The following is a 72,089-nucleotide window of genomic DNA, read 5'->3' as shown; positions in this document are numbered from 1 at the left end:
ACGCTTTCTTCTGAGAGATTTATGGTTTCAGTTTTACAGTTCTTGTAGTATGTTTTCAGGCCTTTGATACAATTTGTGCTAATTTTCAGTATAATACTTTATTATTTTGAGAATTTTATACACGAACTCAATGTGTTTTAACCGTATTCATCCTGCTCCTCCCAGATCCACTACCCTCAAGCCCCACTCCTTCCCATCTTTCTGTCCTTCCTTCCTTCCTTCCTTCCTTCCTTCCTTCCTTCCTTCCTTCCTTCCTTCCTCCCTTCCTTCCTTCCTTCCTTCCTTATTAGCCCATTTGTTCCACATTGGGCTGCCCAGATTCTCTAGGTTGTAGCATCAGGGTGGACCTACCAATGGTCATACACCCTCAATGAAAATGGATTCTTTACACCCCCCTCCACCCCAGAAACCATTAATTGTTAACAGCTCCTGGGCTACAGGTGGAGGGTTGTGAGCACTTCCTACCTCCATGACAGGCTGTTGCCTGGTTTGATCTTATCAAGGTCTCACAAAACTGTGGTGGCTAATCCCAGCTGTGGTAAGATCATGAGTCTAACTGCCTGGCCACAGCCACTGTGACCAAGTATGGGTTCCTGCGTTACCCACCATTTACAGCACAAAGAAACTTTTCTGACAGGGTCTGAGAGCAAAGCCAATCTAGGGCTCTATAAATGTGGATTTTAAATGCAGTTTGATTATATATCCACTTAGCAAAGTAAGAGTAGGAGAGTCTCCCCGGGGCTTGTGAGTTCCCCAACCATGGGCTTTGGGCCAGGTTTACAGTACCAGGTATGTGTTTATCTCCCATGGAACAGCTCTGAAATCCAATCAGAAAGTGGTTACTATAATGATTTGAATTAAAATGGCTCTCATAGGTTAATATATTTAAAAGTTTGTCTCCCGGTTGGTGGAACTGTTTGGGAAGAGTTAGGAGGTGTGGCTTTGTTGAGGGAGAAATGTCAGCAGAGGTGGGTTTTGGGGTATCGAAAGCACATGCCGTTCCCAATTGGCTCATGTATAAGCTCTTAGTTATTGCTTCAGCACCATGACTGCAGCCTGCCATGCTGCCATACTGTCTGTCACAGACTCTACTAGAACCATGAGCCTTCACATTAAATGCTTTCTTTTATAAGTTACCTTGGTCATGGTATGTTTGTCCTAGAAAAGTAATAAGTATGTAAGTATAAATAGAGCTAAAAACTAATTTAAAAGTAACTAAGACAGTTATTCTTATAACGTTCATGTCATTGTTGTAACTATGACAACCCTCCACCTTGCCACACTGGTCATTACTATAGCTCAAAAGTTGAGTTGATTTTGGCAGGTGGTGTCAGTAAAGGTCTGACTTCTTTCTCATGCTTATAGATACTGAGGTCCCCCACTGTAATCTGTTGAAAAGATTGTCCCCTTTCACTGAAAATTCTTGGCACTTTTATGAAAAAGTTCATTCATCTATCTCTTCAGGTCTTCCTTCTGTGGTTTGTACCCTTAGGAGCTCTCCTTGTTTTGAGATTTCCTCTTTTGAATTCTCCCACTTCATGGATCCCGGGACATCTCTGTGTCTACCTAACTGTACCACCTGTTATGGACACAGAGAATGGTGTGTGATTTTCTTGTGATTTTGTACCTTGGTGTCATTGAATACTTTTCCTGCTTACTTGCTAGAGCTACTCTGGGTCATGTCATCAGGCCGTATCAGCCCATGTTACCTTTAGAGCGCTACAGCAATTGGAATTTGGTACCTGGCATCCTGTGGGCAGATATGAAGCCATTCCTTAGCATCCCTTGGGACCATAAAATTTATCTGATGACCCTTTAACCCCTGAGGCTAAGTCTTTCATACACAGTGACACAGTAATTTTTCGTAACCGGTGGGCATCCTCTTGTATATTTTAAGTCATTTAGTAATGCTACCATCTCACATAATGTCAATGCTACATAATTTGTCGTTATCCTCATTGATTGTAAGGTAAGCAGATTAGAGCTGCTCTGTCCATATTCACAGTCATTGCATTTCCATCCTAGCTCGGTTGGATCTGTGGATGTGGGATCTACAATGAAGAGTGATAGATATCTTTTCCCCTAGCTGGGGAGCAAAAGAGGTGACTTCCAAGGACTCATTTCCTAACAAACGGAACAAAGAAATGAGCCTACGACAAATGGCTATTAGGACAGTGGAAGTGGTCACTGGTGTGAGGACATGTCACCCCACATCCTGTGTCCTGGTAGGGCTGGAGCACAGCTGGATTCTCCCCTTCAGACCCACATTTTTCTCCATCTCTTTTCTGTTCTTCAGTCCTGTGCCTTCAGATATCTTCTTGTGAGTTGTTGCCAAGTGAGCTTGTCCCAGAGCTTCACAAGAAATCTGTCTGCTCACAGGTCCCCAGTCACTGACCCAGTCTCATCCTTGCTCCTCTGCAGTGATTTTGCTGAGCCCTGCAACGTCTTTAGTGTCCTTGTCCATAAAAGAGTAAAAGTTGCTGACTATGCTTCTGTGTACAGCGGAGGCTGGGCTGTAGTACTGAGTACCCCAGAAGTGGCTCAGCACTTAGGTACCACTTCAAGACCACTGGTATCATTATACATTGATTAATGAGGGGTATTTCAGAGGCAAAGGGATCAAGGATGACCGTACAGAGGCTCTCAGCATCTCCTTGAACACTGTGTTCAGAGCAAGCAGCTCCTGCGTGCCTCCGAGTGTGAAGTGTGTCTTCACACTCATCTACATTCCTCTGTTCAGAGGGTTCATTTGTCACTCTCTTTCGTGTCCAGCCATGTTAAATTACATCAACATTGTTTCTCAGCGCTAGTGACTGTGCTGGTGAGAAGAAGCAGGCTGCCAGGGAGTGGCTGGGTCCCTGTATTCAAGTTAGGCCTGTTCTATAGCGCATCGGAGGAGCTCAGCCGCTGTGAGGCGTGAGCACACAGATGCAGAAGCTGGGCGCAGGACATGTCAGCACGCTGGGCTATGTTTCTGTCCTTCAAGAACTCTTTCACTCGTTTCTCACAAAATCTCTTTTCTGTGTTGTGTTCAGATATAAAGGCCAAAGGGGCCAAGTCTAGTTTCAGCTGCTGTGTGCCTGAGGTTTCCTCTTCTCACACAGCTCACATTTCCACACACCTTCTGGGCGATCTCTCCTCCAAATGGTCCTCCAATCCTAGAAGCCCTTTTAATCCTCTCTGTACCATCTTTTCTGCCTTCCAACTTCAACCTGTGCGAATATCTACTCACCTTTGCCTGCATAGCAGTTATTGATCTGACCATAGACAAAGCCATCAATAGCTCCTGTTTCATCAATACCAGCACCCCAAGTGGCTTCCTTCCTGTGTCGTCCATCAGTACAGTCTGTAGTCCTACATAACCCTAGAGCAGTGGTTCTCAACCTGTGGGTCATGACCCCCTTCACTGGTGTCGCCTAAGACCATTGGAAAACACAGATGTTTACATTATGATTCATAACACTAGCAAAATTACAGTTCTGAAGGACTTGCTCTCCCACATTCCTGACGTGCTTGGGGCAGAGCCTCCTTTATTTAAAGACCTCTGCTCTTCAGTAGGAATGTCATTCTCACAGGGGTCCTGCAACGGCATTTTGGAAACATAACTTGATTTCTAGTTCCAGGATCCATAGCCAGAGGTATTTTCCAAGGACAGGGCATCTGGTGTCTCACCTTTGCTTGGGTTAGACCAATCATTGCTTGGAGATTACTGAGCTAATGATACCCAGAGGGAATTTTTAGATGCAGGATGGATGTGTCAGGTAGACTTTGGGTATTGGGAAGTGGTAAATGTGCTTTGCATGTGGGATGAATATGCATTTTGGGGAGCCAGTGAGTGAAATGGTGGATCTCCCAGAAGATCCCCAGAACCCGTGAATGTGAACGTAATTGAAGGCACTTTCGAGAATATAATTAGGTACCAAGATAAAAATCATTCTATATCAGTGTGGGGCTCAAATCCAGAGACAGCTGTTCTTATATCATGGAGGAGATAAAAGGGCAGGGACGAAGAAGCAAGGATGGAGACAGAGTTTGGACTGGTCCTAGAGCCCCAGAAACCAAACACTGGAAGTCTATGCCCTAGAACCCTTGCTTGGAGCACAGCTATAGAGACCTTGTCTTTAGATCTTCCTTAAGGCACCAACTGTGGGCAGGGCTGCTAACAGGTTCCTTCCTCTCTTCCTTCTGCTAAGGCAAACTCCACATGACCAGGCTCTCCATACTCAACAGTTCCTTTATGGAGAGCACCTTCAGCAGATAAGTAAGTTATTAGCTTCTCCATCTTTGGGATGAGCGCAACAATCTACCAGGGAGGTCTTTGCAGACCACACATAGATCGGTGGCCTCCCTCCATACTCTGTATTGCTCCATCCCATTCAGGTCCTTTATGGGATCATCAGTCTGTGTTTTCTTTCCATGTTATTTGCCTGCTTGTTGCCTGTTTTCTCTCCATTATCTGCTTCCTTGTGCAGTGTACAGGACCTAGTGAATGACAGAGGTAGTGTTTGTTCCTTTCCCTACAGGGCTGTCACTGAAGGCTGCCTGCATTCTGACTGTAAGTTTTCCAAGGTCATGTAACATATTGTTTGCTCTTGGTCTGTTTGCTGGCTGGTGTCATGTCAACTAGACACAGGCTATAACCGTCTAAAAGAAGGGAGCCTCAGTTAAGAAAATGCCTTTAAAAGATCAAGTTATAGGCAAGCCTGTAAGCCATTTTCTTAATTGGAGGTTGATGAGGGAGGGCCTAGTCCATTATGGGTGTGGTCATCCCTGGGCTGGGTGATCCTGGTGAGCAAGCCATGATGAGCAACCTGTCAGCAACACCCATCCATGGCCTCTGTATCTGCTCCTACCCCCAGGTTCCTGCCCTACTTAAGTTCCAGTCCTAACTTCCTTTGATGATAAAAAGGGACATGGTTACATAAGAAAGGAAACCCCTTTCTCCACAATTTGATTTTGAGAAACCCTAACTTAGAAATCCTGTCTAACCTTGGTCAGTTTTTCAATTCTTCGTTCCAGGCACAGGGTCCCTCAAGACCTCGATCACCTAATTTAGATTAACAAGTTAATGGCCACTAACCTCCATTTTGTCCAATCGCTCACCGTTGAGAGGCCATTGACAGGTACCTGGGCTGAACACATATGAGAGGAGATGAATGAGTTGAGTACCACCAGAAAAAGACCGTCAAGAGCCACAGATGTTTGTGCAGGGTGTGAACCCGCTTTCAGGTTCTTTGAGGTCATGACTCACCTGCCTCTTATCTCTGGGATAAACCTAGGCTAGCCACAAATGGGAGGGGCATTCTGACTACTATAGAAGCCAGCAGTTGGGTAGTCAATCTTACATGCAAGTGTTTCTTGCCAGACAGTGGCTGGGGAGTCCCTGGCATCCTCTGGTGGCATAGCAGGTTCCCAGCCTCTGTGCCCAGAACAGTGCTTGTAATAACTCCGTTCCAAGTGGAGAAAGATTCCCAAAGTCCTGCAGGGTCTTCAAGGAGTCAGTGGTTCGCCTCAGGTGTTATTGTGTCTTACCCATGAGCACTCCCATTCACATTTCAGATGTCAGCTCAGCTCTGCGAAATCATTCGATGAGTTACCAATACTGACATGTGCTATGCTCCTAAAGATGGCAACAGGGTGCAGCTGACTCTCAACGAGGTTTCTTCACATCTGAGGGCCATGCTAGGACAGGGAGATGTGACCACAGAGACAGGGAAGGTGAGGAAACTCTGGGATCTGGCAGCGGACAAATCAGGTTCCGGCCCCAGCATCTCATTTCTTAGCTTTATGACCCAAGTCCAGCTACTTAATCTTTTAGTTGCTGTTTTTCCCTGATGGTAAGCATGCTCATGGACGTCTGCTATGTGTAGACTATAGAGAGAAAGGATGACTCAGCAAGTGGAATCTTCTACATCGTGCAAAACCTCCTTCCAGTTTCACCCCTGGTCAGGGATTAAGAAATGTACCCTTTGGTACCTGCATTTCCCTCAATGGTTCTGTGATGGAGACCATGCCTGTTGGTGCTAAAGCACAACCCATGGTTTGAGGTAGACTGCTCGTAGGATCAAATGGTCTTGAAGCAGATTCATTCCATTCAGCTTTGATATTCTTGTTAATTCTTAGATTTTGGAAAAGGAATAACTATCTCCCATTCCCACAAGCTAGGATTGTTTTGGAGAGCTGGTCCAACCTCAACCCGTCATCTGCATCGTCTGCTCAATAGGGGGCTCTCTGTGGACAACGGTGGGTCCTTAGATGATGGACACACAGGCTGTGGCAGCAATTTGCTGGGTGACTGTAAGACACACCCCGGCAGCCCTTTGGAACCAGCACCAAGCAGTCTGCGGACACACCCTCTCCTGGGACAGCCTTCTGGCCTTCGCCCAGAGTGGACGGCACTAGGCAGAGATCACGAGGATTCAAGTTCAGAGTTGTCCAAAGGCAACCACAAGAGAAAGTGAGAGCTGCTCTCCTGTTGGCTGCCCGTACCTGTTCATTTGCATGCCGGATATCCCCTCTTCCTGTTTCTCTTTCCATCTTAGCACCTGGGCCTGAGCTGAGCTCTTCTATGCTTCAATTGCTGGGGTCTAACACTTTGGACTTATTTTTCCACCCACTCTCATCTCTACCCCTGGACTTTGCCCAGTCTAATGTTGCCTTCCTGCTAACGCGTATGTTCCTAGGAGGAAGGCTAAGTGTTTGCCAGATGAGCAAGGGCTACTGCCGAGGCTCAGTAAGCAAGGAATGCTGTTGGAGCTGAAGATTGCCACACTACCACCAAGCAGAGGGAGGGAGTCATCAAAGATTAGTATCGACATTGGCCTTGTAGCAAAAAGGATGATAGCATCCATATGTGGAGTTATTTTGAGGAGCATATTATTACACACATGTCATTTCAGTTAAATTCTTTCCAACAGCATGGCGAGCCACCGAGGCACTGTTACTGCTACCATGGTCTTCCCGAAGAGGAAGCTAAGGCTTGCAGAACTGAGCCACGTGCTCGCATCCCGTATTCAGTGCGGCACCTGGAAGAACCGAAGCCAGAGTGCTGAAGCCTTCGCCCACAATATCTCAAAAAGCAGGCGGAAAGGGGCAGCTAAAACCTTAATCTTTTCGTACACAATAATATCCGGTTAGATGGGTGACTGTCACGGTTTGGGCCCTTGAATTTAATTTTATAATTTTTGTTTCTAACACGTGAGACTGGTTTCCATTTAGCTAACTGATGCCATCTCTTTCTAAAGCAAACATTTTGAGGGGATTTTTCAAAAATCTAGTAAAAGACAAAAGCGATGTGAACCAAGGGTGAGGAGAAAACTCAGTTACAGCATAACTCCAGACAGACTGTAGAAGACAGTCATGTCCTCAGACCCCTGAGACATGGCCTTGCCTCCACTGAATGCCTTCTTTGAATCTAGAGACCCCCACTTCCTTCCAACTGTGTCTCCCAATGTTCTCTAGAAATTCCCAGTCTTTTCCTTTAGCTGCCTAGCAAACCACAGACTGCCACACCTCTACAAGCTGGTGGGCATCAACCACAGTACTCTGGATCCCTAGTAATTGACGGCCTCATCTCCGGTGGGCCTAACTGTAGACATGTGACAGCGCCCTGGTTTCCGCATCTGTTGTGAATTAATCATTTATTGACAGTATCGAGGAAACGCTAAGTGCTAGGCCTGGAGCTTTTTCTGGGAGTCATTGGCATTCTTTCCTTTTAAAGGTTTGGCTTGAGCCATAGCAGAAGACAGGACCATCCTACCAGGGGTTCTGGGTTCTGAGGGAGCTAGAGAAGGAGGGGAGGGAAGAGCCAGGGGGTAAATATGACAGTGGCTTTGGTAAAAGGCATATCTAATGCTTTAAGTCACTTTGTATCTTAATGTCTTCTGTGGTGACAGCAGTAGTGATGGCCAACGACAGCACAGTGGGTAGAAAATATAAATGCTTATTTTATATTATTATAGTTAGTGCTTTCAGAGACTGAAAGGATGCAAAGACAGGAGTGTCTACAAACATGTCTGCTTCAGGTGAGGCTTGATCTGGGTCCTCAACTTGTGCCACTGAAGACTAAGGTCTCCCATCCCTCAATTCTGTTGTCTATGGTATTCTGTAACATGGAACCCGAGGTCCCAGGAAAAGAGCTGCCTTCTCTTTTTCTGAACATCCAGTTAATGCCTCTCACTATGTCAGGGATGTGCCTGTCCAGAGAGTACAGTTTGTCTGTTGAACATCCTAACATCTGTAACACCTATGTTAGAATGACACCCAAAGCCCCTACACTACCATTCTAGCTGACTTACCTTCTCCTGAGCCTCAGTCTTCATGCCTGAGAAATGGGTGGTGGGTGTGAGCAAGTTGAGAAGTATCCACATAGGGTCGGGTAGGTGTGATCTATGGCCCCTACTGATGAAAGCCTTCTCACTAATCATCATGGAAATTGTCATTTTGTAACTACTTTAAAGATACTATGTACTAGTTACTTTCTTTGTCATTATACCTAAACATTTAAAGAGAAGCAACTTAAGGGGGGAAGCGTTTATTCTGGCTCATGATTTGAGGGTTTCAGCCTATTACGGTGGAGAAAGATTGGTGGCAGAATTGTGAACCAGCTAATCATATTGTGTCTGCAATCAGGAGGCAAACAGGGGACATGTTTGTCAATGTCTTCTGGTTACTGGGGGTGAGCTTTTAGGTTTTATAACCTGACCCCATTCAGGTCCCTTGGGGCACATACCTGGAACTTCACCTTCTTCTTTGGGTTTCCTTTCCTATGCCTTAAAAGTGGGGTTCCTTTCTTCATCCCACTGATATCTCTCTAGACAGGCTGTGTCCAACCCTTTCCTCCTTAATAGTCATACAGATGTGCTGGTTAGAATATGAATTGTTCTTCCAAAGGCTCGTGGATTGAAGGCCTTTGTTTCCTGGATCATCAGGGCTCTCTTCCAATCAAAGGGTTAGCATACTGATATATTTACAATTTGATAATAATGTCAGGAGAAGTTAGTAATTAGGGTGGGGAGGCCTGACTCATCCTACAGATGAATGTAGACACAGCTTTGAAAGGAATAATGTGTCCTCAATCCTCTCCTCTGGTGGGGCTACTGCCATGAGCTGGGTCCCTTTGCTTACATTCTTGGCCATGACGCTCCACTTACCACAGTGGGCCCAGGAGCATCAGCACCTAGGTACCATGACCCAAAACTTCAGAAATCATGAAAAAACAAAATATTTATGTCTTAACTTTTTTTCTCAGCTCCCCATCACATCAAGGCATAGCCAAGACAACAGCCCTGGCATCGTGTTAATTAGGTATTTGTTCTTGTCTTCCTGCCTCTCTCGCATGAAGGTACCTTTTGTTCTAGCACAGTGCCAGCTCCCTGTAGGTACTTAAGGAAGAATTGCATGAATAGGGGAACACAGAAGATGCCTTTCCAATCGACATGTTCGCATGACGACTCCGGTTGACAGCTCTGTAAACTAAGCGTTTAATCCTAAGGTTTTAAGAAAAATAAAGCCAAACTCCTTTCCTTTCCTCTCTGATCCTTCACAGGGTCTGGCAGGCTCCCAGGATCTGAGAAGGTAGCAAACCCTGCCCTCTCTGGATTTCAGAACTTGAGTTATGACTTCCAGACTGAACAGCACCATTCCTTTGTTTAACTGCTGTCCTGCTGAGGCCATTGCTCTGGTCTTTTGGAAGGAAATGGGTTTCACACGAAAAAAATGTGGAGCTCATTAAAAGCACAATTGTGAAATTTCCTTCAAAAGAAAACTTGTCAGGCCCCATCGCTTGAGACCGGAGTGGCTTGGTCTGAGTTTCAGGAGCTCCCAGGCCAGCGGCCATGCAGGATCCTCCTGTGTTGCCTCCAACCACCACCTTCTGTCCTCCTTCATTGGCTTCTTGGAAAACAGCAGGCAAATTTGGTATATCTGTCTCTTTTAATTAGAAAATTTTATTACTTCTTTGGGAAGTTCATACAATGCATTTGGCCCTTATGCTTCCTTTACCCCCAAACCCCCCAGACCTACCCATTTCCTTATTCACACAAGTTATGTCCTTTTGACGTCCCTATCAAGTTCATACTGGAATACTACGGTGTGTAGCCGTCCACTGGAGCCTGGTTGACCTACCAGGGCCCACATCCTTGACAAAAACTGCCTTTCTGTCTCCCAACAGCCATCAGTTGCCAATATTTCTTCAGCTAGTGATGGGATGTCCTGCCCACCCCAGCATTGCCTGCTGGGATTTTGTCTGGTATGGACTTGAATGGGTCTTGTAGGTTGTCACATCTGCTGTGAGTTTATATGTGCAGCCGCCCTGCTGTGTCCAGAAGACACTGTTTCTTTGTCACCCACACCCACACTCTTTCTGCCCTGTCTTCCTAAATTATCCCAGCCTTGGGAGGAGGGGGTATATTATAGGTGGACCATTTGGTGCTCAGCACTTCTGTCTCTCATTCTTGTCTCCCTGGAAGCAAACAAACATACAAACCTTAGATAGTGTTGTATAAACAGATAAAGCTAACCATCAAACACTTCAAGAGTCACTATGCTCTCTAATAGAGTCATCTATACCCTATATATTCCTCTATTTTTGGCCACTGACTCTGATGTTTAACATTAGTGACTTAGGTGTGGGTGGCTCCCAAACTCTTGTTTGACTCACCCAACATTTATTTGCAGATGGATTTCCCCAGTTCAGTGTCAGTTGTAGGATTTTATTTCCTGGTATGGTACATCAGAGGTGGCCCCAATCCTTCATACCACCTCCCATATCACATGATCATTTCCCATGTGTGTCTTCCTGGGTCCCAAGGGATTGACTATAGAACTGTAGATGTAGTGATAGATACACATGACCAATAGCATGTTCACTGGGTGTCTTCTTCCAGTTAAGGGCACTCACTCTTAGGGAGCCCTTGGAGAATGAAGGATACAAGCCACAGATCTGGGTCATGTGTTTCTCTTCCAGTGACACTCTGGATACTCCAGCAACTGATATCCAAGACAGATAAGTGGGCTTTGCTGTGTCACTTCCCAGCCAATGGATGACCTTGTTGACCATCACTTCCACAGTGGAGAAGATTTACAATGCTCATTATTGTTCCAAGAGACAGCAAGGGCCAGGGGTGCACACCTGCCACCCCAGAAGCAAGTGATAGAAACAGAAGGATCACCAAGAGTCTGAGGTCAGCTTGATCCTAGATCAATCAACAAATGAACAACAACAAATGCACCACCCTCAAGGGCTTCTAATCTAGTAGAAGAAACACATCCTCTCAACTACAGTTGTTATAGTGGCTGCATTTGCTGGGTATAGCTTATTAAGTACTTGCTTTGTTTGCTCTAGGTGTGAACCCAAAACTTTATCATATATAAATCTGTACAACCCTCCTGGGTCCATTCTATCATTATCCCATTTCATGAATGGAAAGACTGAGAGAAGTTGAACAGCTGGTCAAGGGGGGCTCCAAGAACTAACTGGGTTTTGAATTGGCTTTGGGTAAGGTTTCATAGAGTGAGGTGAAAGGCAAGAAACATGTGCATGGATATTTTTGTTCTGCAAACAGATCAGAGCATCTGGCAGCTACTGGAATCAAATTTCCAAAGTCCAGTGACTGGTCTCATACAGGGACACAGGAATTTACTGGTATCTCAACCTCAGAAAGATGAAATTTGTGGGAAAAAAAATTCTTGTGATAAAAGCCAGTGCTGCTTCAAGGCGGTGAAGCAGGCAGGTGTGTTTGTGCCCTGTTGACTTAACTCGCTCAGAAGCAGCCTCTCATTAATCTGCTGAAATGCCTGAAATTCCCACCTTCAGCCAAGGTGCCAAAGGTGCCAGCAAGAATGTACAAGTGTTTGAGGTAAGCAGAGAAGAGTGGTGTGCATGTGTGTGGCACACGTGTGCACATCTATGCATAAAGTCTGAATGAGAGGAGTGCTGTGTGTGTGCATGTTTGTGTGTATGCTCACATGCACATCTGGGTAACACTTCCTGGCAAAACTAAAACAGACGTATATTGGAGATGCTACTGAGGGAAACGTCTCTAATTCCCAAACAAAAACTCCTCCTTGATGACTTTTCCCCTAAGGGTTGTCTCCTTATATGTGGAAAGATGGAATTGATCCCATCCGGGTATGGGTACTTGTACCAGGGAGTGGCAAGTTGGTGATTGGCTCAAGGCTGCACCTGATAGCTTTAGGATATTGGGTAGCCTTTCTCCCCCCACATAGCATCAACTTCTACAAGAAAGGGTTTTAAAACAACATGCATAGTTTGCTAGCCAATCGTGGAAGATGTAGACATTCTAGACTCTTGGCAAGTGTGGTCATTCTGCTTCGTGAGAAAGTTTTCTTTGCTGCATATACTTCCTTTGGTCCCTGGGTTCCAGACAACTGTAAGGTGGAATAGTCACATCCAGATGCTTCTGAATGAATTGGAAGTAATCCAGTTGGGTGGGTAAAGTAAAGAGGGAAATATCTCGACTGGTAGATGTAAAGATCCATGGAACCATGAAGAGTACAAGGACTAATGCCTTAGTTTGTCCCCATTACTGCATCTTCCCCTCATCATCCCCCATCTCTGTTGGTTCCCTTCATGGGGCTACATCTCACATTATGGTGTGCATGGCTACCAGAAGCCCCAGGCCTCATTTAATGCTCCTAGAAAGTTTACAGAAATACACAATTACCTTGCCTCTGCCTTTCTGGAGTCGGGCTCTCCTCTGAAGAAACTCTGTGAGCCATGTGAGTCCTGTGCAAAGATCCATGGGGCCATAGTCATCACAAACAGTGGCTGAACCATGTATAAACTTAGTGTCATGCTCCTGCAGTTCAGATGTTTGAAAACCAGGCTGGTAGGAGCACACTCCTTCTAGATTCTTTAGGGGAAAACCTAGTCTGCCCACTGCCAGTTCCTGAAGGTTCTTGGGCTTCCCCTTCCATAACTGCTTCTATGGCTGGCCTCCTGCTTCTGTCATGCAAGACATTTATGATGATGTTGAGACCCACAAGTACTTCTTTGTCTTTCTTGTTTTGTGGTCCGTTTCCCATTTTGTATAACTTACCCAAAGTTCTGAGGCCTTAGATGTGGTCCTTTGGGAGAACTGTCATCTTACTCATGTCCCAGAGAACAAATCCTGATTTCTCCGTGCAGAGTCTCAAGCTATGCCCTGGAGTGTCACTTAGATGTAGAAGAAGAGTGACAGAGAGGGCCACGGAGATCTGGTGTGCACAGTAGAGCTCACGGGGCTCACTAGGCAGCTCTCAGGGACAATTTCTGCTGGAGATATCATATCTCTCCTGGAAATAGCCTAATATCTTTTAGGCCTTGAACATATGGGCTTGATTAAAGTTTAGAAGTCACTGTGAAGGCTGGAGAGATGGCTCAGTGGTTAAGAGCACTGACTGCTCTTCCAGAGGTCCCGAGTTTAATCTCCAGCAACCATGTGGTGGCTCACAACCATCTGTAATGGAATCTGATGTGTCTGAAGACAGCTACAGTGTACTTTTATGTAATAAATTAATAATAAATTATTAAAAAATAAGTCACAGTGATCTCTCTCTGTGTGTGCATGTGTGTGTGTGTGTGTGTGTGTGTGTGTGTGTGTGTGTGTGTCTGTCAGTCAGTCTGTCTGTGCCTGTAGTTTGGGGGATAGAACTCAAGTATTCACACATAGTAAACAAGTAATTTGCCACCAAGATATATCCCATGCTTAAAAATAAATAAATGAGAACTTGGGGACTCTTATGGAAACATCAGGGGAAGAATTGAGGACCCCGAAGGGGATAGGAACTCCACAGAAAGACCAGCAGAGTAAACTAACTTGGACCCTTGGGACTCTTAAAGACTGAATACATTAAACTAACTAACTAACTAACTAACCAAATAAATAAATAAATAAATAAATAAATAAATAAATAAATGAATGAATGAAGGAAGGAAGGAAGGAAGGAAGGAAGGAAGGAAGGAAGTTTTAGGGACTCACCCAGGCTTCCTTGAACTGATGCTTTTCCTGACTCTCTCAGTAGGTTGAGTAGCCGGCCTTACAGGCTGCAGCTCCAGGTCTGGCTTGGGATGGGTTTATTTCACTGAATCATAATTGTGATGTACATTACTTTTAAAGTAAAACATCTGCAGCAGTAGGCGGGTCTCAGGATGAACTGTCATGACTAGAGGGTACAAAGCCAACCTTGCAGAACATGGAGAGGAACTTAATTCTCTGACTTCGAAGCAAGTCCCAGGCATCTTCAGGATGGGTGGAGGAAGTTTAAGGATAATGGAAAACTACAGAATATATTTTGTCCCTGTCTCTTAAATCCCCTAAATTTAAGGGAAAACAATCTTCAAAAGAGTCATAAAGTACAGGAAGGGGCAACTGGAAGGGATGCTTAGCTGAGATAAACTGCAATGTTCTCAACCCTGGATTTTGAATCAACCCATGAGAGCTCCAGTGTCAACGCAGTGGTCACACATCTGCTGCCTGGGAAGAAGCAAATGCGAACCAGAGTGGCTGACGCTCGGAAGTGTCCTGAGAGATGGTGACTCTTGGGACACACAGCGATGGTACTCAAGAAAAATCAAGGAACACTGGTAGACCTCAGAGGAGAGAGGATCGTTTATTATTATCCTCTTTAGAGACGCATGGCCATTATCCCCCAGCTTGGCCTCTCATGACAGATTATGAGCATCTGGAAACCCAAGAGATGCAGAACCGACGACTTGTCTTCAGGAACACACTGGATAGAATGGAATCAAGTACCAACTCCAGGTGTGAGTTCAAGAGTTAGCACAGCTTAACGGGAGTGAACTGTGCCCTGAGATGAGGTAACACTGAATTTAAATCTGAACTCTGATAAATAACAGGGTTGTGGTGACAGGCCAGATAGTTTAAACATTTTGAACCAAATAAGAGCCTTTTTGCCAGTTTACAGCTGAACTGTCTAAGTCACATGCTTCTTTCACACCTTGTTCAGCCTGGAGTCTTCAAGAATGGGGCATGTTTCAGCAAGGATTTCTCTAATTGAAAGTTGATTTAAAAAAAAAATCTACAGATGTTGTGTTAGGAATAAAATCATGACCTATTGTAAATAGGTCACAAGCAGGGTAGATTTCAGGCCCAGCTGGATCTTAAATAATAAATCAAAACTTAAACTCCCCCCCTCCATTTCTTCTTTGTTGGGGTTGGTCATACGTAGTCTGTTCTGTGTCAACATGCCTCCTAGAAGCTTTAGATTTGAGTTTTCTCTTTCCTATAGTAACACTGGATAGAGAACCTTCTCAAGAGCTCTAGTCAAAATCCTGAGACCGACTAATTTGCCCAAGATGGTCACACACCTAATCCAGACTTGAACTTGTAGCCAGAAAGTTGTGTCTACTTCGTGTCAGTTGCTAAGATCTCAGTTTTATCCTATGTTAAAATTTCAGATTCGTGGGGTTACAGAGGATCTACCCTAACCAAATGGGGGACAGAGTCTTTGAGGGGAACCTCTAGATGCAACTAGAAGGGAGAGAGAAGATACTGGGGTAGTCAGTAAACAAAGCCACTGTGGCCTTCAAGGTGTCTGTTGATAAGTCTGTGGCTGCTTCGTCAGTGGTGTCAGTATAGTGGGGGACAGGTTTGTCCAACAGATGGAGGGAAAACCAATTGGTCCATCTTCCCCACCGTAGTCCTCCAGGTTGTTTACAGAACAAGAGAGTAGGAATGAAGCCTTTGATTGCCCAAGGGAGAACTTCCTAGACCTCCCTTGGTCAGTCAGTTCCCAGAAATAGACGGCTAGTTTGGTGAAATTCTTTATACCAGTTTGTCAAAATATATTAAGGGTTTTGCTAATTTTCATGGATTATGACTTCCCTTCCCAGTGCCAACCCTGGTGACAAACTTCACTGTCTCAGGGATACTGCAATCAGCTGGTCCCCAGTACTTTCTTCCAACCCCCTCGCCTGGTTTTCTCGTCCATCCACTAGAGCTCAGCTTTCCCGGGGTTGGTGGCAGGCAGAGCAGCTTTGTGATTCTGCCACGCCACCAAATCATCTGATCCCCGAGTCACACCGTGTTCCGAGTCAGATCACTCCTCTTTGGTTTAACAAAATTCATGTAGAGAAGAAATGTTCCATCTCTACCACACAACGAAAGCCAGCACTGATTGCTATAAATAAAAAATGAGCACACAATTAAGAGTAGAGTACAATGCCATTAAGTCGCAGCTGGACTCCAGTCCTGCCCAGTCACTGACTTCTCTCCTCCGCCGCAGAGAGAGCAGTGGTTGGAACATTGTTGAGAACGGCCACACTGTTCTTCTGGAACAGCAGCAAGAGCAGAAGACTAGCAAAGGAAAGGCCTTTGGCATTTCTACAACGTGTCCAAGTCACTGTGAAGCTCAGTTCCATTGCTGCCTCCCCTGTGGGCCAGCTGCCTCCTCTCTGCTGTCCCTGCTGTACAGTGTCTTATGCTCTTAACCGGGTTCTCCACCTTTAACCTTCCTTATCTCGGCTGGAGTGAAGACCCAGGGCACACGTCCATCCAGGACATGTTTGCTTTGGCCCCACCCACAGAGGCCGGTGAAGACAACTGGGCTGTCAGTGCCCTCGATGACGGAAGATGGAAAGAGAGAACGATAGACCTCTCTCTTGACCTGATGAAATCCCAGATGACTGTTAGGAGGGGCGACCTTGGGGGTGACCAGGTTGTGAGAGTGAGCCTTCAGGAATAGGGTCAGTGATTCATAGTGAACCACATTGTAATCGTTAACCATAAATAAGGCCTCAGGGAGCACTTTGGCCTTCCACCACAATTCACCATTAAAGAAGAGCCATCCGTGAGCCATGATAGACCCGGGACACGCTTGGGCTTCTAAGACCTCAGAATTGTGAGCAGCGTGCTTCTGTGTATGAGCCCTCGGTCTAAAGTGTCTTGTGACACACAGCAGTCCAAACCAATCGGCCTTCAGCTGGAATCCTTGGAGGCAGGAGCTTCAGTCTCTTTCTACTTACAGTTTGCTTGCTCCGTGTCAGTGGCAGGCATTGGCTGTGAGGCCTCAGTTTCTCTTCATGTAGGATTCCCTATGGGTCTACTTTGCCTGGCTGGTTTGGGCTTCTTCTTGGAATGGAGACAGAGCCAGTAAGTGGAAGCCAGTTGTTTCATGGATTACCTCCCAAGAGCCACCTCTTTGGAATCTACTCTTTAGAATGCCGATCGTTAGAAATATTGGGGCAGGGGGGTGAGGAATGGAATGATTTTGAAAACCTTCGTTTTATGACAGTAGTCAAAGGTTTGCAGACCCACTAAACTACCAAAGTGCCCCCAAGAAGCCAGGCACCTGTAGACAGTTGTATGACCTTTGGAGAGAGGTCCCTCACTGAAGGGGCCAGTGGGGAAATGGGGTTCCCCAGGAACCGCTAACTCACATTGAATGGAATCTTTGCTCTGGTCCCACGGCCCCACCTGTCACTCAGAACACCCAGAGTCAGGGAGCTGGCTCAGGCAGCCATGAATCACAAGTGTAAAGTACACCCAGGGCCGTGGCACAAGAGCCCTCAGCAAGGGTAAGGCCATTGGTGAATAGAGCTTTTCCTTTAGATTCATTTCAAAGGAACAAGAAGCCCACATCCCTGTTGTGAAGCCCTTTCATGGTTTTGGTACTCTTGGGGTGGGGTGCGGTTGGTTTGAACTGGGAAGGGGGTTTCAAGTGTGAGTCTAAGTGTAAGTGAGCAGTGTGTGCAGGGGCAGAGGGTGGCCTTCAAGCAGCTGTTCGGGCCTTCACCCTACCCCATCCACCCACAGGGGAGCTCGGTGTCCCCGCCTCTCTCTAGCCCTGGGTGAGCCTGGGGCAAATGCGCCTCTGGTCGGCTTCCCCCTGTGCTTGGAAAGCGACCCCCGTGAGTCCTGGGTTCAAAGGCTCGGCGCGGCAGTTCCAGCCCCTCAGAGGGGCGGGGAGGCGAAGGGGGTGGTGCGGGAGCCAGAAAAGCCCGAGCCACAACCGGCCAGCCCTGCACAGGGATGGGCAGCGCGCTCTGAAAGTTCGTGACCGCCTCAGCCAACTAACTCTGAGCCGGGACGCGCAGTTCAGGCAGCGGCAGGACTAGAAAGCTGTACCCTCTCTCACTGCCTGTTTGCGGTCACAAGCGGCCACCCTCCAGGCCCGGTGCTCCCGCGCCTGATCGGGGTTCATGGAGCTGGGGCTGTGGCTCCTTCTCGGGCTCACAGTGACCTCCACTGCAGGTAAGCAGGAGGGGCGGGGCGGCGCGCCTCTCCACGCGGGAGTGCACACAAAAGGAAGCCTGGCGCGGGTCTGTGTTGCGGGGGAGCTAATGAGTCTAGCTTTGCACCCTGAAGTCTCCCAGGGGCGGGTAGAGGAACTCGAAGACATAAAGATATCTTCCACTGGGTCTGAGGGTTTTCAGCTTGGGAGGCTCTTTGGACACTTTTCAGAGACTATACCAAATCGAGTTTCACCCAGTGAAGAGCAAATAATTTTCAGAGTTCACAGGGACCGAAATAGCCCTCAAGTTTTTACTCAGTGTGCACGGAGCTTTGTAAACTTTTTAAGGCATTTGGATTAGTTTGGAGACTTGGGGAGAAATGCAACCAGCCTCCAGACATTACAGAAGTTTGGTCGAGTCTCATTCTGGTTTGGGGGGCGGGGTAGTGGGTGCCAAGAACTCTGTGTCAGCAGCTTAGGTGCCCTTCAATCCTCCTGCAGGATTTGTGCCTTGCCCCAAGCCTGGGGGCTCTGGCAGAGCCAGTGTGTCCCAGGGACCCCTTGAAGCTGGATCAGAGGGGGACTGTGAAGAGACTGTGGCTGGCCCTGGTGAGAGGACTGTGTCCCCAACAGCTGTACTGCCTGCACAGCCTGAAAGTGCTGGGCAGAAACAGGGTCCAGGCAGGTCTGGGGACCAGGAGGACGAGAAGGTGCCTGCAAACCACCGACCTCGGCGCTGCACGTGCTTCACTTATAAGGACAAGGAGTGTGTCTACTATTGCCACCTGGATATCATCTGGATCAATACTCCTGAGTGAGTTGGCCTAGGGGCTGCGGGTAGAGGGTGGCTCTGTGCCAGGCCTGAGGCTTCAGATTTTTTTCTTTTTTTCTTTTTTGCACAGACCTCAGCCCACTACACTTAGATCCCTCAGTCTGCCACGGAGCAGGGGTCAGCTCTTGCAGTGACTCCAGGCAGCATACATCCTATCACATGCCTGGGCAACCCACCTCCCCTCTGAGAACTTAGCCTCAAAGAAACTCGATGCTGGACTTGAGAATGTGGTGGGCAGGGGCTTTAGATGATCACAGAGTTCTATGCTCCTGCCCCAGAGGCTCAGTGGGCTGAGCCTTGCTCCTAACCTTCTTTGGAATCCAGTGAAAGCAGCTTTGGCGTGGGGACAGAGTAGGAAGACCCAGATGGCATCCATTCCATGAAACAGCTTCTTCCATTCCTGCCCATCTTGGATGCCAAGCCAGAGTGACACATGTGGCTCACATGGCTGCCACTCCCCAGGGCTGACCCCAGTGTACACAGCCATGGACCCAGAGGGCCTCACAGTTCAGCCTTAAAATCTCTCACAAGTACATAATAGCAGGTGCCTATGTATCTAGGTGTCACCTTTGATAAGGAGCACGTTCTTCTGGGGCTGTAGAGGAGGTTTCACTGTTTTAGCTTCCACTCAATTCCCACTGGACTTCTGGGGTCCCCTCTGTGCTAAGACATGACTTGTAAGCAGCTATAGTGCATGACCTTGAGGTTACTGTCTCACAGCTTGTCTCTCGGATCCCTTGAATCTTGGTCTGGATGCCACTAAACTTGGTTCCTTGGGCGTTCTCTGCATTTCGAGGGACATCTGCTCAAGCCTGCCAGGAATCCTTGTCTGGGAGATTGGAGATGGCTGAGCACAATCCCTCAGCCTGGAAAGGCAACTAATTATTGTCCATCATGGTTTCCTTTCTCTGGAAGCCCATTGGTGTCAGAGTCCTCTGGGTCTTGGCTTTGAAGGGCCACCCACCTAGACATCTCAGTAATAAAGCACACAGGAGAGGGGGTTACTCTGAGGGTCCAGTGTCTCCTGAATCTGTTGACAAGATCCCTAACTATATCCAGGTAGGTCTGAAATCTCCCCCAAGTGCCCAGAGTGGCAAGCAGAGCTAGCTTCACTGATGAACCACCCGGATTTCTGCATAGGTCCTGGGCTTGGTGTTTGTTTAATCATGGCTGCTACTGTCCAGCAGCTTTGTAGTTAGTCCCTTATTGAACCAAGAGCTGTCTGGGACTCCTCAGGTCTGTAGCTGATCCCAATGGAGCCATTACTTCCCAACTGTGTCTGATGAGGCCCTTTGAGTATAAACTGTTAGCCACATGGGGATATAGAAGGGTTACAGGGGTGAGTATTGGGCTGTCATGGATTGATATCTCTTCTCAATGCTTTAGGTTCAACTTTTGTTAGAACCACCACCACGCTGACTGCTGTCCTTGATTTCTAACCATTTGCCACTGTGATCCTACAAATGAGTCTTCCAGAAAGGGGAGGCTGAGCAGTCAAGAAGCCCTGGGTCCTGGTCTTGGCTAGAATCCCAAGATGTAAGTTTAGGAGAAGAGAGAAGAAATTCATCAGGAAGGGACAGGGTGGAGTCAGGAATTGGGAATTACTGTAGGTCTTGGCTTGTCCTCCATTCTTCTGAGCACTGCTTGGATGAGAACTGAGTACCTGGGACATGTCCTCGAGGTTCCATAAACACCCAGATATTTGAGATCCTGTGTTGGGATTTTGACCTGTTTTGGGTGTTGTAAAAGGATGCCATGGGTCATCTGCTTTTTCTGGGACAGCCACCTGGAAGAGTTTCTCCTAGTGTCTGGTCTATGTCTTTCTCTCTTCTCCTACCTTGCTTTACTTTATCCAGTGGGAGGGAATGGGTGAATCGAGTGTCCCCGTGTAACATTCAACCACTTGGGAAACAAAAGTGACAGTCGCCAGAGCACTTTGAACTCAGACAAGATAAATAAGCTAGCAAGGAGATGTTTCCTGGCCTTACCCTCTTTCTGTGCATGCAGATACATACGCGTTCGCCCATACCATTCATTCTCTCCCTCCTCTTCTTCCTTCCCTTAAGTAGATCCATTTCCTATCTGTAAAGTATTGGGAACAAGATTGTAATGAGAAGGTACTAACGTTCCACTCTGGCCCCTGCCCTTCCCCCATGTCAGCCCCTCTCCTCCAGTGGTCTCTTCTTCTCACATAATTTCTGTCCTAAAGGGGCCTAGTGTTCTCACTCCCCAAGTAGCCCTACTAGGTTGTGGCTGCTCCTGGTCCCTGTGGCCAGCTGCTCAGGTTGAGGGAGGAATCTTGACCCTTGTTTCTAAACCAAGAACCTTGAACATTGGGAGTTTCTGCCTTTTCATGATGCTCCTCTTCCTGTCCATTTGTTTGCCTGAAGACCAAGTCCACCCTCTGGCTTTGTGGTTGAAAGACACATGTGAGGTCCTTTTGAAGGCTATGCTGGGTGGGCTTGGTTCTATGTGGGAGGCTCTGAAGGAGTGATGTTGAAAGTTACCATCAAGCCCCGCCCATGTCCTCATGGGAAGTTAACCACCTCCTTTAGGCTCAAGAGACCTTTATACTACCAAGACTCTCTTACACAGAAGCTCTGAGATTCTGTGGTCCCTCCACATTTGTCGTACCCTGAGCTGTTAGCCTATACTTACATTCAGTGCTCCATTGATGTTGGCTGATTTTTGGTTAAACCCTGAACCTGGCTTTGCTTTCTCACTTTAACTTTTGCCATGGCTCTAGTCTGAAGAGCATTCTTGCTCCCAAGAGGTCACTTTGTCTAGAACGTGTGGTTTTTTTCAGAGACCCCACACTTCACTGCACTCTGGAGGTAGGGTCTCCCCAGGTGCCTGATCCATGACTTTTCTCAAAGCCTATAGATCCAAAGATCCACATTTGACCGTCACCAGTTGGACTTCTTGGCATCTGAGATCACAACTAACAGATGGCACAGTTTTTCCTCAAACTTGCCTCAGCCATGTGAGGAATCCCAATTTCCCGCAACCTGCAGGACTGCCAGCAAAAACAGAAAAAAAAATCCAAACCAAGGAAAACCCATCCCATCTTGTCCTGGAAAATTCACAAAGCCTAAGACAGTGACTGGGGAGGTGGTACATGAGATGTCATGTGTGTTCACACTTGAGTATGGAGGTGGTGCATGGGATGTCATGTGTGTACACACTTGAGTGGGGAGGTGGTGCATGGGATGTCATGTGTGTACATACATGCTTGGGGCTGCCCAGCCTGCATAAGTGTGTTTAAAACACTCATGTCCTACCTTCAAGGCAGGTGGGGATTGTACCATTCATAGTCTACCAGAGAGACAGAAGCATTAGGGTGTGTTTGTACAACCATGTGGATACAGAGGAATTACTGGTATCTGATCACAGCTGAAGGCCACCAATGGCTGAAAATTCCAGTGAGAGATGGTGACACAGACCTGAGAGCAGAAGGAGCCTAGGATCAGAATTCTGTCTTTGTAAGAGGTTCTGAGTCTTGGAGGTGCCAACTTGGCTAGACAAAGGCCATCTAGGTTGTGAAAGGCGATCTGCTTTGCTCAGAGGGTACTACATACATGGTAGTGACATCTGAAAAAGACCCTTACAGCTGCTTCTAGGTTAGTGGCCGACCAAACAACTGGGCATTGAAACAAAATTAACCCTCTTGGAACACTGAGTCTACATGCCCCACAGAGGAAGTCCCTTTTGAGGTAGGTGGTTGCAAATTGTCAGGTCTGAAATAGCACTCAACAAAGAGCCTGATGTGTGCTTCCCCACCACTGTGCCAGGGGACCTGACATCTGCTAATCCCTTAGGGACATCTGAGGGAGCCACCGGGTTGCTGGGATGGCGACCGTGTTTCCCAAACAAAACTCTGAGCCACATGGCTGACTAGCCAGATTGCATTTATGGAAAGAGAAGGCAAGACACAGCATCGTGCGTGTGGTATGGTGGGAGACGGGTGCTAGCTTCCCTCTCTGCTTGACTTTGAGTTCTGCTGTGCTTCTCTGTCTGGCTGGAGGTGCCATCTGCTCCTTGCTTCCCCTCTGTAGGGTACAGGTTCTGGTGCAAGTGTGGGGCAGTGATGGGGGAAGGGGTGTCTCCCTGAGTTTCTTCAACTGACACCCCCTAAGGATAAGAACATCCAGCCTGCTTGCTGCCCAACCTTTGCCAAAGCATGCCACACTGACTTAATCCTGCAAGAATGACATTTGTTTTTTTTTTTTTTTTTTTTTTTTGCTTCTTTAAGGGTTTTTTTTTTTTTTTTGCATTTTTTCTTTCCCCCAAAGAAGTAAAGAATAGATTGATAATGGTAATAATTAACACATTGGAACTTGCATTTTATGTCTTTTATTGAAGAAAGGGACAAGTTGTGCTTTCAGCATCTGTGATCTACAAGAAAGGCCTTTTAGCAGGTTTTAGAGAGCAGCTGCCTGACTGTTACAGGATCCCAATGGAATTTAGGGGTCTGGGGCCCCGGCTTCCTGCAGACTAGAGTCAGCCCTGCACGCACTGTGGCATTTCAGGATCCCAATAAAAGTTACCCTGCGCTGTGAACCAGCCCTTGGTGGGATCATGGCTGCTGCTTATTTGAGGCAGAAAGGACAGTCTTTGTAGCCATGCTAGAGTTGGGAACGTGTCATGAGTGACTGATGTGGATCTCAGTGGCCATATGGATTGGCCACGCATCACTTTGTGAGAGCCGTACAGCTTTGTTTGTTGTGTGTGTGTGTGTGTGTGTGTGAGTGAGTGTGTGTGTGTGTGTGTGAGTGTGTCCCCTCCACAGTTTTCAGTTGGGTAGTATGGCTTCAGGAGCTGTCCTCTCAGACTTGCCCTGTCTACCTTTTCTAACACAGGCCTCCCTATGGTGCTGTAACTGACTCCTGCATACATTCATTTGACCTTGTGTGTGTGTGTGTGTGTTCTCACATGTATATGGTTACATGTGCGATTATGGGTGGAGGCCAGAAGCCAGCATCATGTGTCATCCTCAGTTATGCTTCACCTTAGTTTTGGAGACGGGGTCTCTCCCGGGGTCTGGCACTCACTGACTCGGTTAGATTGACTACCCGGCATGTCCCAGGGATGCTGCCCCATTTTTGTCTCCTCGGTGCTGATATTGCACACGGCACCTCATCCAGCTTCTCATGCCAGTGCTTGAGATCTAAACTCGGGTCCCCAGGCATGTGCAGCTTCACTGACTGAGCCATCTCCCCAGCCCCAGAAACATCTTCATAGATACCACGTCTTCATGGCAGTGGGGTGGGCTCTGGGCTATAGCTGTCCTATCTCTGGCCACTTCTGTTCTCTGCAAGGGTGATGTTGATTCATACACACAACTCTTTGGGATGACACATCTGCCCCTTAGCAGGATAAGTTTTATAGACATAAATCACAAACTGTGGGTCCATTGGATGCCTACATTTTACTCCAGAAGCTTAGGGTTGACTTGATGACAAGAATGTGACTTTGATAGCCTTCAAGAGCTATGGCTGGCCCTTGTAGTGTGCTTGCCTTCCATACTGGCAGGTTTAGCCTGATGGTAGTGATTATGTGATAGACAGGTGTGGGTCTGGGGGATTCACAGCCCATTGGCTCTATCCTCTGAGTGGGAGTTTTCTTTTTCATGCTCTTCTACTCCTTAAGCCTCGGGCTTCCCGTTTGGTCATGGAGAGAGATGGATTTGATTAAACCCATCCTCCATTGCTGTCCAGAGTCTCACACACTTTAGGTCCAAGACTCCTAGCATTTAGAGAGAGGGGGACCCTGGGACTTTCTCACGTGAATTTTCACAACCAGAGGAAGAAAACCCACGTGTCATTAAAGAGCTTAAACGCCAGGGTCATATCATCTTGTTAGAGATTACACTTTGAAGATGTCCCTCTGTGGGTCTCAGCCGCTGTGTGTCTGTAGGGGAGTGAAGAGTCTGTGAAGGCAACTGGGGAAAATATTTGGAGACTGGTTAGTACCAGGACCCTGTTTCTAACCCTGCAGAAACCTCTCTCCACAGAGTGGTTGTCTTGCTATTTCCCATTCCATGTTAGAAGACACCAGTGACTACAGAATTCCTTCTAAAGTTGACTTCTTGAACCAAGAGACTTCTTGGTCTCTCTCTTGACCAGAAGTACCCATCAGCAAGTGCTTACCCTCTGTCCCTCTCAGACATGCAGCATTTCTGGATGTTGTCTTTCCTGTCTACTGGTGTCCAGTTAGCATAAAGTCCCGGACCTTGGGAAAAGGTGTGTCTGGCTGTCCCAGTGGCTGATAAGTAGCTAGATAAAGCCACCTGTGACCAAAGGTTGTTGCAGGTAGGGGTGGGATTTTTGTCCCGCCCTCTTCTCTTGCTTCCTGTTGTTTCTCTTTGTTCTTGGTAAATAATCAGAAGGCTTGGGGACTAGGGCATGGTACTCCCTGATATCCCTGATGTAAGTATGGAACCTGAGGTCCTAGCACAAGCTCTCTTGGCACAGTCTGTAGCATCTGGACACTTCAGGGTGAGGTAAAAGATCTGTTTAGAGTCTCTTTGGTAAATCTCATGAAGGGTTGAAGAGAAGGTATGACCTGCCTTCTTACCCGGAAGAGTCTAGTAGAGTCTGAGCAAGGGATTTGTAGCTGACAAGCCCTGGGGTTCCTACCTCTCAGTCCAGATCCAGGCCCTGAAGTGGGTACAGGAGACAGAGTTACCAGCACTGATGCAGAGAAGACTGTGATCATGGGCTGCTAAGAAAGAGTCGCATGGTTTTCTTTCAAGAAGAATGCGTAGGACATGGTGCTGGCCAGATACAGTGGTGGTGTCAAGTTCACAGTTCTGAATAATTTCAGTCACCCCTGACTCTTGAGCTTGGGTGGGTTTGTTGTTGTTGTTGTTGTTGTTGTTTCCATGTATCTGTTTCCACATCCTCCTTGGGAGTCTGACACCTTACATGTCAGTTTTTAATCTGACTAACTTAGTTCTTAGAACATTTGACAAAAATACACTTTACTTGAGAATCTTGAGGTTCGATTTCAGAGTAGGCTTGAAGGTTGTTCCCACAAGGTGACCTTTCCCTGGGTTTCCCACTGGCTGAAAGTCCCAGAGTCAAAGAGGAAGAGAGATCTTGCCTGGGAGCAGAGTCAGGCTAGGCTGGAATGCAGCTGAACCCTGCCTGAGGCTCACCAGCAGCTTGATTTGAAGCAAGAAAGCTCAGAGAAGAGGCTATGACCCTGCATGACCCCAAGGGGGCATTTGGGTTTCCGCTAGATGAAAGGGGTATTGCAGTTAAAAACTTGGCCTTAAATCTGAGGGCCTTTGCAAGTCCCTGACATCTCTGGTGTGGTTTATTCCTACAAGAATTTAAAACAAAGGAAGCTAGGAGGTAAACAATGTTTTCCTTAAGGAGGCTCTGTGGCCATGGCTGGAACCGGACTGACTTCAACATTCCAGCTCTCAGTCCTGAAAGCCGCACCTTTGGTGTCGCAGAACATCTGCAGGGGAGCTGATAGAAGGTCCTGTCCACACAGGAGGAGACCCTGTTTCACCACTACTCGGCTGTCGAGTAGTCCCATGTCACATGACAAAATGGACTGCTGTTGTTCTCTGCTAGTACAACAGCACTGAATACGAGAAACACATACGTACAAAAATTCACGTGTGCATGTCCAGGATGCCTATACGGGTGCAAACACTTCTGCCCTCAACTGCTCTCAAAGGGAAAACAGACATGCAGAATGGCTGGATGTGGTGGATGATGGGTTGTTTGCCTAGGCACAGTACAGGAGGCTAAACTCCCAGCAGCCCACAGGTCTCCCTAGCATGAATCCACTTGACAGGACCATGTTGTTGCATCCTCCCCAGCCCTGGCACAGAATCTGAGAGCCAAGAGTTCTTGAACAACTTGGCAGCACTCAGTCTGGCTTTTTTTTATGGCTTCTGAGGCAGACTTAGCAGGAGGCTCTAGTAAACAGTGACCAAGCTCCACATCCTGACCCAGTAAGTTAAAAACCAGAAACAGATTTGTTTCTCCAGTCTGTTAGAAAGGCCCAGAGACAGGGGTGGCCAGATGGATAAAAGGCCTATGGTAGACATGGGAAAGGAACTTGCTTAGCTGAAAGTTAGAAGCAACTGACTGAGGATACAGAACTGACCGCTGCATGTCTTTGTGAGACAGAATGGATGTTGAAGACCAAGGAGCTTCTGGAAATAGAGGTACCAACACCTTAGCATAGAAAGGCAAGGCATTTTCATGACGTTGGAATGAGGGGAAAAGTCTATACCTGCACATTACCAACAGCTTAGGTGCTGACTTTTTGCTTTTCCACACTTCTTACTGTTTCCCTGCCTGACTTCTTACTTGAGGATAAAGCCCCACTCTCTAACAGGAACCAGGTATCTTAGTTTTAAGGGAAGCATTGCATTTACCAGCACTTCACAAGGCCACATGCAAGACTTTGTCAGCAGTGTGATGACATTGGATCAAGCGAAGTCACTAAGACCTTTTCTGTCCTGTACATGGACTCTCCTGAAAAGCCGCCAGGCAGGCCTCATTCACATCCTGCAGGTAATTTAAAGAGGCATGTGGTAGTGTCAGCATTTTTGAAAACCCCCTCTACAGGGACCCCTGCCTTCCAATACCTGCTCTGCTCTGCCGCTCCATGCTCCACGTCTGGTAGCTATTTTGAGCTCCATCTGTCTGCAGCTTTGCATAAAAGTTGTAATGAAGCCAGGTCAGAGAGACACGAGTTCTCATGCCTACATCTGACTTGGAGTTCGCCAGGGTCATGTGGGGCTGGAGAGGGAAACTCTAGCTCCTTTGATGCCTTTGGTCGCACAGTGGAGGGGAAGCTACCCACTCCGAGGATTCTTTAGATGTCCTGTTTTCTACATTATTCCTCTTAACTTTTCAGGGGAAAACTGAGCCTTTAACTCTTAAGCCTCCTCAGAAACATTTCATTGTGTTTCCTATCATCCTCAGTCCCTCTGACCCCTGTGTGAAGAAAGGCAAGCGGCTTCTGTGTTCCAGTGAGCTTGGAGACGAAAGATTTCTGTGGCCTTGGCTTTTATGGGAGTTTTGCTTGTTTGTTTTTCTAAGGCCCAGTTAGCTGGGTGAAGCTTTCTAAATACAGTTGGTGAGACCCTGGGAACCTCTCAGACTGGTGAAGTCGGTGCTGAGTTGTGGTGTTCTCCTCGGAATCGTGTTCTGGGGCTTTCTCTGGTGATAGTACTTGTGTGGTGGCGAGGGTCCTAGAAAGGCTTCAGGTGGAATGTGAAGTTAAGGGGACTTTTACAAAGTAGCCAAGCAAATTTCTACTTTTCAGGTCCTCCAGTGGGGAAGAAACACACCCGGGATCTCAGACAGTCATCAGTTTGGTTGGAACTTGGGGCCTCCCTACTGAGTGTCTCCCTAGTCTTGTCTGTGCCTTGTTTGTCTATGCAGTCTGCTCCGATTAGCATGATTGGTGTGGCCACAGTAGTTACGATGAAACGGAGATCCTGCACTTGGAGTGATCTGAAGACCACATTTCTCCTAGGAAGGCATACTCTTACCCCTGACTGTATGCCCCACAATCACTATAGCAACCATCCAAAACAAGCTGAGATGATTAATACTACCGACAGGATGGTCTAGAACCACCATGTCTAGTTCAGAATGTTCTTGCATGCTGGTGAGGGAGATTACAGATTGGGTTAAGTGAGGTGTGTAGACTCTCCCTAAGTGTGATGAGCAGCACCGTCACATGGGCTGAGATCCTGGACTGGATAGATAGGAAAGCACTAGCTGAAAGCCAGCACCCTTCTTTGCTGCTCCTTCCCTGACTGCAACTACCTTTTCCTTCCTTAAGTCGCTCCCACAGGCTATCCGAACACAAAAAGGAGGAGAGTAGTTACTAACACAAGGAAGGAGGACTTATTTTATCACAGTGTCAGAGGACTTGGTTGGCACTGTGGTGGGAGAAGACATAATACACCACTGCAATGTGTCATAGAAACCAGGAAGCAGAGACGAAAAATAGGAGGGGGACAGAATAAGACCCACCTCTCTTTATGTCACCTCCTCCTCCCCATCCTCCTTTCCCCCATCTTCCTCCTCCTTCTCCTTCTTCTTCTCTGGTTTATTTGAGACAGGGTTTCTCTGTGTAGCCCTGGCTATCCTGAAACCTACTCTGTAGACCAGGGTACCCTCAAGTTCAGAGATCCACCTGTCTCTGCCCCCTTCCCCCCCCCCCCATTGCTGGGATTAAAGGCATGGCCACCACTACCTAACTCGGTGACATTCTTCTAATACCTTCTATAGACTCCCAGTGGGGCAGTGATGACCTCATACTGTGACTCCAGCCAGAGTTTAATTCTTTGATTTGGTCAGAGCCCAATGACCACTAATCCCTTAGGGTTTCATAATTCAATAAAGTTGACAATTAAGATTAATTGCCACAGCTTGGCATTGTAGGATTGTAATCTCAGCTTTCCAGGGTGTGGAGATGACAGGAATGAAATGAAAGGGGACAGAATGACTTGAAGGCCAGAGTAGACAATTTAAGCAAAAAAAAATAGTAAAAAGAAAAAAGTAAAACCATGTTTGGTGGTGTGGGTTAGTGGTAGGGTATTCAACTAGGTGCATGAGGCCCTAGCTTACCGCGCTCAGTGTTCCAGGTGGGTGGGGTTAACTATCATGTCTCCCAAACAAATGAATGGGGGACCAAATACAGTAGAAACCCACTCAGCCAATAGGGAATTCTGCACACTTAGGAGACTGTGCGGTGAGATCTCACCCTCTTCACTTAGCAGATACTTACTGAGGCTCTGTGATAGAGTTGAGGGAGAGCATGAGCCAGACACCTGTGCAGAGCTGAGCAGGTAGACACAGCCCGGGGCTCAGCTGGACCAAGTCCTGCTGCTTTGATCCCAGTAGACTTTGTCAAGGCTAGTGGCCAAGGATACCATACTTTCAGAAGAAAATGTGTCCCTCGGTCTTGGGACTGACAATGAGGTCGGTACCCAATAGGGAAGAATACTGTTTGAGAGTGTTTTCAGTCAGCAACCAATCACAGTCTGGGTCTCTCAGCATCTCATAGCTCTAAATTCTCTACAGTCTTTAGTTCTTTCTGGGGACTGGGAGGGCCCTGGCATGGGCTCTTCCGACATTGATCTGTGGGGGTTTTCTACAGAAGAAGCAAAGGAAGCTCCAGGTAGCCAGTGCCCTGCTCCCATGTTTCCGAAACACAAGGTGTGGATGAGATTCTATGCAGCCAGCAACTTTACATATGTTTTCTGTTTGGTGACAAAGGACACAGGGAACCTAGGCTTTCTGTCCTACTTTATTCTTAGAAATTGGAAGACCACCCTGTGGGCTGCCTGGCCCAAACCTGACTTCCACAAGTGCTCAGTGAGGGGATGAATATACTCAAGACTTCTGATTGGCTCAACCCATTGTCTGGATCTGGGCTTTGACCAGAATGATGAAGGCAAGTACCGTGTTTGCCTCCATCTGTTCAAGGATGGTACAAGTTCAACTTGAAGTTTTACCTTGGGCACAGGGAAAGAAAGGACTTTAGCAACTCTATTTGTTGGCTTTGTCCTAGTTCTTTAGAGAAAAATACCTCTGCTTGGAGACATGGCAGCCTCCCTGTGATATCTGAGAATATGATTGCCACCTCATAAGTACAGGGTCCAGGCTCAATGGGAGTTTGTTATAAATAGCAAGAGATACCTTATTTAGGTGTGATTCATGGCAGGGACTTATTGGTAGGAGATAGGACACCCTCAGATCCGAAGGGATAAACAGCTCAGAGATCAGGGCTGCTACAGTGTGGGGTACGGGGGACCTGAAGGGGTGGCTGATGACTAAGATAAAACAGAGCCACCTGGCACAGAGTAACCCAAAGTGCCTTTGGACCTTGTGCTCCTTCGTTAGGAATTTTGAGAGAAAGGATGGGGGCGGGAGAAGGAGAGAAAGACCGAGTGGCTCATCTGAGAAAGGGCAGGGGAAACTGAGGCAGGTGACTAGTAGGATGAGGAACACTGGAAACTGGATTCAAGGAGACAGGAACCTCTGACATTGGCCTGGGGTTCTGGGTGGAGAGTCCTCCACTCTCCACTATTGACAATGGGATCCCATCCCCAAGATAGTCTGCACACACCATCCTCTGCATCTGTGTACAGCAGGCAACCTACAGATGCTTGTCGGTGTGGCCCTTCTGCATCTTGTCACACTGGAGAGAACACGTTTGTATCTGGCTAATGTTTCAGAGCCAGTGAGCACCGTGGCAGAGGCCACCTTCCTCGCCTGAAGAATTAGGCTTAAGATGATGGCCCAGTGGTCTCATCTAGGGAACGCGTTAGTAGAATGTGATCGAGCCATGGCCAGACAGCATGCCAGGGTCTCAGAGTTGTTTGCCCACAGAGTGGCAGGAGGTTTTAGCCAGTGATGGCTGCTGTCTCCTGACTACCTACTCGCTAGTGGGAGCCGTTTGTTTCTTTTCTCTTGGCCAGGCCAGCATGGTCCCCAAAGCCCCATGAATTGCATGCTTGTCTACCCCATCTCTGGGCTCCCCCATCTTTGCTTGACTGCTTCAGAAGGAGGAGGCAGACCGTGCACTTGACACATACTCTGAGAGAAAAACGAACATGCCCTACTCTTGGAGACATATTCAGCCAGAACTTTAGCTTTTCTAACTTAAAATGACAGCCATATTTATTTTTAAAAAGTAGTTATAGGCACACATTTTATGAATGTTTCCCTCTGCCTGGCTGGCTTCGCATTGTGAGAGAGGCCACTGACCCAGGAACTATAAATCCAGGTGCTCACTATAGCCAGATCTTCAACCACCAAGCAGAAAGTGGCAAGCACTGAACTTTTATTGCAAGGAATGGAGCCTCAGGTTGAGTGGAGGTTTTCCTTGCAGGCATCTCAAGGCCAGCGCTGCCCTGGTGAGATGTGGGGCTGCTGCCCAGACAACCTCAGTGAAGCAAAAGAAGCTGGACAACACACTCTTGGATGGAGGAAGCTAGCCATGCCAATGTACTAATCCGTTTGTGAATCTTTGCTTCGTAGGCAGGACCTCCTATCTGTTTCATGATGTTTGCCCAGACACTCCTCCAGCAAGTATTGCTAAATACCATCCAGTGAGAAAATGAGGAGCAATTTTTCTTTCAGTTTGACCCACTTTCCTAATGGCTTAGGACTCAGCAGATGTAGCCCCTCTGTTGATTCCCAGCTGGGTCCTTGTCATGTGTGTGTCTGCCGCTTAACTGTCACATGCAGCTGCCAGCTTCACAAATATAAAGATGGAACTCCCTCATTTCTCTAAGAAAAACCCTAGAACCGGGAAGTAAGTGTGTATGTGTGTGTGTGTTTCCCTAAAGTCATTCTCCTTGTTTAAAAACTTCTCACAGAGAGATAAATGAATGGTGTTTAGTGTGGCTCGGCAGATGAAGATGAATGCAGGCGACTTAGGAGTTTTAATATTTAATAACATTTATATATGTGACATTTGGGGAAACTTGAGAAACAAAGACACTGTGATAAATAAGATTCTGGCATCTTCGTCACTGATTAAGTAATGAGTCTTCTTGGTACATAAGTTGAGAGATAATTTATTACACAAGCACACAGAGCACTAGACGCTGCATCTGTAGGAAGATGGAGAGCATTCTGTTTATCCATCCCTTCATCTGCTTCCCTTGTGTGGAGCTCTGCAGTATTACTGACATCAACAGATGGAAGGGCTGCCTGTCTCTACAAAGAGCTGCATTATCTAAACCCAACTGCTGAGCAGTAGGCAGACACAGTTGGGCTGAGTATACTGGTCCAAGGTTCTCAGATAATTTAATCCTGTTTTCATGGTCCACTACTGAGCATTTCGTGTTGTCCGTTCAGGGGATGGTGACAAAGAGTAGTAACACAAATGAATTACAGACTCTTGAAAGAGTCAGAACGACAGGGGGCAGGAAACAGCACTGCTGTGGTCTTCGGGTTCCTTTATTGCTTAGTCACACATCACAAGCACCACAGGACTGATGAGTGGAATTTTTCTACTGGTGAAACTCACAACTTCTCAAACCAGTTACATAATCGGTGGATCTAGTTTTCATTCACTGCTAACTCTTTGCTGCATATGTTCCCACACAGACTCTCATCCCAGCAAATGCCTGACAATCGTTGTGTATACGATTGTCATGAGGGTGTATGTATACATGTCCATGAGGGTGGAGCACAGGTCATGTAAGTGGTTTATAACTTAACAATGGAATTACCAGGTCATCAAGCTGTACCCTGTGGACTTTTTCTATGCCCAAACATACAGGCTTGACATTTGTCCTTTATCAGCTTTTCTTCGCCTGGCGGTAGCATGCTAATGCTTATAGGCACTGGTGTATCTATTTTTTACACTTAAAATAATCCCAGCTATTCGGTGGGAGGTTAAGAACCCAAGAAGTTCTTTGTGATGATGACTGAGCTCATTAAGATGCAAATAATCTAGTCTTGTCAAGTGGGGATTACCTCACAATTATCAACCAAAGACTCTTTTTGTTTGTTTTTAATTTCTTTTAGTTTTTAGTATTTTGTTGAGGTTGTTGTTTTCTTCCCAAAAGGTCTCATTCTGTTGGTCACCCTGGTCTGGAGCTCACCAAGAAGCTGAAGCTAAGGTCTAATTGAAAGACTGAAAGTAATTCTCCTACCTCAATTCTACTTTGTACTAAGTCCATGGCTAGTATAAAATAGTATGAAATAAAGGATTCACTCTCTACTCTTTTTTTTTTTTTTTTGTGCCTTTTTGTTTGTTAGTTTTTTGTGATTTGGATTTTCTTCAGACAATTGGCCTCAAATTTGTTATGTAATCAAGATTAGCTTTGGTGGCTCAGTCCTCCTATGTCTTTTTCCTGAGTGATGCTACCTGCTCATGGGGAATAGGCCTTCTGATCTGGGAAAAAAACACCCAGACCTACCTCTGATTTGGAGGGCTACTGCTTGCCTCCTTTGGCCATGTATCTTCCACCCTTTGCAAGGAATCTAAAACTGAATGCATCTTTTTCTAGAAAGTGTTCCCTGGATTTTGAGTCTTGGGAGCCCCTACCTGAATATCCCCAAGTCCATGTAGATATTATCTAGTGTCTGACATTTAAGGACACAGTAGGGCTCAGACCTATATTCCTGTGCCTACCTGGTAGGTGCTTGAAGGTTGGTGAATAGATAGACCTTGGATAGAGCCTGGGACTAGTTGAAGTTGCCTTGGTGTGGGATGAAGCAGGAGGGAAGAGAACTGAAGAGGTGTTTGGTTGCCAGATACCATCTGAGAACTGTAAGGAATACCCGGACCCCTAATATGAGCCTGTTCTCAGGGACTATGAATGACAGTTTTCCAGGTTGAGGAACAGATTTTTTTTAAACTAGCTTTTATCAAATTGACCTATAATCTTTTAACATTTAGACTTGGAGTGGTGAACCTTCATGTTGAGCTCTCGTTCCAAACCCTACCCGTGTTCACTGGGACAAGATAGACGGCCAGCTCCTAAGAGCCTTCCATCCCCTGGGGAGGGGGATCAGTCCTGTAAACACTCTTTGAAGCTGTGGCGGGGGGGGGGGTGATTTCTGCTTGAGACGAAGAAAAAGTGCTAACACGTCTCTATTAACAAATACCCAGTCGCTCTATTTCCTTACTTAAAACACTTTAGACAGAGAGCTTTGCTTCAGCTGAGTGTCTCTACACCCACAGATGCATAATCAGCTGACAGCAATTTCAAAATTGCAGGTCTCCATGTTGATGGAGAAATGGGAGCTTTGCTGTTCCTCACGTGTAATTTTCACCAAGAAACGGAGGACTGGCTTTAATGTCAACACTTGGAGGTTTGCTGTAACCCTGTTACTGGGAAAATATACCTTCAGCCAAATCTGCATCTACAACAATGGTCACATCACCCTTCTTCCCTCCCCCACATTGTGGTCCTAAGAAAGAACTCCCAATGGGACTGGACCCTTCTGTCTCCCACCGCCTTCCTCAGCAGTGGGGTCTTCCTGGGTTAGCAGGGAATTTACTCTGCTGCTTCTGAGGGTACTTGATAGGGAGAAGTTAGGACAAAAGCAGAAGGGGCGGGGTGGGATGCTCTTCCCTGATCCCCAACCCAGCATGGAAGAAGTTCTGTTCCACGCATCTGCTCCCATAGGCACCCTGCCTGACTCTCCTCACACCCCCCCCCCAAAGACTTCCTGGACGTATGTTTCTAAGAAAAGAAATTCAATTTGATTTTATTTTGAAAACACAGAGAGGATGTTAGGCCACCCTTTGAGGTGGATAATTGTTGATACTCTGCGGGCCTCGTAGAAAGAGGGATGAACAAGTATGCCAAGACTTACTGGAAAAGAGCCTTTGGCCCCATAAGTTTCCTCAAGTTCTTAGTAATTTGTCCCCCAGTTCATGTTGAGTTACATTAATGAATTTAGTATGTGGTTTTTAACTTCTCACTCAGCTCTAGAAGCCTTTCCTCTCTGGAGAATGAGCCATGGTTGGGCTGTGCTCGCGCTTAAAATCCGATTTAAACATTTATTGCTCTAGATGCCTCCCAATGCTGACCATAACCATAAGCGGTCAATCATTTCAGACAGTTCTTGCTGCACAATAAGACTTTCCCATGATGAATTCTACCCTCAGCCGCCCCACTGAGGTGGTGGCGACAGTTCCTGCAGAGGATGGAGTAAAGCCGGTGGTGTTTGTCTCTCTGAGGACGCTACATGCAGGGGCTGGGGTGCATCTCTAATAACTGTAATTTCATCTGCCCCATTTTCCCCAGTGCCTGCTGTGAGACCTGCTGTGTGCCCTGCCTTTAAGTTCAGTCTGCACTAAAGTTACCAGGGACAGCTACAGGTTTGGAAGACCTCATAGGTATCAGGTCAGGTCCCAGACGAGGACCAGCAAATGGATCAAGTAGGATATCCTTGGTTGGAGCTTTGGGTAACTAACTGGTTTCTGGTAGGAAAGCCCAGTGGTTCATATGTGTATGTCTTTGTTTGCATGTGGATAATGAGGCCAGTGATCAACCTCAGGTGTCACTCCTTAGGACCATCCACCTTTTTATGAGACAGGTACAGCCAGTTAGGCTGGTGGGCCAACGGGCCTCAAGGATCCTGCTGTCTCTGTGTGCCCGGCATTGGGTTATAAGCACAAGTTACCACACCCGGTTTCTTTCCATGAGTTCTGGGGCCCTACTCAAGTTCTCATGCTTTTGAGGATTTTATTACCTGAGACAGGCAGGGGGCGGTGCAGGGGGGTAGCTAGAGGTCCAGGCTGGGATCTCAGGACCTGCTCTGGAGGAGCTAGGCCTGCAGAGTTTCAGGTAGAAAAAAAGAGAAAGTCAACTGTGTGCCAGGAGGAGCTTGGAGTCTGGGGTATGAGGCAGGGTTGCAGCCTGGCTTCAGGTACCTCAGTGAGGCTGAGGGCTCTCCTGAACTGCATAGGCTTGCCTCAGATCTGTAAGGCTGCTAGGACAGTCAGCCCTTCCCTAGACCTTCTGCACCTCTGTGTTAGCAGCCCATTTCAGTGTCTGGTTTCCAACTAGCATACTATAGTGGGGTGCTTCACCCTGGAGTGGCTGAATAGACCCTCCACCCCCCAACACATTTCTCTATACTCTGCAGACAGACTGTGCCCTATGGACTGTCCAACTACAGAGGAAGCCTTCGAGGAAAGAGGTCCTCGGGGCCAGTTCCGGGAAGCTCTCAGCCTTCTCCACAGACACGCTTGCGGTGTACTTGTATGGGGGCAGATGACAAAGCCTGTGCACACTTCTGTGCACACACTGCAGATGTCACCAGGTATGTATGACCCAGCTTCTAGTCCCACTCGTGTCTAGGTACAAATCACTGGTGGGCAAAGCTAAGCCAGGGCCTTCACAAAGGTGGGTAGAGGGTAGCTTAGCCAGGTCTCCAACCTTCCTTGCCTTTCCGAACACAGGCCACAGCCACAGCTAGTAGGTAGCTATGTGAACAAACCAGAATGAGTTGGGAACACTTAAAGATGGAAGACCCTGCCCATCTCCATGTGCATTTGTAGCTTCTTTACAAACAGCAAGCAGGAGTTTATATTCTTGCTACACATAAAGGATCCCTTGGCCTGGGCTTTCAATTTGGTTTCTGTGTGGCCCCTGAGTCTCTTCTCTGAGACTGCATGGTCTTCTCAGCTACACAGAGAAACACATAGATCCATTCTGAGTGGTAAGCCACCATACTGCCCCAGGGCCACCTGGACCACCATCCCCTAGACAGGTACCATGAAACTCTTGACTCCTCTTTCCCTTCACATTGGACAAAGACTCATCAGAGCAGCCCGAGGGAAGGGCTGACTGTGTACATAAAACTCTTGCATTCTCCTTTATGGGCTTAATGATCCATCTGAGCTGGGTGGGCCCAAAAGAAAGCAAGGGTTTGGTAGCCTCGGGGTTGGGCTCTGTCATCTGGAGAACCTGGGCCTAGATGCACTCTTTTTCTCCCACCTGGGGTGTTGAGAACCCAATGAGTAACTGAGGCGTGTGTTTGGTATTCCGACATCCACTCACTGAGACTTCAGTCCTACAGTCGGTGCCTGACACTTGGTCCTTGGGGAGCACATGCTAATGTGCTTGTTCATGGAGAAGAGGAAGTCATAATTTGACATCCCCCAAAACCAGCCACATGGAAATGCTAATCTCTAAAACCTGCTATGTCCCTACAGTTACTCCAGGAGAGCAGAAAGGCTGGTTGCAGAAGAGAAGCAGGAGACTGGAGGCCCACGTCAAAGGTGAAAACAGGATACATTCACTCAGGGGACAGGGGTCAGTGGAGAGCTGGCATCTGGTCTCAGTAAGTGACTGGTGGGACTCCAAATCTCACAAGGGTCCCCACCAACAGACAGTGACGCCTCTTGACCTGTCAGCTCTGGGTGTATTTGGTCATTGTCACCTTCCTGGCCCTGAGTAACCCTTTGTGATTTTAGAGCACCTCCACCATGTAACCCTCTTAACTCTGAGGAGGTGAACTCCAGCTTGGCTCTCACTGGAATGGCAACAAAGTTACCTGCCATTGCAGGCTGAGCTGATCAGCCCTACCTTGGTCTCGACTTCTGTAACCAAATGATTGCTGTTCCATCCTTTCTTCTCAGTAGAAGAGGGTGTGCCCCCACCCCCAGCTCAATGTGTTATTGTTTTAATACTTGCTTCATTGTGTGTGTGTGTGTGTGTGTGCACTAGTACACTCGTGATTGTGCATGTGTGTATTGTTTTATTTTTTATTTTTATTTTGGTATGAGCAATCCTGAAGGCTTCCTGAAACCAAGCTGGGCTTATTTTTCACTCTGTCAGTCAAACAGCAATTCACACTCATAGCCTGGGGGTGGCTTCAGTTCCTGCAGGTATGATCAAGGGACGATTAATCTAAGCCCTGCGTACAGGAGCTCTCCGCATCCATAAGATGGCTTCCAGTGGGCTAGAGAAAATGGAAGGAAACAGAGAGGCTGAGGTAGCAGCATCTCCTCGAGAGCCCGGGGCACCGGGGCAGACCGCAGCTGGTCCCTACCCAGCTTGCTCTTCATTCTTTCCCCGATTTATCACTTTTCGGTACTCCTAATCAAACTTAGGTTGGTGAGAACAGGCTATGTCCAAAGCTGTGCACCTCTTACATCATTCGTCAATCTGCCCATGCGTTCATTTAGCTGAGGTCGGAAACACACCTGCTACATGCTGGATCCTCACTGTCCCAGATGTGTAGGAGAAGGCACGGTGGGTCTCCTCCAGTTTATTTATTGGCAGAAGCAGACAGCAGACAGATCTGTACAATACAAACCGAGGAAAGCAAAGGAAACCCGGATAGTCGGTCAAGGATAGAAAGAGATGGGGTGCTGCTGTGGGCCATTGGGTACGCAAGGAGCCATCTGAGGCCTTGGCAGAAAGTGAGGTACATAGATGAAGGAGAAAGAGGTGTTTCAGGCAGGGGAATAGGAAGGAGGGATGTCCTGGGCCCTATCCAAAGAATGGCCATCAAATGTTCCCTAGGTCAAGAAAGCACATGATGCCTCTCTCCCACAATGCGGCTGTTGAGATTGTCCTGTCATGTGACCAAAAGATAAGCCTGAGGTTGTGGAGAGACATTCAGCTGTAAAGTACTTGTTATACAAGCTGAGATCCTGATCTCCAGCATCTCCACATAAAGCTGGGTGTGGCAGTCTGGTTGGCAGTCTGGTCTGTGCCTCCATGGCTGAGATGGCGGAGACGCAGTTCCTTGAGGCTTTCTGGACGCCTAGGCCAGCTGAAGCAAACAGCCCCAGGCCGCCATGCCAGACACTATTTAAAAGAAAAAAGAAGGTCACTAATTCTGAGGAATGACACCTGGAATTGCTCTCTGACCTTCACAGGCGTGTATGTGTGTGTATCTCTGTGTGTGTCTGTGCATACATGCATGTCTGCCATCCCTCCTCCCATCCACACACCCACCATAGTCTGTCAAGATAGCCTTCCAGAACCTTTTCATTCATGGAAAGTTCTCACGAAGGCACTTCCTGCCACAAGAGAGAGTAATTCATCCCGAATCCCTTGCTGCTCAGATGAGAGTTAGTAATGGCCAAAGTTACACTCACAGAGTGGCAGCTACTGCTGTACTGCTCTTGGCTTGAGATTATCAACGAGTGAGCTGACAAAAGGCCTTCCGGTGGCCACTCCTGTTGCTGTAATCCTTTCCCCACCCTTGTGCTCAGCCTCTGGGCACTGAAGAAGGGGAGCTTCCAGGCAGGAGACAGCTAGAGGTGTGGCCTAGGTCACCTCTTCAAACTGGAAGAGCTGGTGTGCAGACCTGACATCCTTCTTTTTCTTTTTGTTCTCTTTCCTTGAAACAGGTTGAAGCCAAGGACAGACAAAGCCCACCGGCCCTAGCTGGCTTTCATGGCCGCAACTGATGCTTCTAGCTTCCAGCGGTGGATTTCACCCTGCTCTCCCTGCCTGCCCCGACTCTCTTCCGGGAAAGAGCCTCCAAGCGTGCGCTTACAGAGTTCGAATTTCCACCTCTTTAGGGACGAGGCAAAAATGAAAGAAAGACCCATCCAAAGAGCCCTCACTTACTTGTATACCCTTTCTCCAAGAATGCCCAAGTCCAAAAGACCCCAGCTTTCCTAATGGGTAAAATGATCCCACATGTGCCCTGGGGGCCAGATGCCTGCGGCTCCAGTTTCACAAGGAAATTGTTTGAGAGGTATGTTAAGTCAAAAAGCTACTTACTTGCTTTTGACGTGACTCCTCTCAGAGAGTAAGTGGACACCAGGCTGACTTTTTACAAAAGTAAACACGCATCCATCTCCTAGAAGGTTCAGGACACCCATGTGGCCAGAGCAGGCCTTCTACAAGCCCGCATGGCCTATGCAAGTTAGCGAGGCATCTGTCTGCTTGAGACCTGAGTCGCTCATAGGACTTAAAAACCTTCTGCTGTGCTTAGTACTTATCAGAAGAGTGGCTCTCGAAAACAAAAAGGAAAAGAAAGCAAGAGACCTTGATGTTCGTGAGACAAGAGAGAGAGAGAGAGAGAGAGAGAGAGAGAGAGAGAACAAAACAACAACAAAAACCCATATTCTTGATGGTTTTGAACTCTGGGGCACTCAGCAAAGAGCTGGGGGTTCTGCAATGCCCTCTGCAGCAGGGCTCCCAACCCTGCTACTGGGCTGGATATCTACTTTCATGAATAAATGTGGATCTTAGGGGCGTGGCTTCAAAATAAGCCAAAAACACAAACTCTTTGTACATTATGTAAATTCCTGTTTGTCTATATAATTGGCAACCACTGGGAATTGTAACCTTTGTTCAAAATCTCTTACAGCTGGGCTCTTTGTGAACGTGGTTAGTATGGGGGTGGAGGTGGAGTTGGACTGAGTTCCCATGTAAACTCTGCTCTGCAGGCCCAGCTGGGACAGTCTGCCCACCTCCCCACCGGGCCTCATAGCAATGACAACCTGTCTTTGGGCATGTTCCAAGGGCACCATGCGGAGACACTTTAGCTCTTGTGTGAAGTGGGGCCTTAACCAGATGGTGAAGTTCAGAAGAAGGTCTCCTAAGTTATTACAGGTGTGAAGGTGCCTGCTTATCGGGGGTGGGGGGTGTGAGAGTGACGGTTTGCTGGGGGGAATGTACAGTTAGGAGAAGTAATTATTTATTGGGGAACTATTTTCTACTTAACTCCTTTATGGGGTCTACTAAAAGTAAAGGCACTGTAGATAGGTAGGCAGACTGAAAAATAGATTTTTAAATTGTGTTCAAAAAATCCAAACTCATATCTCTTTGTGGCTAGAACTCGCTTAAGTCTCATCAGCAGTGTTCAGCACAGTGGCCAGATTGTATCTCAAAGACAAATCCACTCACTGAGAGAACACTCTGCAGATAAGTCAAATGCATAATAAAAGAACATCTAAAAGTTTGCTCTGGTTTGCGGGCTTTTCCTTGAACCCATAGTTACAGGAAGACAGGAGGGAGCCAGAGTTCTGGAAGATAGGATTCATCTCAAGAGGAAAGTATAGATCCAGGAAGCCAGGCGGCTCTTGAAAGGAGAGGAGTTTGGAGACCATCTAAGAAGATAAACAGGGTGGTTGGGAAGAAGGAGGTTTGGATAAAGTTGGTGACTTCCTTGACATGCCCATTCTTCCCCTGGTACCCCACACAAGGGATTTGCAGGAAGACAATCACGGGCCTATTGGTCAAAACATGTGAAAATTAGCTCCAGAAGTGACTGCAGTGGCAAAGCCAGGGAGCCATAAAAGCAAAAGGGGAGGGAGGGCAGGAGAGGGCAAGGGGATGAACACTGTCAAAATATTAATGCAAATGCCTTTATAAAAGCATCGCTTTGTATGATCCATGCTAATAAACTTTTTAAAAAACGATTCTGAAGCATCTACAGCAGCCATTTTCAACCTGTGGGTCACAACCCCTTTTGGGGGGGGGGAGTCACATATCAGATACCCATATCAGATATTTTCATTATGGTTTATAACGCTAGCAAAACTACAGTCATAATGTCGCACCGGGATAATTTTATGGTTAGAGGTCACAGTGTTAGGGAGATGGACAGTGTTGGTCTGTGGGGTCTGAGTGCAAGGATTCTCTTCCCTGTGTCTGTGCCCCAATTTTGAATCGAAACTCATGCTGTTAGAGACCATCATGGGAAGGGAGCTGGACCAAGACAAAGACACAGAAACACCCCCACTCACCCACCTACCCTACCCTCTCTTTTGTTTGGAGTAGGCTGGATCACTATCTAATCTGAGAAAACCCAAGAGCCTCTTGTTTTAATTAAACTCATTTTAGAGAGTTTTGACTCTGATGAATTGAGAGAGTTGAGTACTGATTTATTCAGCAGGATGTGCAGGCAGTGCACAGCAGGGACATGGTGTTCCTGGGAGGCGCTGATGGGCCTGGCATCCTTCAACCCTTGGAGAGACTGCAGGGCATGGGAGCAAACAGGTCAGGAGAACTAGGAGCTTGGTGCGCACAGTCTGATCCAGCATTAGCTGGGCTTTCCTGCATCAGGGAGGAGCTGTGGAGGACCCATTCACAGGGAGGCTGGCCAGGGCCGGCTACAGAATCTACAGACCCCAGTTCAGAAGGGTGAAGGATTTTAAGATGGCCACAGCAGAAAGCCAAACCAAGCTGGTACTCCTCTGAAGGGCTGCCGAGGCGGACTTGAGGCTGGAGAGTATGTCTGGCTACAAACTCCCATGGAGGGCTCATGTTAACCAACTGTAGCCTCAGTTTCTTTATTTCCAAAACAGTTGTAGCACTTGTTTCAACTACATGGAATCAAGGTTTTATGTCTTTAACATTCCCCCAAACCAAAGAGGCACCAGCTCCCATCCCCCATTTTTAATGTGTGTACTCGTATATACGGTGCATGTGTGTACAGGTATGAACATACAAATGAGCACACAGGTGCCTAGGGCTAGAGATTGATGACAGGTGTCTTCTCTGGTCACTCCCATCTTAGTTTTTGAGGCGAGGTCTCTCACTGAGCTTGGAGCTCACTAACTGGGCTAAGTTAGCTGGCTAGTGAGCCCACTCACTGTGTCTGCCCTTCTGTGTGAGAACAGGGAATCTGAACTCAGGTCCCTGTGCTTAGATGGCAAACGCTTTACTCACTGACCTGTCCCCAGCTCCCCCCTGGCTTTTGTTTTCTTTCATTTTAAATGAAAACTTTCTCAGAGACTCATGCACCTTTGAGTTTGGAATGTATCTTAAAGAAATGGGATTGCTTATGGTATAGTCCGAGTCATCAACCATCCCCCAACCCCTGGACGATACAAGTTCTCTGAATCCCTGAATTATCAGATGTGAAAGCTTTAGTATACAAAGCTTATGTGATTCAAGCTACCTGCCCTTGGAGCTTTATAACCACTATCATCACCCCACCCCTGCCTCCCCCCTTCTGCCCAACCCCACCCTACCCCGATTCTCTCCCTCACCATTCGTCAGGAAGGTTGGGACCCATAACAGTTTGGGTGGTATTCCATGCTGGGAAATTATAAGACTTAGTGACTCTGAACACAAGCCCCTTCTGCTAGGTGTACCTCATTAACCCTCCTAGAATCCCAGAACAAGGTACCAAGGCATGGCAAGAGCTGGGCTGATAGACACAATCCTGTGGTGCAGGGAGGGCAGCCCATGACCACAAACTGACTACCGGCTTGTCTCAGTCAGGGTTTCTATTCCTGAACAAACAGCATGACCCAGAAGCAGGTTGGGGAGGAAAGGGTTTATTCAGCTTACACTTCCACATTGCTGTTCATCACCAAAGGAAGTCAGGACTGGAACTCAAGCAGGTCAGGAAGCAGGAGCTGATGCAGAGGCCATGGAGGGATGTTACTTACTGGCTTGCTTCCCCTGGCTTGTTCAGCCTGCTTTCTTATAGAACCCAGGACTACCAGCTTAGGGATGGCACCACCTACAAGGGGATGGGTCCTTCCCCACCACCATCCTGATCACTAGTTGAGAAAATGCCTTACAGCTGGATATCATGGAGGCATTTCCTCAAGGGAGGCTCCTTTCTGTGATAACTCCAGCTTGCGCAAGTTGACACAAAAAAACCAGCCAGTATACTGCCTCTCCACTTTTATCTCCCCCTTCCCCCACTCTCCCTGCCCTTCTGCCATCTTGAGTGGATCCATTACAGCTACCATACATGACCACTCTACTGAATATCAGCATAATAGATAGGAAACACCAGTGCCAGGTTTGCTCTCAAAGTCTTTGGGGAATCTCTTTGGTTTGATGTATAACAGCCAAACAAACCATGCAGGAGGGACATCCTGAGAAAGGGGTGCAACCCCTGCAAAGATTTGGAGAAAAATAGGTTCTGGGTTTTTCAGGGGCCAGTGGGAGGCATGAGTATCAGAGTGAGATGAGCAAGAATAAGAAATAGTGTGTAATCATGGCGTGAGGCAGGACCCTAAGCTGACCCTCTGGCCTTTTAGCATCTTAGGTGTGCCCAAAGTGGGATGAGTTCAAACCCTTCACCCTGTGAAACTCATATGAGTCACGGGGAGAGATACTGTGCTGAGATAGGCTTTCTGTGGTGTCCTTCTCTAAACACCCTCCCTCAGAACAGGCCTCCTGCCTTTTTCCTCCGAATTTTTTTTTGGGGGGGGGAATGGTGGCCATACAGGCAGAGCTTCTGGGTTGCTGAACGTTGATGGACGCTCTTGTCTTTTAGGACCAGGACCCAGATATTCACCTCATGTCCATGACAGTGGTAATCAATGCCCATGCGTAAGCCTACTTCCACGGAGCAGGACACTTCCATGTATATACTCTGAGTATCTAACTATTTCATTCTCTTATTGTTGAACTGTTGTGGTCTCAGTGTGAAATGTCCCCCATAGGTCCATGTGCTTGACTTCTTGGTGCTACTGTTTAAGGGAATAGTGGGGCTTTTAGGAGGTGGAACCTTGCTGAAAGAGAGTTACTAGAGACAATTCTCAAGGCTCCACAGCCCGACTTCCTGTCTGATCTCTGTTTTCCAATCCGAGGCAATGTGAGAAGTCTCGGGCAAACACCCCCACCACTGTGAACACTCCACACGCTTTCTCAGTCAAGGTGGATGATATATACTTTGGCCACAGACCATGAGCAACTTGTCCTCTCTTCAGTTCAGCTTCCTATCAAGTATTCGGTCACAGCCATGAGAAAAGTTGCTCATAAAATAAACAGTTTCAATTCATAAAACCTTTACTGCTTTTCACATGGCAAATATTCTTGGCATTGGGGTCACATGGTTGTCTATTGCAACCCCTCTGCTATGGAGATTCATAGCAGCCAGAGGTAATATGTAAATGAATGGGTCTGGCCACATTCTGTTTTTATGACTGACATTACTCAGTGGACCAAGTGGCTTGAGGGCCAGTAGAGGACTCTAAGGGTCATGAACTTCTACTTGCATACATCTTTATCTTGAACAGTATGTATGGTAGTTTAGCAGATATTGTTTTGTTTTTAAAAGATGCTATCCCATTCTTTTCTGGTATCACCTACAAATAGTCCTGATTCATGGGTTGCTTCTCTTTTCTGTGTGTTTCTTCTTGTCCTTGATGCTCAGCGTTAGAAGGGACTTGGCAGACCTTTTAGGTTATACCATTTTGCCTATGTCAATAAGCACTTCTGATGACTTCTCGATGAAAAGGAGCCCCGTCCTTCCATCTCTGGGAGACTTTTGGCTCTGCTACTCAACAATGGTACTCTGCCAGTCTCCCGGTACCTATTACTTGGATTTCACTAAAATGTTTGTCTGTGTTCTTTTTTTCTTGAGTGTGAATTTAACATTAAAAAATTCAACACCAGGCCTGGAGAGGTGGCTCGACAGTTTCAAGCCCTTGCTGCTCTTGCGGAGGACTTGTGAATCGACTAACAATGGCCTATAACTTTAGCTCCAAGGGACCTGACACCCTCTTTTGGCTTCCACAGGCAGTCTCATGTATGTGTGCTAAATACATGCATACACACACATACACACACATACGATGTAAATAACCCTTAAAAAATGCAAGGTTGTCTTAAGCAGGTATTTAGTTGAGGATGGGACTTCCCATCACTCAATCCACAGGTGTTGCTAGGGGGGTTGTCATGTGCTGTGTGAGGGAGGAGTCAGCCACACATGAAGTCCTCTTTATTCAAAGTGTGTCCTATCTGATGAATTCTATGATCCAAGGGATGCCATGGTCCTCCTCTTAGGGATAATCACAAAGGCTAGGGGCTGGGAGGTTGGCTTTCCCATGGGCAAACAATGCCCACCATGGGTCTTTGTTCAGCATGCATATAGTGCTTACTTACCTTGTAAAATAAGTAATTAGCCAGTGCAAGCGACCATGAGGAACTAAGGCTGCTGGTTCTGTGCAGATGTTGCCAGCTAAAAGAGCTAAGAACCCTTGCGTGAATCGGATGTCCAAACCACTCTAAAACCACACACAGAAGCTGGAAGCCCAGCCCTGTCTCTGCTACACCACCTCACGTCTGCCTCCGGATATCATTTTATGACCTGGTTCCATTTCATCATCTAAGCATGTAACAGGTACCACTGTTAAGAGACGTCTGTCTTCCAGTCATGCCATAGTTATCTTGAAACTAGAGTAGCTGTGACTACCCACACTCAAGAGACTCTCACAAGATCAGATCTATTCATAGAACCTCATCAGAGAGCTTTACCGCAGATCACGGGCCTTCATTATATTCTTTACCTTTCACCAACCATAGAAGGCTTCCGTGTATACAGGATAGAAGGGAGAAGTCCCCTGTGTAGGTGCCTCTGGGAGGTCATCCGTGGTGAGTCTCGGCAGCAGTGCAGCTGCTTGGTGGTCACCTGTGTTACTAGGAGTTACCCCTCACCCACGTTAGACGTGGATAGAATGGTGTCTGTGATCTGTCACTGGTTCCCTCTCTGAGGTGAAAACGCATTTGTTTGTGCCTCTCTAATAAAAGTAATGCAACACGTCGTCCAGCTTCTCACTGCAGGAAAGGTAACAACATGACATTGTTTTTCTTCTGCCACAGAACACCTGTTTTTTCCCAACATCAAATCATGCTGGTTTTCTTCACCAATTCTCCAATGCCAGTGGGCATCCAGCAACTCAATTCAATTCTGATGCTACCTACCTGGAAGTGGCACCTGATCCCACAAGATAATTTCTCCAAACAAGGCTACACCCAGTGCAGATATCAGCCACAAGTGTGTGTGTGTGTGTGTGTGTGAGAGAGAGAGGGGGGGGGTCCTTTATGATACCTACATTTCTGCTTACCTCCACGAGGCACATCCCTATATCTGAGAAGTAACCCAAACAACTACCAGAACAGAAAGCACTCTGCATATAATCTCAGTTTTGTTGGCAAGACAAGGCACATCGGGGTAGTATGGCTGTAGATATAGTCTTGTGAGAGCGAGGACAGCTGGGAGACAGACATAGGCAAGAGTTCGATGAAATAAGGTACGGTAGCATGGCATAGAACATTCGGACATACCCTGATACACTTGCCAACATGGTAGCCCTTTGAATACAATGTTTAAGGGTCCCACTGAAGTTCACCATTGATTATTGATTATTAATTATTAAAATCAATCTCAGGGAGTCAATGCATGGGAACAGAAAGTTACAACACTCTAGTCAAGGTCTTTCTGAGGACCTGCTTCATTGGAAACCTATGTCCTGCTCCATTAGTCACTCCATTAGGAAACAAAGGACTGAAATCTTCAGAGGTTCGGGAGCCCTTCCTAGGAACCAGGAAAGAAATATCAAACATTTTTGCATGACATATTTTTTTCTTTTATGTGTAGGAGTGCTGTGCCTATGTGTGTATATGTGCACCATGTGTATACAGGTGTCCATGGCTAGAAGAGGGTGTTGAATATCCTTGGAACTGTAGTTACACATAGCTGTGAAGTACCAGGTGTGGGTGCTATGAGCTCATCTCAGGTCCCTCTGATAGAGCAGCAAGTGTTTGGCTATTTAAAGAAAAAAATATATATATATATATTAAAGCATACATACTTTAAAAAGGCTTTTCTAGTTTTGCTCAATGGTTTTGAAGTAGGTACGTATGATTTGGTTTATCCAATTGGTATCTAGAAGTAGCCAATGAATTGTTCCCAATATTTTGTCTTAGCAATTAATACCACAAAAGCTAAACCTTGTAATGCCATTTCTGCATGTGAAGGTCTCTCTGAAAGATACACTCCCGGAAGCAAGATTGAAATATCAAAAGGTAACTCCATCTGAACTTTCCACAGACTGTGTCAGATTCACAGCTGTATTGCTGTCATTGTTATTTGTAGATAAGTTATCTGTCCGAGGCTCAAAAAGTGAAATATTTTCCCCAAAGTGATTCCACTAAAGGGAAGTCGAAATAGACAAATTATTAGGAAGTGAAGAGGTGGTGATGGGGGAGAATGGGAAATGCTCTGGGGCTAAAGAAGTGCTTAAAGAAAAATGAAAATTTATTTGTGCTTTGAATTTCTATTTATTGTTTGTGTGTGGAGTTCATACTACACCACATATGCCATGGTGCCTCTGTGTGGCCATCAGAAGACAACTTTGTTGAGTCATTTATTTCCTTCTACTTTTATGTGGTCTCAGGGACCATTCTTGTGTCCCTAGGCTTGTATGGCAAGCATCTCTACCCACTGAGCAATCATGTCAGCTCCTAGGATAACGTTTTATAAGTAGAAAACACACTACAGTAGACGCTCCATATCCTGGAGTGTATGACCATAGATTCGACTTGGTGGGTGCTTTGTTTTGTTTTTGTTTGTTTTGTTTTAAAAAGAAAACACAAAGTTGGGAAGAATACTGTTGGTTCTGGTATAATAGAGGAGGAATATGATCAAAATATATGAAATTCTCCAGGAATTAATATAGTTTCAGATGACAAGTAAAGAAAGAAGCACAGTCCTTTGAAGGCTGCCAAGAATCAATCCCTGACCTACAGATGGAAGTCTTCTTCCACGTGGTTTTGAAAATATGGGAAGGGACAACTGAATGGAAGAACCAGGAAGTATTTGCCCCTTTCCACCACTGAACCAGGAATTGTTTGTGCCTTTCCAACATTGAACTGGAAAAGTGGTTGCTCCTGGGAGCAGGGTGTGTGAGTGCATGCAATTGTGCCTGCGAGCACGCTTGTATTCCAGCAGAGTGGTCTGATTCCTCCCTGGACACCTTTTCAGAGTGGACTAGACAATGTGACTAGAACAGCAGCTAATTTCAGAAGCTCCGGATTCCTGTCCTGGTAGTGTAATTGACAAACACCTTAGCAACAGCAACTTGGGGAGGAAAGGGTTTGTTTTATCTTACACTTCCAAGTTATGACTGAGTGACAGTGCAGAACTCAGGGCAGGAACCTGGAAGCAGGAACTGATGCAGAGGTTGTGAAGAGTGCTACTTCCTGGTGTATTCCCTTTGGCTTGCTCAACTTCTTATACAGACTAGGACCATCTAATCAGGCATGGCACTGAGTTGCGCCCTCCCATATCGATCATTAATCAAGACATACGTGCAGGTAAAACACCAATGCACATAATAAATAAGAAAATAACCAAGTAAATACTAAAAAAAGAAGACAAAAGTTTCTCACTTTTTTTTTAAAGGATGTAGTATATAATGTCATTGCTCTTCTTGCTTATCTGATTGGACTAAGGTTGGATAACTTCAATTATCTGTCTCCTTGGGTTCTACTTTAGAAGTAGTCATGAGTTAGTTCCCTTCTTCATCGTACACTGAGTGGAAGGAGCTTTGGAGACTGGGAGGAACAAGAAATCCATGTATGCAGCAAAGACAGGACAGCAGGCATGGGAGAAGGACAGAAAGGGAACCTCCTTGGTCCTTGGCAATACTTCATTTCTACCTCATCTCTGTGCAAGCTTGGCTCTGCTTCCTCGTTGGATTTCATGCAAGAAAGCGATTTCCAGCAAAGTCCTCTCAGACCCTTTGCTCCTGAAACTGGTTAACAGTCTCAGTGTGGGCATCCTTATCCAACTCACCCGAGAACCCACTAATTATTGGCTTTTATTGCTCCAGTTCCAAGGGCAAGGAGAAAACATCATCCTCAGTTGCTCCTAAACAATCCTGGCTCCACTAATTGGGTCAAACTAGGTCATGTGTCCATCTGTGAAGTGGGCTGGGAGGCCACAGGGTAGGAACGAGTGTGGGTCTCATGATCAGCCTTTGAACCCAGAAGATGTTTTTCCCAGAAAAGAAAATGAGTGACACGCAGAAAAGACCCACTGAGAGCCCACGGAGGTGCCTAGCAACACAAGAGCCTTGATTAAGACATCATTCCTGTCTTGAATTAAGTGGAGTGCTTCTTCAAAAAAAATTAAAAAAATAAGTACAACCCATGGTTTTCATCAGTTTCCAGACTACCAATAGGAAATGTACCCTGACAAGCTTATTCAGACACGTCCTTCAAGCATGTGTCTTTCCAAGGTCTCTAACGATCCAAAATATCTTTATTTCTCTCCCCATTTCATGGTCCATGAAATGGGCTAGAGGAGGAACTAGTTATTGAGGAAAGTCACATTGTGTTGGAAAGGACAGCCCCTCCCTTGGTCACAGCATAACCATAAGCCAAGGGCCAATGATATTGTTACCACAGGGATATCCTAAATCCCTTCACCTACAGCTGAAATCCAGCCTTTCCTGGGATCAGTCTTGTGTGTTCCCAAACTGATCTTTTACATCTTAAGTATTTGTTTCATTAGCATTCATTAGCATTCATTAGCAGGGGACAAATTTTAAGTAAGTAAATGATTTACCTTGGGACAAAGGACCTGGGAGTCAGCTCCTAGATGTAGACAAGATCAGGCCCCAGGCTTGTAACTGAATAGTCTTTAAAGCCAGTTGGTGGTAATAGAGATGCATCCCATTGGGTCTTTTGATGAGAACTAGGGTAGGTAAAGTCTGAGTGGCTTGCTTTTGTCACTCAGTTTAAAAACTGAAAGCCATTCTTAGACTGTTCTCTTTTTTGGGTGCTCTTGAGCCAAAAAATGTATAAAACTTCAGGGTGGCCATACGGTCCAACATGATCCACCCCCAGTTTCATTTTACCAAGATTCTCGTCTTAGTTCAGAAGTCCCTCCCTTGTCTTTCTTTAATCCCTACCCATCTTATGGCCTTCACTTCGATTGTTTTCTTTCTAGAATGTTCTCCTCTTTCCCCCAGCTCTACTCACCAGACTACATCTATTCCATTCCTACCCAACCAGGTCAAAGCCTTGTGGTTTTGTGTCTCAACAGCATTCCTCGTGGTCATTTGGGTAATACCTGTCACCTATGTGCACTGGTCTCAGATCACAGCAGTTCAGGGATCAAAGGCAGCTCTTTCAACCAGCCGTGATTTCCCAAGTGCCTAACAGAGATGACTGTGTCAGCCATTGGTGAAATTCTCCCATTCTCTCCCGGAGCCACGTTGTATACCACCTTCCCAACAAGCTTGCTTCTTCATGTCCAACATCCTACATTCCATAGCCTTTCCACAGAGCTACTTATCTTCAGCAAGGGTCCTGATTCCACCGCAGGTGGCCTGCATGGCATGGACAGGGTGAAGGTACTTTCTGGAGAGGCCAGGAAAGGGTGTTACATGAGGACAGAGCCACTAATTCACCAATAGCCCCTGGGCAAGCTTACCTTCCTTTTTGGGTTATTTCTCACCCTCCCCATTTGTCAACAGTGGAACTGGTGTGTGCTCTGTTGGCTACTTAGATGAGCACATGCCACTTGGTGGAGCCTAGTGAACATCTGTTGAGTGAAAGAAAACACAGAGATGAGCCCAACTTGGCCCTTGCCTTCAGGGACTTGGAGTCTATGGGGAAAGAAAGCAAACAAAAGGAGCCTTGCCCAGGTGGTAAGTGATTAGTTATTATGCAGCCAAGATGTAGGAAGACTCTTCTGCAGAGAAGTGCAGAACAGATACCTGTACCCTGACGAGCCACTCCTTGCTGTCCTAGACCAATTACCTTCAATGTCTCTGTCACATATGTCTCAAATGTTTTGAGTGGTGTGTGTGTGTGTGAGGGTGGGTGTGGGGGTGGGGGTGTAATCCCTGTAGTTGAATGTGTGTGAGAGGTGAGGGGGCATACATACATATGTTTGTATGTTCATGTAAAGGCCAGAGATGATCACCCCTCAACTGTTCTTCCTCAAGAGTCATTCACCTTTTGTTTTTTCCTGAAACAGAGTCTTTCATTGACTAGGCTGGCTGGATATCCAGTTCTAGTGATCTTCCAGTTCCACACCCTAAACTGGAATCCCGAGTGGCAGCCACCATATCTAAGGTTTTACTTAGCTTGTGGGGATCAAGCTTCGGTCCTCAAACCTTGGAGGCAAGCACTGTGCCCCTGAGCTCTCTCCTCTATTCCCATGTTTGTAGTGTTTTCATGTGAAGACTGAAGAAATTTCCCTAGGGCTTCTAAGAGCCTGGGGACTGACATCTGCCAGGCTGTCTGCTGTGAGAAGCCAAGGCATATTGAGTAGTTGAGAGGGTGTATACACAACCCGCACTGAGCAGCTACTGGGAAGGGGCATAAAATTCTTTGCAAAGTAGATTATTTTTCTTTGTAACTGTGTGGAGTTTGGCACAGTACAAGTGGCAAAGATAATAATTTGAATTTCCTCATGATTTCTTTTAATTTTGGATTTTATTAGGGAGGAATTATTCATTTGGCTTATACGCATTAAATTTTATTCAACTCGTATGATTGCATATTAATAGAGTTACAGCTTGCTTGCTGCCTTAATGCTATGTTTTCAAGAGACTTGATGAAAAATTTCTCAATTTTGTTATGCAAGGTTGTTTTTGCTGCCCTTTGCTTTGTTTTTAACTCCGGGGCCAATAGACTTCATTTATTTCAGCCCTCAAAGGTTCCTAGGCAACAGTAACTTACCTTGAAGGACATGCCTGGGGGTACAGTGGCTCTGGGTGGCCACTATTGTTTCTTATTGTCAAAGTGTTGGCTAAATTTACTTGGTCAGTTTTGAGAGATCAAGTAGAACGCTGAGTGCTTGTGCTGTGCCTCTGCCATCTACATGTTGTTTTATGGTAGGTCATCCCGTACTATAACAGCATAGATTTGCTATCACGTGACTTTCCCTTGGCAGACTTGGGGCTGGAGAGACAGCTCAGCAGTTCAGTGCACTAGTTGCTTTTGTAGAGGACTCAGGTTCAATTCCCAGTACCCACACAGTGGCTCACAGCCATCTATAACTTTAGTCCCAGACGAAACGATATTCTCATTTAATCTTCATGGGTGCTAAGCATGTGCATTGCGCACATACACATGTGCATCCAAAACACTCACTCACAAAATAAAAATGAGTCTAATGGAAAAAGTAGCCCCTGCAACAACAACAACAACAACAACAACAACAACAACAACAACAACAAAAGACCAAGTTCCTGCCTAAGTTCTTGGATGACTTAACAGAATATGTATCTATGCCAATGTAGATGGGGCTCTGTCCAAGTCCAGCCCTGTGAACCAATGAGCTTATTGGGGTTACTTACAGGAGTGTAGGTGACATGATCAGCTATGAGTCCTGTCTACCACAGCAAAGACAACTAAAGAAAAGCTGCGCCACCAAATAGTTTCTCTTTAGCCTGGTATTTACTTCTTATATAAGTGGGGGGGGGCGGGGGGGATGCTTGGCCTTGTGACAGTCTTTAGATTATTGATGTGCTTGTGAGCCTTTCCCCTCCATCCACATGAAATATTTATAGGGTGAGAGTCACCTCTCAGTAATCACTGACTGTAGGTATTCTCATTCAAAGGGTTGATGATCATAGTCAACCTGGAAGACAGCTACACATGGTTTACAAAAGTAACGTTCCTCGCCTCCGAGACTATAGGCGCTGGTGAGCCACAGTTTGGTGATGTCTGCTGGAGTTGCTGGGTGTCTGCAGGGTAGCTTGACTGGATGATCCGGTGTAGCTTTGGCAGGGGTGATTTGGCTCTGCTTCATGAAGTCATTCGTCTTCCAGAAAGTTTCCCTGGGCCTTTTCCTTAAGGTTGAGACAGAGGCATCAGTGAGAAGAAAGCAAAGGGACTGTGGATCCAAGATGCTTCCACTTCGAATTATTCAAGGTAAGTGGCAAGTCATTCCTAATCAAGAGGCATGGGGGAAGCTACCCCCTAACAGCAAGGAGCCAGACAATCATGCAAAGGTCATGGGCATGGAAAAGAGGGGAATTGGTAATTAAACATATTTGTAACTGTCACATCCCAGTAGCAACTGTAGCATTGGGTGTCCTATTTTAAGGCAGTGTTTAGCCCCTCTGGGAACTATGACTACATTCCGCTCACATTTTGTTTGGCCCTTATTGCTTAGGGGATGCTACCTTGTTTCTTTGACCTTAGGGCAAGGATACAATGTGTAGATGGGGTGGAATGGCCTCTCCCAGCCTAGGGCTGTGCAGAACCAGTGTGCAAATACTGCCCCTGGTGTTCAAGAAGGCCTGACTGCAGATGAGCAGTAGTTTCTGCTGCGATGGTTTATTGTTTTCTTAACCAGCTGTTGTTTGAGCGTGTGAACCAACCTCTGGGTTCCAGTCTCTTTGGGAGCACGCTCAGGAAATGGCAGACATTCCTTTAGTGTTGGTTGATTCCTCAGGGCCCAGAACCAAGCTTACTTTCAGGGGAAATATGTCTAATAAATTAATTAATGATGCAAGATCATCTCTTTTTGTTGTTGTTGTTGTTGAGGTGGGAAGAGGGTGTGAGGAAAAAAAGAAAGGGAGATTTGGCTAGCAGTTTGGGGTCTCCTCGGGAATAAAGTTACACTGTAATCCCCTTTCTGGTGTTAAATGTCCAGACTGTCATACCACTAACGAATGAGTAACCCAAGACAATGGAAGAACAAGGACATAGATTTTTCTCAGAACTTTGAACCTCCCCTCTCCCCAGTTCCCTGTGAGAGCAATTAAACCGTGTGGACACAGGACTAGATGGGCTATGAACAGGTTTTCTGTGGACACTGGAGTATTTGAAATAGGACACTCTAGCATAGGAAGGAGCTTCTGGGCATAGGAATTCCTGGGCCCAGATGATGGGAAAAAGCCTCAGAAGAGCTTGGGATTTGGATCTTCGAAGGCGACTAAGCTGCAGCTGTGAGGTTGGAATTGGATCCGGTCACAGGTGGTGCCACCTGCTTCTCTTACCAAGTTTCTCCCACTCCTGTCACCGAGGACTAGTCTTTATCCCCTTCCCAGGGCTGGAGAATGTGGGAGAAGAGTAGGAAAAAAGACCATTTGCTGAAAGGATTAGGGAAATGGGCATTCAGCCTGAAAGCCTTCCAGGACTCAGGACTGACAGCCCAGAACAGCAGAATGTGTCCTGTTTCCAGTGGCGGCTGATGGAGCCATCCTGTGATGTCACTCTCTGCACCTGCAGTAGCAAGTGGTCAACAGTGTGATATGGGCCCCACAAATTCAGAGTTTCTAATTGTTCTGACAGGGCGTGGACTGGATCATTCTTTCAAATTATCTATGAAAAAGCAAATTAGGAGCCTAATCCTGCTTGCATGGGACATGCCCAATTACTGGAACAAGCTCCGTCCCTGCCATCCACAGCATCTGTTGCTGTTATAAATTAATAAGGTAATTGCCAGTGAGTCCTCTGGTGGGTGGCTTTCTCCTCATTCCTGTTTTAAAGCCATGCACAGGGGCGGGGAGGCGATTCAGCTGATAAAATGCCCACCTTTCAAGCAACCAGTACCCGAGTGCCCATTCCCATCTTCCACCTTAAAGACAGACAGGGTGCCAGGGCACTGTAAAGGCCACCACTGACTGAGTTGGAGGCAAGTTGATCCCTGAAGTTCATCAATCAACCAGTGTTGGTAATTCACATATGATAAGAGACCCTGTCTCAAAAAAAATGGAGACCAATCAAAGAAGACAGCAGACATTGGTCTCTAGCCTCTGCAGGCACATTCATGTGTGTGAACCCACAAGAACAGGTACATACTCCACGGCTTTCAAATGACACCAAAAATAATGATGTTGCCATCAATAGCTACTTACCTGTACCACAAGATCTTCTCCACCCATCCACAGGCTGTGCAGACGGGCTCAGCAGGAGTCATGAGCGCCTGTCTCTATCCTTAGACATGCAAAATAAATGTGACTATGAGACCAGAGACCTCTTGCCAATAGGTAGCACCAACATGAGGGTGCCCAGAGAACCAGAGATGATAAAGGTCTCCATGCAAGACCCACCGGGCTAAGTCCTCCTAAGGCTCAGATACCAAAGACTTAAGATCACATATCACTACCATATGTCCGTCAGGCTGCCGCACACAGTGTCATGGCATAAACATGTCAAGGCACAGGGATTGTCGATATGGCTCTGGCATGGAGTGAGGCCTCATCCCCAAGGAGCCTGTGGTGCACACCGGCTCCTGTTCAAGAGGAAAGGAGGCAAATAAAAGTAGGCATAGTGAGCTGGGTGTGATGATCCAGACATGTATTCCTGATAATCAGAAAGGTGAGAGAGAAGGCTGTGGGGGTCCAAAGTTAGCCTGGAACACATAGGGACAGCCTTCCTCAGATCCAACTGACTAACTAACTAACTAGCTAGCTAACTAGTTAGCTAACTACCCAACCAGTCCATCAGCCAACATCAGAACTAATGATCTAATGTTTGGTGAAATGGATAAGTCTATCTTGATTTGGACATAGCAAAATAATGTATGCATTAAAAACTATATGGGGGTGTTTCTGGAAAAGATGGCTCAGTGGTTGAGAGTACCTGCTGCTTTTCCAAAGGACCTGGGTTCAATTCCCAGCATCCACATGGTGTTCACAATTGTCTATAACTCCAGTTCTCAGGAATCTGAGGACATTCTCTGACTTCTGTTTGCACCAGGCACACATGTGGTTTCTAAAGCACACCCATACAAATAAAATTTTTAAAAATTTTAATTTCGTGTTTTTTAAAATTATTTTAAATTTTCTTTACTTTATGTGTATGAGTGTATGCCACATGGTAACCCATTAATATGAACAATGTCATGCCTTTCTTGATTAGTTAAAATAGATAAATAAACAATGTCAGGCAGTGGTGGGCATGCCTTTAATGTCAGCACTCAGGAGGCAGAGGAAGGCCGATCTCTGGGTTTGAGAACAGAGCAGAGACAGTGAGTTATAGGACAACCGTGGCTACACAGAGAAAGCCTATCTGTCTAGACATACCCCCTACCCCCAAAAGAAAAGCAGTGTAACTTGACCCTGTTGAACCTTAAATTTTAGAACGGTGAGAAAATTAATCCCTGTTTGTTTTTGTTTTAGTATAGACACATGTTCACAAAGGGTTTCCAGATTTAACCAACAGAGGTAAAGCAAACTCAGGGAAGTCTGAATTTCAGATGAAGAGTAAGTAAAATGTAGGCATAAGTATGTTTCATCCAACAACTGGGACATGCACTGAGAAACCATTCACAGTTTGTCTAAATTCAAATGAAGTGGTGGCCTGTGTTTTTAGTTGGCAATTCTAAATGGAAGGAAGGCTATTCTCCACAGCATGAGAGACATCAGCCTCCTGAGTCTTCTATCCTTTCTTCATTAATGAAAAACATATCTTTTCTTTAAGTAATAAAATTTATTCAGGCATTTTTTTAACCCCAGCAACAGGACAGAGAGAGCTGTCATTCACACTACTTATGGGTACACACGCAAACCGAAATGATTCATATAGATACAGTTTGTCAAAACAATCAAAGAGCTTGAAAATATTCAAACTGCAATCTCTATATCGATTATAGAGATATCCAGCAGGTTACTTAATATCAGGAAATACCTGGGAACAAACACTGCTTTAGTGGCTGCAACAATCTGACAAACCCCTTCTTCGTTCCTCAGGCATCTTTGGATGGAGGTTTACTTGGCCCGGAAAACAGGTACATAAGAAGACAAATGCCATCTTTTTGTGGGGTGATTGTGTGGCCTTAGCTAAAGTGTGTGTTACAAAAAGATTCTAGTCCAAGCATGCCTGCCCTTCTGTAGTTCAAGATAGCCAGGGAGGGCTGGGTGCCCCAGTGGTTCTTTGATCTCGGACTTGGTTTCTCCACCTATGACGTGAGATAATAATGATCTTTCAAATTGGATGGTGGTGCCATCTGTGTGAAATAGGGTGTACTGGTGTTTTGGGATGGCACCCCTTCATTCTCCAGTACAAGTGGAGAAAAAGATGGCTTTTCCTGCATCCCAGAGAACAAGGTCCAGCTGTGGAATTGCTCTCAGGGCTTTGGGAATGCCCCCAGGTTAGACCAGACTCCTGAAGCAGTTAAATTTGCAGAAAGTTGTGGGCTGTGAACCTATGCTTACTAGTACCTAGCTAGGGCACGTGTGCAGAGAGAGCCTTGCTGGTGGTGAATGGCATCTGCACTCAGCTTGGTAGGCTGGGGTGTTGGCCAGGGAGTGGTTGGAGAGAGGGATGCTGATGAAAAGAAAGACCCCAGCCAATTCTTCAGACAGCTCAACGAACCTGCCCCCAAAAGGACCTCTTATCCACAATTATGTTAAAACACACTGGGTGACAGACCTTGGGTTTGGCCAGCACTCTGAAGACAGCTCTTCTTAAGAATCTGGTGCTATGGGAATAAGTGTCTAGAAAGGCCACTAAAAAAGGAAAAAAAAATTCTGAAAGACTTCAAGGTATGATGAACTCTGGAGATTGTAGAGCTTGTGCTGGGGCCTCCAGAAACAATTCCTGGATCCACAGTGAATGCCTGATGGCCAAGGTAGGTTATTCGCCTTCCTAGTGTTCTGGTTTCCTTGTGTGTGGATTTTCTGAGACAATGCAACAACTGCCTCCTTGGTACCATTATTCAGTCTTGGTATCTGGGAAGCAGGTGGGAAAGCTTCTTGAAAGATGGAAATCTTGACCGAAAAATCACAGGATAAACTGCTGTGTCCAAGAAAGGGAGGGAATTCACACAGAGGGAGAGCAGAATATGCAAGCAGTTTAGACCAGCATTCCTAGAATTTAAGGACTGAGGTGTGCCTGTTTGTATGCATGTGTGGCTGCCTGCCTGCCTGTCTTCTGGATGAACGAATGGACAAACAGATGGATGGATGGACGAGTGGATGGATGGATAGATGGATGGGTGGGTGGGTGGATGGATGGATGGATGGTTGGATGGATGGGTGAGTGAGTGGGTGGGTGGATGGAAGGATGGATGGATGGATGGATGGATGGATGGATGGATGGTTGGATGGATGGGTGAGTGAGTGGGTGGGTGGATGGAAGGATGGATGGATGGATGGATGGATGGATGGATGGATGGATGGATAAAAAAAGACAGGAAACCATGATCATATGAGATCCCTTGAGAAGGGCTTTGGCCTTTTCTAAAAGGTATTGGGAGGACAAGCCTGGTTTCAAAGCAAAGGATGCACAGTGGGAAGGCAACAATTAGGTTAACACTTCAGTAACAGATCTTAATCCACATTAGGGGTGTGGGTGGGGTCACACAAAGAACCTAGAGTTTCAAGACAATAGCAGAGACAGGCAGGAGGTGGCCAGGACTTGTGAGCTGGAGGAGGCTGCCCCAGCCAGGCCTCCCAGCTACTCAACAAGTTGGTAGAAAAAGCCTTCTCAGGAGAGATTTATGGCTGGTGGCTACTCTCCTGTCTCTGTAGGGGGACCTTGGCTGTTACTGAGATTGGGTGTATTCAGAGAACAGTGTGTCCAAGAAGACTCTAGAGCCTCATCAGAGGCCCCATGTTCTTTTGTCATGTAAAGTGCCACTGGGGCATTCTTGGAGACAATGAGCCCCCCATCTGACAGAGTAGCTATAATTTAGAGGAAGTTGTAGACATTCTGGCAGATGGGCCTGGGTTCTGTCTGTGGCTTCCTCTCATCTGGGCCAATCCCACCCCCAGCAGATGAATGTACTGTGCAGAAAGAAAAATGAGGAAAAGGAGCTTTGGAAGTGTCATCAGGGTGGAGGCAGTGGTGACACCGGCATCTGCTTTGTGTTGGCCAGTTGTCATCTGGCCTTGCATATGGGGAGCAGACTCTGGGGTGTAGGCTTGAAGACGGCTTTACAGGACAGCCCCCAGCTGGCTTAGATGGCTCTCAACCCACTGACATGCCATGAGATGTGTCCTCTCTACACACTGCAGGTAAAAGAACCCAAGGCAACATCTCAGGTTGTCTTTGACCATGAGACCTTTAACTTTATTTTCCCTGAGTATCTGAGTCAAAGCCCCCACAGACATGACAAGCTAGTTTTATCATCTGTCTGCCCTGATTAGTCCAACTACTGAGATAAGTGAAAGTGAAAAGCAGATAAAAGATATTTACTTGATGTGACCACATTGCAAAGATGAATGAATGAAAAGGTCACCAGACCCTCACCAAGTCTGACTTCGGAGTCATGACAAAAGGTTATGATGGAGTCCAATGATCCTATAGTAAGTGTGTCTCACCTGTCACTGACCCATTGTTGTCTCAGGCCCTACCCATCACTGACATATCACTGTTTCAGGTCCTGCCCATCACTGACCCACCACTGTCCTAAGTTCTCCCCATCAGTGACCTGTCATTGTCTCAAATCCCATCCATCTCTGAGCAGTCATTTTCTTGGCTTTAGTTTTTCCTGCAAAATAGGCTGATAAGTTGTCATAACTGAGTGAAATCGCAGCCTCAAAATCTCTCAGCCTTTCTCTTCTCCCAGCATCAGATTCCTGGTGAAATTCCAATTTTGGAGTGGGCAGTCCATCATCTCAATAGTCTGGTAGTGGAAGAGAGAGAAACACATGTCTCCTTAGAGCATCTTCACCCTTATGGGTGAAGCTAAGAGCCCACAAGCTTGACTCTTCACTGATCCTGTCCTCCAGAGTCCCCCAGCCTAACCTCAGGACTGTGTGGACGTCCCGTGCTCTGCAGGCTGTTCAGCAGGATCTTTGGCCAACTCCTACATCTAAAACTTTCTCCTGACATTGCCAAATGTTCCCTCTGAAGCAATGTTCATGGCAGTTTAAAACCTTGACTTTAGGAAGATGCTCAGATGGCTGAATGTCTCCGGTTTCCCCTTTTTGTTCAAGCCCATTGTCAGACATGAATTTCCTGACAGCTTTCAGACTCTATTGCCTGCCAGGGCCCAGGTGGAAGAAAAGGTCACCTAGAAACTGTCCCTTCTTCCTGTCTATGCCCATCTCACCTGGGTTTTGTTTCATTTGTGCTTTAGGCGAGCCTTGGGAAGCTGTTTAAACAGCTCCCAGTACCTTCGTATGTCATCATATCAAGCCTTAGGTCACATTCAGGTCCTGCTGTCAAAAAGGTCTGGAGTGTAACAAAAGTCCAGAATCTTTGAGTGCCTGAAGCTGGAAATGTCTGTCTGAAACTGTTTGCCTCAGTCATGGGGCAAAATCCAGAACTGTATAGACTCCACTATTAAAGATAAAAGCATCCAGTTCTGCTGGAGGATGCTGCTTTCTTAGCGAAAAAAGAAGAAACACAATACAAACACAATGTTGGAGGTTTACTAAAATAGTGCTGCCTTGGGTGGGGTACAGATTGTTAGGTGCTGTAGCCCCAAGAATAGAGATACCATGCTGACAAGAAAGTCTACTTCTAAGAGCCATAAGAGAAAGCTGCTTCATCTGGTACCTAATTTTGGATTTCTACTTCCTGAGTGACAAAAATCTGAAGCCTATGTTGAAGTACCCAGCTATGGAACAAATAGAATGATTTATTATTCATTCATTTATTCACCCATTCATTCATTCATGCAGAGTCTCATGTAACCCAAGCTGGCCTTGAACTCCATAGGCAAAGATAATCTTGAACTTTTGATCTTTCTGCCTCCACTTTCAAAGTGCTGTGGTTATACATCATCACATCCTGCTTGTGCAATGCCTAAAATAGAGCCCAGTACCTGTGTGTGCTAGGACAGTATTCTGCCAACAGAGCTACATGTCTAGCTTCTAAAAGTGCTGTTGTCATAAAACCAACACACATCAAAGCTGGAAAGTATTAGTTATTGAATATCTTCAAAGAATTAATGAAGATATGATACAGTATCCTAATTTACTTACATCTTAGTTCATATGCCATTGCTGTGAAGAGACACCATAGCTTATAAAGAAAACATTTAATTGTGGCCTTGCTTGCAGTTTAGAGGGCAAACTTATGACTATCATGGCAAGGAGCATGGCATTATGTAGGCATGGTTCTCCAGCAATAGCTGAAAGTTCATATCTTATCTATAAGTTGGGGGCAAAGGAAGAAAGACTGTGAGGTAGGTGTGGAGCTTTTAAAGCCCATTCCCCAATAACACACCTCCTTCAACAGGGCCTTATCTCCTAATATTTCTCTAAATAGTTCTGAAAAATTCAAACCAAAGCATTCATATGTATGAGCCTATGGGACCCATTTTGATTCATATGCCACAGACATCATTAAGGCATTAACAGCCCCCATTAGTCATGAGAAGCAGGGAGCTACCTGCTCCCTAGCTTTAGGTGGAACTATTTTTTTTCTATTTTATTTCTTTTTGTTTTTCAGTGCTAAGGATCAAATCCAGGGTTATGTGCATGCTAGATAAGCATTTTACTACTGACCTAGAGCCCGGTCATGAATACATTTCTTTAAAAATGGTTTTGGTTCTGAAAACTGTTTTGAAAGAAAAAGCACAGCATATATGACACAGATACCAGGAGTGTAGTTTGGGAAATGTACTTTTTTTTGTTTGTTTGTTTAAGATAGAATCACATGCATCTTGGACTGGTCTTAAACTTGCTGTTGAGCTGAGGAGCCCTTAAACTTTGGTCCTCCTGTTGCCTCCTCCCAAGTGCTAGGATTACATATGTGCATCAGTGGCCAGGGATTTATAGTGTGTGGTATCCATATGGTGGAGTACCATGATTCTGCAGTCTGTTTCTGACCTGGAAGTTTGCTGTATGGGCTTCTCTTAGGAATACATACTCAGAAAAGTTGCTAAGAACAGATCATAGGAACTTCCACCCAAGTCTATCTGTGTGACCAGTAAGCAAGGAATATGTAACGAGAATTGCTTCTGAAATCAGAGACCCCATGGACCTACCTACCGCAAGGCTCTCTTACATCACCCTCAGTCTGCCATGCATGGTCATGTGCCAGCTTCCAGGACAGGGATCCCAGACTCTTGACGGAAACAATGGCATTACGAAAGATAAGGGGAGTTAGGAAAAGCCAAGTCTTACGGAGAAGTAATGATGTCCCTGCACCATATTCTTGGACATAAATGTTAACAAACATTTTTCTACCTCAGACAGAGTAGGATCAGGTTCCTCTATATGCTTACACACCAGGAAGTGGCCCTCTTTGAAAGGATTAGAAAAATTGGGAGGTGTGGCCTTGCCGAAGGAAACGTGTCAGTGCGAGTGGGTGTTGAGGTTTCAAAAGCCCATGCCAGGTCCAGTATCACTCCCTCTGCTTCCAAGTTGAAGATAAGATCTCAGTGACTGCTTCAGCACTGTGTCTGCCTGCCTGACACCATACTCCTTGCCGCAATGATCATGGAGTCATCCTCTTAAACTGCATGCAAGTTCCCAATTAAATGCTGTCTTCTATAGGTTGCCTTAATCATACTGTCTCTTCACAGAAGTAGAACGGTGAATAAAACACACAATGGAATGAGATTTATTGGACTGGTTTATGGGTTGTGGTTCCTGTTGTCCCACAATGACTGTTTCATACAGTCATTTGTTCCATGAGATTAGATGTCTTAGCTATCCCATTCTGGTGTTAGAGGCCCGGAGAACTCTTAGAAAGCTGCTAGTTTTCAATTTACTTTGAAATCCCCAAGCACTTAGTTCTAATGTCAGCTAAGAAGTGCCTCAGCAAGAGAGTAGATGAACTTGCCAGCAAGAGTGAGGGTAAGCAGGCAAAAAGCAAAATTTCCTTCTTTGTTGTTCTTTTATCTGGGCTACTGAAAGTGGTGCCACCCACATAGGGAGGGTCTTCCTACTTTAGATAATATAATCAAGAAAGTCCCTCACAGCAGTGCTCAGGGGTTGTGTTTTAGTTGATTCCAAATATGTCAAATAGATCACCAAGATTAGCCATCACAGGGGGTTGTGAGCATTGTCTGCAGTCTGACTTTACCCTTAGCTACTCACCTCTATTGTGTAGATAGAATGCTCAGATTCCCATTCCTCCCAGCAGACTCCAGGAGCATCACAGCAGAGCTGGAGAGACACTGAGTCAGTGATCACACGGACTCTGATCTTCCCAGTGCAAGCAGATTCTTCACTGTTGTTTCAAGCAACTAAAGGCTGGACATTGTGTTAGACTGCACAGGAGGATGTTGATGGCACAAGACCTAAATTCACAGCTAAGAATTTGGACCCTGTGGGAGGTTCCATAGGAATGGGTGGCAGTGAATTAACACAGTAGCCTGGTCCTGGGGTGTCCTCACACAAGGCTAGTTCTGTGCCACGGTGTTTACCACTTCATAAGTTTGGACACAGCCTCTCCATGCTTTCGTTTATGTACAGGAACTGCAAACACAGTGGCTTATTCTGCTTGTGAGAGAGCACACGTGTGTACCTGCTGATCCGGGCTCAATAGAAAGAGAAGAGTTTCCCAGATGACCATTGTGTTAAGGATTGCTCTTGAAGATATGTGATATAATAGGGTTTAGAGGAGGGGAGACAGTGGAACTGATGTCCTTGTCTTTGTGGGTGGAAAGGCAGCCAAGAGGGTCAGAGATGCTTAGCATCAGCAATAGCTGGTGCAAAGGCCCTGTGGCCAGGAGGTACAAAGTATTTATGATGCGGGTGTCCCAGGGACAGGAATGTGGGTGGCCTGATGGTTGTAGAAGATGGGGAATAAGCCAGGCAATGCAAAGAGGTCAGTATGCAGCCATGGAAGGCAGGCCAGCTATTCAGGAGAGATTCCAATAGAACTTACAGGTGTGGAAGAGTGAAGAGGTATTTGTGTGGCCTGGATGAGGGCTTTGTCCTAGGATCTAGGGTTCTTGCTTCGGGTAATGGCTGAAACTAAGATGAAGGTTCAAAAGACAGGACATGTCAACATCAGTGCTCCACACCTGTCCACTCTGTGAAGGGCACTATCTCATCAAAGGGGTGTTAATAACAGTGTGTTCTGGGACTGACGATGCCTGGGGCAGGGTCCCTGGACCAAAGAAGATGTGAGTCTCTCTTGTCTTAGCCCTGTCTGACTTATGATACATCCTTTGGTGGTCTGAAAAGCTATGCTTTGAGAATTAACTTCCAATGTAAACCATCCTGGGACAGATGGTCTCCCCTCCCCTGTTGTTTCAAGATTAATGAGATCAGATTGGGGGTGGGGCAGCTGTAGGTTGACAGCTTCCAGATGTGGGGTCAGAGTCTGTTAGATTTCAGAGCCAGCCAAACAATGATCCATCTAGAGCCTTTCCTAATGGCACTGAGTCAAGTGGCAAATGGACAGGCCAGAGGTCCAGCATCCCTGCTGGATGATATACTCCAAAGCAGAGAGACCCCCACATAGAGTCTGAGCTCCTCTGCTGCTCTTCCATGTGTTGTGGAAGCACAACAGCCGCCTTCCTCATCAGATCGGCTGTGGCTCCTTGCCGGAGCCCATCATGATTGATTGGATCTGTTGGTTGTTGATATTTCCTTGGAGGAAGGGTTGGGGTCATTGGATCCTCACCTGAGACTGAGGCCACTCTTCTCAGCCTTTTGCAAAAAATGCTGCCCTAATTTCCCATGACCTGCAGGTCTCCGGAGATGCTAGGGTATATATATAGCTGGGGTGGGGGAGGATCGGAAGAAAAGTGCTGCCCTCCCTGCTGGATGAAGACTGCAGTGTGGCTGCCTTGGGATTCCCCATGTTCCTGTAGGCAACTTCTTGTACACACAAGCCCTATAGACAATCTAGTTTTCCCAAGACGAACTTTATAGAACAAACATGGGCTTGTCATTGGGAGGAGTAGATATGATTTACATCTTCAGGATTCTAGAAAGCCCCCCAAAAATGGTGTGATGAAGAGTTCCCCATGTTCAGACAACATTAGGGTTGAGGCCCAACCCTACTTCAGCTTCCTGATGGCCTTCAGGATAAAAGACCAGATATTTGATAAGCTACTGAGGTTGAAACACAAATAAAAATCAGGATATTTGATGACATAAACCACGTAAGTACCCCAGTGCCCGAAAGGAAAGCCTTATTGGTCCTGTCTCATGCAAGAGATGGCAAGAGTGTTGTCATAGCCTAGGAGAGCTGGGTGCAAAATCTCCCTTCTTTAGACCCTTCACCTGAGGGTTAGGATATCTTTCAATTTATCCCCAGAGCCTGGATGTCTGCTGGTTCCTGAGTCATCCCTCACACCTATGCATGTGTGTCCCCACTGGTGTCTTTTTCCCACTGTCCTACCGTACTTCCTGTCTTGAGTCATGTTTCTGGTTTCCTGGATGCTGCTTCTACAAGACCCTCTGTCCTTGCTTCAGTCCTAGCCCACTCAGTCCCCTGAGCCTACGACAACCCTCCCTCCATTCTGGTCACACAGACCCAGACAGGTCTTAACCCAAAATCTGTCCTGAATTAGATCAGTCCTCTGAGAAGAAGGTCATATGAGGCCTCAAGAAGGAAGCAACTACTCTCAGAATCCTTGGAAACAAAGTGTCTGCCTACACTTCTGAGAACATGGGGGACACGTGTCTTCTACCTACATATTTATTTATTCAATCATTGCATGCCATCTCCAAGTGTTTGCTTTTATTTGGGAGAACAATCCAACAGTACTTTCTGCATTTTTCTGGCTTTTTAGGGTGCACAAACACCTGGAAAAAAGCAACTTAAAGGGCCCAAGTTTTCTTTGGCTCACACTGTGAGAGGGAGCAGTCCGTCACAGTGGAGAAGGTGTGGCAGTGTTAACGGTGACACAGCGTGTGCCCAATACCCTTCACATCTTGAAGACAAGGAAACAAGAGTAAGGAAAACACCTGTGTTCAACTGGTGTTCCATTTACACTCATCTTATTCAGTTTAGAACCCCGGTCCATTGGGTGATGCCCCCCACTTTCCAGGTACGTTTTCCTTCTCCAATTAAACCTCTAAGGAAAAGCCCAGCATGGCCACACCCAGAAGTGAGCTTCACTAATCAAAACTTCTCATCACAAGGTATCAGGGTCATCTTTTGGAATTCCTGTCTATTCCATCCTGGTGCTACAGCTAGGACAGTGTGGGGGTCTGAAGGGCACCAAATGAAACAGGATGGTGGTAACAATGATTCTGTGGCCCTCCTGGCTCAAGCAGCCCTGCTTTGGGGTCTAAGTAACACAGAACTTCTGGTGTGCAGCATGGTAGAGAATCTAGCTTCTCTCTTTCTTATGGTGATATGGGCTTGGATATCATCAGGACCAGCAGTGAGCACGCTTTAGGCAGTCTGAAAATGGGCGTTGTCCACATAAATGGGAGCTAAGGCAGGAGTCCAGGGTGGGAAAGTTGCTTTGAGGAGAGTTTGGTGGCAGGCTCTAAGATTCTGGAAATCTCAGGAACTCGCTAAGGGCTGGTTGGACCCCGTGTGAGAACTCAGCGAGGTAAGGGTCAGGGTAGAGCTGCTAGTCCTCTAGTGTAGTGTGATGTGATCTGAGGCCTAGACTCTGCAGCTTTCCACATCACTCTGCAGTATGGAGGACTAAGCATAGTACAGACACAGAGGAGTCCTGTGAGGATCAATTTGATTGATGGTACTTGTCGCACAGCAAAGACTCTATAAAACATTTGCAACGACAGTGGTAATGATGGGGTTAATGCTAGCCATGACAGTGAAGGTAGCAATCATGTGATGATTATGTTGTTGGTGATGCTGGTTCTGAATAGGGATGGTGGTATAGTCATGGTGACGATGATGAATTGTGTTGCTAATGATGGTGATAATAGTTGTGAATGATGGTAGTGAATGGTGAATAGTTGTGAGTGGAGATGGTTGTAATAATACTTGTGAATGTTGTTACTGATGGTGATAATAGTTGTGCAAGGCAGTGATTATGATGGTGATGGTAGTTATGATCATAATAATGGGGATAGCAGAGGTGAGGGCAATGATGGTAGTGGTGTGGATGATGATGATGATGGTGGTGGTGATGGTGGTGGTGGTGGTGGTGGTGATGATAGTGGTGATAGTGGTGGTGGTGATGGTGGTGGTGGTGATGATGATAATGATGATGGTGATGATGAGGGTGGTGATGGTGATGATGGTGATGGTGGTGTGACGATGATGACGGTGATGATGGTGGTGGTGATGGTGATGATGCTGGTGATTCTACCACTGATAGTGGAGATGGTATGGATGCTGAGAATAATGTTAAAGAGAAAAAGTCTCCATTTGTCCACCATGTCTTCGTCCATTCACCCACCTAAACATCACTAAATATCTACATGATGCAGAACAGATAGAGCAGGGCGAGACATTCTGTGGAGCTCAGTGTAGGACCTATGGAGAGAAATGACCATTTAGAAAGTACCTACACTTCTATGCCAGGTGCACAAGGGCAGTGGCAGAAGATTAAGTTCCTGAGGGCAGGTGAGAGCAGGGTGACATGTAAGTTAGGGTGCTCTACTAGGGTGGCTGATAAGCCAGTGTGTGGAGTTTGGATCCAGTTTGCTAGCAAGAAACTTTAGAGCAGGTCATGGCAGGTGAACTAGGTTTGGGGAGTGAGAAAGGAACGAACAAGAAGAAAAGCTTTATCTCCGCCTGCCACTGTGGCAGGATCGCAGTCCCGAGGGCTCTGAACAGTTTAGACTCTCCTTACTTAACGGAGCGTGGCAATAACTACGTGGGTGCTTATCTGGAAATCTTCCGTCTGAAGGATGCAGACGCTGTCTTCCTCTCCAGGCGGGAGCTGTTTATCCATTCTGCCTTGGCATCAGCGTGGGAGTGGCAGAGGGACTCGGGGCTGACATCGCCGGACGGAATCTGAGTCATTAATAATTCGCTCCCAGGAGAAGATAGTGGGGCTGATAAACTCCCCTGACTGTTTTTGAGATTCATCTTCTGGCCCTCCGCAGTCGCTAAAGCCTTTCTCCAGTCTGGGTGATATTAAGGTTTGTCCAAGGACAAACTGCAGACTCTGGCACCTCCTGTTCCAGCCCTGATGTAGCCCCTCTTCTCCTCTGGACTCTGGAAGTGTGGCAGGTCATTTATTGAAATAGTTATTTGAGGGCTGGGGAGCTGGCTCGGTGAATAAAATACTCGCTGTGTGAATATGAGGACCCGAGTTCAGATCCCCCAACATTCTCATAAAAACAGAGTGTGGCAGTCCTAATACTCAGTATTAGGGGTAGACAGGAGGGTTCTGGACCTTTGCTAACCAGCATGTCTACCTGCATCAGTAACTACAGGTTCAGTGAGGGATGCTGACTACAACAAAAGATAAGTTGAAGATCAACTGAAAAAAACTCCCAACATTGATTTGTGGCCTACACACACACACACACACACACACACACACACACACACATGTATGTGTACATGTATAGATACCTACCACACAGAGTCAAAAGCTACTTTCCCTTATTTTTCTTCTCTCTCCTATTTCTGAATGGGGTGTTTGGCACAGGTGTGACAGGGGTGTCACCTGTCAGAGTCTATTCTATTCAAGCAAACCTGCTGTGAGATGGCCAGAGGTGTGCTGTCCCGCCTTCCAATGTCAACAGTGGACACCTGAAGGTCAATTACATCTTTAGACACCCTCTCCCTGCACACCCAGAACTTTTCCCATTAGACAGGGAGCAGTCATGGAGCTAAGGCAGGGCATCCTCAGGGTGCTGGAAAGAGGGACGAGGGTTGTTTCTCAGAGTGGCAGGCATGTGGAACCCGTGCAGTCCTCATCAGATGAATCAAGAGGAGCAAGCAGGACTCTAAAGGAGCCGAAGTCTGGTCTTGTGATCAGTCTTCTAGAGTGACCAGGATGGATGGGTGGAGCCAACCAGAGAGGTCACTCCCGCTGACGAACCCCTGCTCACATCTTGACAGTCATGGAGTGGCCTTGGGGCGCATCTATGGGCAGATGGACATGTAGAGGTAAAGTTCAATTATACTAGTGTCTCTCTGGGTATGAGCAGACAGCCTTTGGCTGTGAGGAACTCTTGACCATGGGAGCAGACCACTTCACATGCTACATTGTTCATGGCCTGGGTCTAGTACTCCCAGCTGACTTAGCAGTTGTCATGTGACCTTTCATGAGAGAGTGGGAACAAAATTTTATTCAGCCTCAACAAGGCACCAGTGTTAGTGCCGAGAACAATCAACCCGATTCGAACTAGTTTGGTGCAGTAGAGAGTAGACAAGAACATGGGTGACTCAAAGCAGCTGAAAAGCCCACCCGGGCAGAGGCAATGACCCAGAAAGCTGTGTCTACGGAGCATCCTGAATAACTGGCAGGCAGCTCTGCCGTAGGGCTACAGTCTCATCTCTCAGCAGTTGTTACAGCTTATATAATCCTGGGGGCGGGCCTTGTGGATCTTGTGGATTTTAGAAGCTTCCTGTGGCTTTTAAGTTTCATTTACTTTCTGTATCTTCAGAATCTTCCTTCCTTCCTCTAGGAGGGAATGGGTTAATTTTCAGGAAACAGCCCCACAATGCCTATTAGGGGGCCAGCCATCTTCTTTTCCCATGGCACAGGCCTGGCCCCCACAAGCGCTGTACTTGTTAGTGGTGTATGTGGTTGGAGTCAGGTTAGAATGGAAGAAACCAAGGCTCCCCTCTCCCCACCCCAGCTTCCCTGAATCCTTCTGAACAGCTTGAGGTACTCTTGAGGCCTGATGCATGAAGATACCAGGTAAAGAGGCTGGTATATATAATCCAGCCCCCAGGCTTGTTGAACCTGACTCTTACCCTACATGGGGACACTTGACCTATGTGTAGACTTGGCTGAGATACAGTGCATGTCTGTCAGTCTGCCCAGGGAAGATAGGCGCACATCTCTGACCAACTCTCAGTCCTTAAGATGAAGTCCTCCCTGTTCAACTATGCTGAGGGACCCACACTACCTCAGCATGCTTCCTCCTGCGTGTCTCACTCCTGGGCTCTTTAAATAGTTCATGCTTTAAACAAATGGAATTGTTTGGTTAACAAGCGACATCAGGTCGATACCTTTCCACATCAAACACCCACTTTGTCCTCTGCTCAGCATTACTGTGCACAGGTCACCATTAACTGGTAGACCTGAGACTAGGGACAGGTCCCTTTGCCAAACAGGCCAGTGGTCCATCACGGTTGTGAGTCCTGGGAAGGTGAGCCCTTCTCAGGCCTTTCCTTGCAAGGCGGCCTCTTGCTTCCATGAGTCCCATAAGCATGTGCTCTCATGTCTGCAGATTTCATTGGGTCCCTTCAATAGATGGCCACTCTGAAAGCACAGGCCTCCAGCCTGTCTGGTGTGGGTACCTCTGGGGAAGAGGGTTCATCAGGAAACACAAGAGAGGATGGTGGGCCTCAGGCCTGCAAAGCTCAGCTCTATCGCCTCCCAGAGGGAGCCTTGGGCAGCATTTTACCTCTCTTTAATGTTGGTGGTGAATCCTCCTCATAGGAGGCTGATATGAGCTATATTTAATAGCTTAATATTATTTTTGTTAGAGCACATGGGTAGAAAGGAAGGCACCACCCCAAGGGTCCCCCCATTGTCACAGGTGTTATCTACAGACTGCAGAACAGTCAGGCGGATGAGAGGCCCAAGAACATTTACCAGGTAATGAATCCAGGAAGACAGAGAGGAAATGAGGCGGCAGCCCCCTGACCCTCCACCCCCCTGCCCTCTGGCAGGCTCAGCTACTGTGGAAGTGGGGGGCTGGGGGCCAGGGCCCAGGCTTCCTGACCATTGTCTGAATAGCGGATGCAGCCCTCTCCCCACCTCTCAGCCCCATGGGGTCCTCTTCTCCTGTGTATGTTGGTCTTTCCATTTTGTCTCTGCCTGTGCTCAGGTACCACGACCAGCCTCTGGGATGATGAATATTTGTAAATACCAGGAGGTTTCCTCCTGCTTCTGGAGTGTCCTGTATATATCCCATGGGGTTCTGAAGTAGGTTTAGCTGAAACTGCTCTCTGAAGAACTTGAGGGTCACAGTGCTGAAACTT

At 46.6% G+C, this 72,089-nt stretch overlaps 1 protein-coding gene across 1 annotated transcript; it reads left to right on the top strand.

Annotated features, from left to right (window-relative positions):
* Positions 1-18,163: 18,163 nt before the first annotated feature.
* Positions 18,164-39,896, top strand: EDN3 (endothelin 3; the record flags this gene model as incomplete). The annotated part of the gene is made up of 5 exons (XM_080925205.1): positions 18,164-18,215; positions 18,697-19,009; positions 36,637-36,813; positions 37,709-37,774; positions 39,860-39,896. The coding sequence occupies 5 exons, from the start codon at positions 18,164-18,166 to the stop codon at positions 39,894-39,896; spliced, it is 645 nt and encodes a 214-aa protein (XP_080781331.1).
* Between the last annotated feature and the right edge of the window lie 32,193 nt (positions 39,897-72,089).

The sequence above is a fragment of the Micromys minutus genome (assembly GCF_963924665.1).
Source record: "Micromys minutus genome assembly, chromosome: 11".
NCBI lineage: Eukaryota > Metazoa > Chordata > Mammalia > Rodentia > Muridae > Micromys > Micromys minutus.
The sequence above is the reverse complement of the archived record's forward strand: the minus strand, read 5'-3'. Positions and strand labels throughout refer to the sequence as shown.